We start from the raw sequence: 72,089 nt of genomic DNA on the forward strand, positions 1-72,089 counted from the left end.
CCTCAATTCAGCATCATCCAATGTCATAACAGCTATAAAGTTTGCAAAGCATAACCCTCTATGATTTTTATGGACACGTCTCCGGAAGCAGGCCACAGTCTCAACTTGTTGAATTTCCTCCCTGCCACATAAACTGCACTATCACCAGAGTGGATTTTCTGCACTAAATTTTCCCCGCTAATCTAATGGATTCCACATCCAATTTGTCATAACCTTGCAGGGTCTCTAATTCACCTGCTTTGTGGACTGCTGTAAATTCCTAATGTTACCCTCCCTGTAGAGCTCTATCTATGTTCGCAGACAAGATGGCGGCACCTTCCCAGTAGGGTGGAGGCCGTCCGGCATCAGCAAGCCACGGCGGCCCCAAAGAAGGCCATTATCAATAAAGCTAAAGCCTTGCTGTCTACAAAATTGTGCCAGCCACCTATTTAACATGTCAGCCTGCGAACGATGTCCGCCTGCACCAAATATTGCACCAAATCGCATCATATTGCATTGTGAGGAATTGAATCGCCATCAAATACATATCAAATCACATCGAATCGGGAACAGCGGTGAATCATATCACATCGTATTGTCAGTATCATCGTGTATCGCTATATGTATCACTAGTAGTGTATCAGATGCATATTGAATCATCGTCAGGAATGAAATTCACATGCCTAGTGTGTACGGATACTGTGCGACCACCGAGAATGTGGGCAGATCCTGCTGTGATTAATTTGTGCACTGTCCGTGTGCACAGCGCACGAACACATGGTGACAGGTGTGAGGCTGCACGTCACACAGCAGCAGGGAGCTGTCCCAGCAGTGGGTAAACAGTTGGAATATTTGATTCCTGATATAAAAAGAGCAGAGAATACAGGAAGCACCATGTGTCTGTTCCCTTTCATTCATGCCATAGAAGTAAGCAAGGATTTAATGAAACTACATGTATGAAATAAAAAGAAAAATAAATATTTTATATATATATATATATATATATATATTATATATAAATATAAATATATAAGAAAATATATAAATATAAACATCCCTCCCCCCTCCCTCGTGTGCACAGTGATCGGTGCTCAGTCCAGCCAAGTGCACGGCTGCTGGGGGGCCACCTACCTGGAGCAGCTCTTATTCGCACAGACGTCAAGTGTCTAATGCTCTCACAACATGAACACAGCGGCCGGCCACATGGAAACTATCTCTGGCCGCAGCGCACTGAATGACACACCGTCATGTGGACATATATGTTTTTATTTTTACCCATATCGTCGTCGCTTGGCAACACGATCCTCCCCTCATGCACTGGACAGAGCTAGATGACACACATATTATGATATGTCTCCCCCAGATTTGTGCAGCGCTGACGAGCTGGTCAGCTGCGACATGAGGCCTGCAGACACCTGATATTAAAAATACATCAACAGTTTAACTGGAAACATGTCATATGTGTTAAATATGTGTTGCTGATTCCCTTTCTTATTTTTCATGTGTGTTCCTGACATCTTTTGCTGTTATAATAAGGCTTTTGTCTGTGCTGCATATTGTGTGTGCCAAATACATTTATACAGTAATTTAATCATCCATGTATTCATTGAAAATGTGACTCACTGGTCTCCCCCCTCACCCACCCATGCACTTACTGCTTCCCCCTCGTGGCGCAGTGACCAGTGCACAGTCCAGCAAAGTTCACAGCTACTGTGGGCCATCTGCCTGGAGCAGCCCTTATCCGTACAGACGTCAAGTGTCCAGTGCGCTTCCATCATGAACACATCAACCAACTACATGGAGGTGGATGCAGCCGGCCACACACAGGGTCTGTGGTCACATCCCCCCATCCAGAGCAGGCAAAGCGCTCACGGCTGACTGTCAGTTAACGCTCCACCTGACAGACAGACTGTGTGGACATTGTGATCACGTGTCACGTGGCTGTTCAGATGGATGGCATGCTGACCGCTGATGGCCGGTCATATGGGGTTTATATGGGATCTATATGGGATTCATATGGGATGACGCTTTGTGTGTGTGTGTGTGTGTGTGGTGTGTGTGTGTGTGTGTGTGTGTGTGTGTGTGTGTGTGTGTGTGTGTGTGTGTGTGTGTGTGTGTGTTTATCTCTGTTGTGGGCAGTGTGTGTACACTGCTGCCCTGTAATTCCACTTCCAGAGGGACATGCTGAATATGTCATGATAGCTGTTCCACAGCTCTGACATCCCAGTCAGCTGTGTTTGGTGGTAGCGCACCGAGCCTGTCACATGCACTGACTCACGTGAGCACGTAGCATGCTGCACGCACCTGCACGTCTCATACTACACCTGTGATGATGATAATGTCTCATTCTGTATTTCATGGGAAGGAATGACAATGTATGTGTTACATGACATCCATCATGGACATGACATGCAGTCCAGATGTGTGTACTGCTCTGGACAGCAATTGCACTGTATGTCAGCCGCCATTCACACCATTTGTCACCTCGGCTGCACCTCGACAATGTTGGATCGTGGGGGGGGGGGGTGGCACGACACACTTGCATGCCATTCGTGTGGCTGGGGGGGCATGACACACTGAGCGGACATGACACACTGACCACCCTTTGAGCTTTGGGGACCTCAACTGGCTCACATTTTCTAAGTGCCCTATGACTGCTATTGGACGTTCGTGGGTGGCACCTTGATTCTGGCCGAGTGTGGGTCAAATGTCCATTCGGACACCGTTTGCCCTCAGTCAGCCACTGGTGTGAAGGCTAGCTCATTCAAGACATTTGGCCAGGGTTCGACACAGCCGATCATTTCATGCAGCCCCTCGACCGTGGTCCAAATGGTCCAACCTGCATACTTCATGCCATACAAATGTTGCAACCAGGGTCAGATATAAGTATGACCTCATCTCCACCGCTGTTCGGTTGGGTTTCCAGCATGAGTGCAACGCGATTGTGGAGTGCATGTGCTGTGGCCAAATGGTTGTGTCGACTGCTATATGAGGCAGTCATGTACGGCTCGGATTTTCCACGAGTGCCATTCGAATCCTCCTTCACCATTTGGTGAAGTGTAGCATTCAGCCTCATTCGTGATATGTGTGAGGGGGCCTTAAATGACACACACTGCTCAGATCCAGCTCCAGCAGCGCACATATGCATCTTTAAACCAGAAAAATCTTTCTGCTAAATGCTGTGCCATGGAAATGTGACATCATATGTCCATCAGAACCAAAATGCAGGAGGCCAGAGGGAGGACCTTATCTGTGCCAAATCAACATGCAGATCCATCTCACATCTGCTGTGGAGACCCCGGGTGAAATTAAAACAAGGGACAGCTGAAGGGACTTATAATGTTATTGCTGAATAATCAAATCAGAGCACGCACACCCCTGAAGCACTGCTAGACATTGCTGCGTCATGGAGAAGAGCAGCACGTGGATGATTGCTGGGCGTGATCTCAGAGCCACATGACCCCTAACTTGTAGTAAGTGGGTATACAAAATGGATGGATTATATACTGGACATGGAAGATAGGACACTAGACAAGGACATCATTCTGCAAATCGGTGAGAGTGATTTTATTTGATTTTATTTTGACATTACTGGGAACAGTGGGGGAATTCCAGTCTATTCACATGGATAATAGCAGGATAATAATAGGTGAACACTGTGCACAAATGTGTCATTCATCTTCAACTGCGTGTGGCCACTTCAGTGAGATACCAACTGTGACACTGTCGCTCTTTGAGTGTTTGGTTGCTAATTCGCATCTCCAACTACTCTCCAACAGTCGCGCCCAGTGAGATAGGACCGTTAGCACTGTTCACAGCAAGAAGGACCTGGGATCACTCCCCACCCGGTTCCTTTTGTGTGGAGTCCTTCCCTTGTTTGCGGTTGTTCACTCCAGCTACTCCAACTTCGTACCACATCCAAAGACATGCAGTTCTGGTGGATTGGAAGCTTTAAATTGACCACTGGTGTGCGTGAATGTGTTTATATGTCTGCAAGCCCTGGACAGACTGCCAGTCTGTCCAGGAAGTACCTTGCCTCTCAGACCCCTGTGACCCTTATTTGGAATTAGTGGGTGTAGAAAATGAATTCCAAAAAAAGAGCATGTATTCCTACCTGCTCCAAAAAATGCCAATATGATTCAATCTGCATGGAAGGTAATGGGCTCAGTTTTCTAATGCCCGAGTTACAGTTTGTTACACGTTTACACCAAGGATGGCCAAGTCATGCAGCACTGAAAGGAGTCTGTGGACCTCAAAGAGGAGTATTTTGCAAAATAAGCCACATATTGTCTGATTCTATCACAGCCAACCTACAGATCTTCCAGCCAACCTTTCCATAATAAGAAGAGAATGAATGGCAAACATCACTTTGCTCAGTCCTCTTCCTCACCACTTTGATTAAAATTCTGAATGCCAGAAAACATTCTGTTAGTGGAGCATTGAATATTTCATCACACATGAAGCAGGCGGATCTGTGCATGACTAACTGCAATACAAACTATGAGGGAATTAAATTTAATTTCACTTGACAAATTAAAAATATCAGTTTATATATTTTCTTTGTTTAATCATCCCCAAAAAGTGGTGTTTGTTCATTCATAACTGAATTAATCTTGTACTTGTTGATTATGCACACTTCAATTAATAAGTAATGCTTCAACAGGAAAATCTGCGGAAGCTGAATTTGAATTGCCCAAAATCTTTTGCAATTTGGGGATTCAAGTTTGTCTATGCTTCAGGCTGCCACCTCCCCGAAATTATACAAACCTTAAGATGTGAGTTGTGCTGCTGAACTCTGGCTTGAAAGAATAATTAACACCTACTGGTCTGTCTACGTGGGGATATTTTAGCAGCTCCTCAGTTCTTCTTTCATTGGCAGATTATTTATAAAAAGATTATTTAAAAAATGTGGGAATTACATCCTGATCCCACGGCATCTTATTGTCACCAGGCTCTCATTCTCTCGTACTTTCTCAGAGTTGTCAAAATCAGAATGGGCACCTTGCAGAAATGGTGTCTAATTCAGTGGAAAGTGGTTTTTAATAGGCTTGAATCTGGCCAACTGACTCCCTCCAGTACAATCTGCCGCCTGATTGGTTCTTTAAAAGGACACTGCAAATTCAAGCTTGAAAGTCATGTCCCAGCCCAAGTTCGAGGAAAAGCAGCCAACATGGTTCATTAGAATATGGAAGATGGCCATGAGGAGAAAGTGAAGACTGGTTTGAATTTTCCAGTCTGCTTTGTCAGTTGCTGTGCCGCCCTGTGGCCTTCTCTTCATTGACTGAGAAGAGTCTTTTCTTTCCTCTTAGACGCTACCATGTCAGAAGGTCTATTTTGGACTAATATACCCTTGAGCTGCTTCTTGGGGGGTGCAAGGTCAGTGATTTTAACAGGAGAGATGTACAGGAATGCAGGGGCCAGCTGGACCTTTACAAACCTTAAAGAATTCCATTATTCAAATTGAAAAGATCCAGTTTTCACTGCAGGCGTTTTTGCAATTTTACAAAAGTGTACAGATATTTTACAAGAAATAGATTTATACAGAACACCTCCTCTGAAATAAATACAAGCGATATAATCTTAATTTTTTTCTTTCCAATTCATTCCTGGAAACGATTGCTGGCTGTGTTGTGTAAGTGAATCCCCCAGACGCTGATGGATGATGATACAGAGTAATGTTGCTTTTGTCTGGGTCTCAGCAACTCCCCTCCATTACCTTTGACGTGCAATCTGCTCCCTTTATTAGTGACAGAGCCATCTGCTGACCTTCACTCTGATGGCTCCAGGTGTCTTCTTCTCCTCCATCTGTTTAATTATTCAGTTTCTGATCAACTTGGGATCTTTGCAGGTTGACAGCGACCTGCAGCAGAGCACTCCCTGAGCGACCGTCTAAGCAGCAGCGACGGAATCACAGATATTAAACCGTTTTTTTCTCCCCCTGCTATAATAAATGAGAATGCACACATGCAGTGACTCCCTCTTTCACAGCAGGCTTTGCGTGTGTGGCTAATCTACTTCTTGGGAATAATATCACTGTTGATTGCAGGCTTTTTTTCCTTTTTTTTTTTTTTTTTTTGCAAGAGGGCAGGTTTTCTGTGTTCACTGATGCTATAACACTCTAAGAGCATGCTGCACTTATGTGGAATCACACCAATTTCTATTTATGTCTCCATTCCATCAGAAAATAACTCAAGCTGAAAATAATTTTGCAGGCTCAGTCATGTGATTACCATGTACTTTTCAAATCACAGTTTTTGCAGTTACAAACTCCAAAATGAAAACATCTTTCCATGAACTCAAAACTTTCACTTTATATCAAGACCAGACATGGAGAAACTTTTCCAAGCATCTCTTTGTAGCAGTGACTAAGATACTGACTGGAACTAAGAAAACCAGGTATTAATATTGCATAGCATTCCATGTCCCTGTCGCAATTTTGCAGGTACGTAAATAGGGTTTGGGCTCATCCAGTTCAATCTTTATGGGTGTGTTGTTGTCTGTAAAACTGACCAATCACAGTGGCACCTGTCAATGCCTTTAATCCAGACTGTGCCAGACACATAGTGCCATGGTATTGAGGAAGCAGACACAAGTGGAAAGAAGATATCTGATGAGTTAACAGATTAGTGCCAACCTGTGAGAGTGCAAAAAGTGAATGACAGTCCAATTCCAATGAAGTTGGGACATTGTGTAAAATGTAAATTAAAAAACAGAATACAATGATTTGCAAATCTTCTTCAACCTATATTCAATTGAATACACCACAAAGGCAAGATATTTAATGTTAAAACTGATAAACTTTGTTTTTGCGCAAATATTTGCTCATTTTGAAAAAAAAAAAGTTGGGATGGGGCAAAAAAAGACTGGGAAAGTTGATGAATGCTCATTCACAAGCAAAGATGGGGTGAGGTTCACCACTTTGTGAACAACTGTGTGAAAAAATAGTCCAACAGTTTAAGAACAATTTTTCTCAACATTCAGTTGCAAGGAATTTAGGGATTCCATCATCTACAATCCATAATATAATCAGAAGATTCAGAGAATCTGAAGAACTTTCTACACGTAAGCGGCAAGGCCAAAAACCAACATTGAATGCCCATGACCTTCGATCCCTCAGGCAGCACTGCATTAAAAACCGACATCATTGTGTAAAGGATCTTACCGCATGGGCTCAGGAACACTTCAGAAAAACCATTGTCAGTTAACACAGTTCGTCGCTACATCTACAAGACGTAGATGTAGTGACAAGAAGCAAGTTAAAACTCTACCATGCAAAGCGAAAGCCGTACATCACACAACATTCAGAAACACAGCCGCCTTCTCTGGGCCCGAGCTCATTTGAAATGGACAGACGCAAAGTGGAAAAGTGTGCTGTGGTCTGATGAGTCATTTCAAATTGTTTTTGAAAATCATGGATGTTGTATCCTCCGGACAAAAGAGGAAAAAGACCATCCAGATTGCTACCAGTGCAAAGTTCAAAAGCCAGCATTGATGGTATGGGGGTGTGTTAGTGCCCATGGCATAGGCAACTAACACATCTGTGATGGCACCATCAATGCTGAAAGGTACATCCAGCTTTTGGAGCAACACATGCTGCCATCCAAGCAACGTTTTTCAAGGACATCCCTGCTTATTTTAGGAAGACAATGCCAAGCCACATTCTGCACGTTAGAACAGCGTGGCTTCGCAGTAAAAGAGTGTGGCTACTAGACTGGCCTGCCTGCAGTCCAGACCTGTTGCCCATTGAAAATGTGTGGAGCATTATGAAGCGCAAAATATGACAATGGAGACCCCGGACTGTTGAACTGAACTGAAGTTGTACATTAGCAAGAATGGGAAAGAATTCCACCTTCAAAGATTCAACAATTAGTGTCCTCAGTTCCCAAACACTTATTGAGTGTTGTAGAAGGAAGGTGATGTAACACAGTGGTAAACATACCACTGTCCCAGCTTTTTTGAAACATGTTTCAGGCATCCATTTCAACATGAGCAAATATTTGCACAAAAACAATAAAGTCTATCAGTTTGAACATTAAATATCTTGTCTTTCTGGTGTATTTAATTGAATATAGGTTGAAGAGGATTTGCAAATCATTGTGTTCTGTTTTTATTTACATTTTACACAACATCCTAACTTCACTGGAATTGGGGTTGCATGTGAAACTTATTTGTCGTGTTCCTGACGACCAGAGAACCTAGTAAATGTGTCAGCTAAGGTATAATGCCATGTTGAAAGCAACTGGTATAAAAATAGGGTTTGGCAGAAGGAAACCATCTGTACTCTTCAGAGTCTATGGCGAACGGACATGCAGCATCCAGCAAGGCAACGAGAAAATACAACAACATGCTTTTGGATGGCAGTATGCATTAACAAGGGCGAATATCTTTCATTTTGGGCGACTGGGCGTGAACGTCGGGCCTCTGAAAATGCATACTGCACAACAAATGCTTGTTATTTGCATTATTATCACTTTTTACTGAGATACACAACACGTAACGCATACATAAAAAGTTGGTTCACTTTAACTTTTGTCTTGTCGGCTGACGCGCGCTGCTTTCCAAATTCGGCAGTGCGTCCTCATCAAGTTGGCTGCTTTAGCTGTTGTTCATTGTCATACTATCCATGAGAAAATCATCCGGAATATCCATATTGGGACCAAAACACACTTCTCGCCTTTTCAGCTTTTCCTCTGCGGACAGTTTTTTTTTTCCCCTCTGTGGACAGTTCTTGGGCTGCGTGCGCGCTATGACGTCATTTGTTTACGCACAGCGGGCGGGTATAGCCAGGTAGGGTCGATGGAAATCTACGATTCCAGCCTAGCAACGCCTCGGTAAAGTGATATTAATACCTGATAGCTGTCCTCCAACTTCAGCATGATCTCATGGATTTGACACTGTGCCAGGAGAAGAAGAGATGAATAAAGGAGAAGGGCCTGGGTACACCACGTCCACAACTATGGCCTTGGCCAGGAGAGTTCCTGCCAGCAGGAATTCCTTTAGGCATGATAGCAATATTGATCCTTCGATTTGTAGTGTGATCACCACGTGCTCATCAGTGATACGCTGTTGCATGTTTTACGTAAGTGGAACTATTGTTGGGCATAAGTTGCGTATGCCGGCAACAATATACACAGTCGTTGGAGTAAATTCATAGAAATGTTTTATATATAAGTTAAGAATACAACATGTATATGTACAGCTGGTTATGAATACACTATGTATGTGTCCAACAGTGAAAAATAAAATAAAAATCCAACGTATGCCAGCGCTGCCTAAATCATCAAGGTGTGATGCGGCCCTTAAACAAAGAATTGTATCAGATTGCATCACACTGCACCAAAACAAATGGTTGCATCATAAAAAATTTCGTTACTAAATTGTATCATAGCTTGTATATCTAGATACATATCATATATTTTTATAAGGAACAGATGCACTCTGCTAACAGTTATGCTTGGCGTCAGACGAGAAGAAGAAGAAGGACGAGCCACAGTCAGATCGATAGAGAGACGGTAAAATTACAAGGTTACATTTTTGTAAGTCATTCCCCATCATAAAATGGTCAAGTGTTCAAGCATCCCTCCCTCACACATTTTGGAATAAGAACACGCCAGTGGGTCAGACAAAGGTTATTAATCTGATCATATCACAAGTTGATATCAGACCTCTATGAATGACACCAGAATTACCTGCAAGTCTATTTTTGATGAGAGCTTCCCCATCAATAAAACATGGATTAGAACTGAAACTCTGAGTTTCATTTCAGGAAATGGTTGTTTGCACAGCAATCACACCACAGTGTCTGCCACGCGTTTAAGGGGACACAATCAAATTAGAAACCACATCTGAATATGCGGAGAAAAACACAATCATTTGCAGCTCACACAGTAATTGTCGTACTGCCGAGCAGTGTGTACACACAGTATTGACTGCCTCATAGATTTCAAGCCTTGGCTGTGCAGCTTTGAATGTTTGAAAAGATTTTTAAAGTTCACAAACAATGCTGTAGACAAATGGAACATCAGAAGTAAAGAATGTGCATCGACCGCTCTTTCCAATTTAAGATGCCGTTTCTCTGTAGGTCTGTCATATTATGGGGAAAACAAACAAATGTCAGAAGGTGCCTGTGCATGGCTGCACCATTTGCCATCCTCTTCTTTACTTCATTTTCTGCTGTAATTAAGGCTCGATGGTTGGGAGCCACAGGGACTTAGATGTTTGATTGATACATGTAACTGTCACCTTAATCAGCTGTTCAGTCACAGTGGAACGCAGCGCTGAACAGCGCAGTGATATTCACAGGGTCAATCAATGTCAAATAACTGCGCGGGTGTGTGTGTGCAGAGAGCAGGCTGCTGTTCAGAGGAGATGAGTGGTATTGACAGAAGTGTGATTCCTTACCTCTCTCCACTGTTTGGATTCCACACCCTGAGTATACAACACCACCACTGTGCACAGCATTGGGGGGGGGGTGTCGGGAGGATAGAGAGAATTGTCACCAAAAAGTCTCAATCAGGCATCCTGCTTCATCAAACAGTTTGTTTTTTCCCGTTCTTTACAGACAGTCATCATCAATTACATGGTCATACACTGACAGCGTAATGAAGCGTCTGGTATGATGATGCTCCATCACCTCCGATTCTCAAATTCCACATGCTAAGAATAAATAAGCTTTAGGAAACACTCTGGGCTCCAGCAGCACAATTGCAATCAAAACATCATTTAGTAACAGCAAGATTTTTCTACTTCCTGTTTGTTTTTTCTTTTTCTTGTTCTTGCCATTTATTTTAGGGCTGCATCTAGTGATTGTCGTTGCAGTTAGTTAAAATATCAAATTTTTTCCTAGTTTTTTTTAGTCAATTATCCCTTGGTTAATTTACCAGTAAATCATAACCATCAATTCTACCAGTAACGTACAACCTTCTTGTCATCAAAAAAAGCTTTTTGTTTGTACAAATCACAACATATGAAAGATAGAAATTGTCAAAAATTAAAAAGCTATTCACAAGAGAAAAAAAGTCTTGCATAGAGCTTTGCCTCTTCTTGGGACACAAAAAGACAACATATTTCATAAGGCAGCAACTAACAATTATTTTTATTGTCAGTTATTATGTTGATAATTTTCTGGATTAGCTCCTTAATTAGTTGGTCCATAAAATATAAATAAAAGTTTTGTCTACAGCCCAAAAATATTCAGTTTACTGTCACAGAGGAGTAAAGAAACCAGAAAATGTTCACAATTAAGAAGATGAAATTAAAAACATTAGACATTAAAAAAAAAACATCAAAATTATTAATTATTTGGTTTAATTTATTCTGAGGTTGATCTTCAGGAGAATTCTCCATTTAATGTGGAGTTGTGTCAGGGAGGGCATCCGGTGTAAAACTTGTGCCAAATCAACATGCAGACCCACCTTGGATCTGCTGTGGCGACCCCGAGTGAAAACAAGGGAGCAGCTGAAGGAACTTACTTATCTTCAGGGAAATAAAAACAGGGCTAGTGTAATTTTTTTCCTTCCTAGCGTGTTCATGTATCAGGTTTGTATCATCTCCCTTTTGTGTTAAATATCTCTTTTCTAGAGGACTATCAAAGAAAAGGCTGGTGTGGCAGCTCTCTGTGTCACAGCAGCACATACCCGTGTCTATTCAAAGGCTGCTGTCTTCAACCTGCATGCATTACGCTGATTTCTGTAGCTCTCCCTGAGCAAAGGTTGTCTCATTACTGTGCAAATGACATGCAGTTATTGAAGGAGCACTTTGAAACTGCAGCGTAAACTGAATCAAAGTAAAGCTCAGTGAGAGCAAAAGTAAAGATTTGAAAAAGCAGAAGAAGTGTCAATAAACCAAAGTGTAACTGAAATTTCCTGCAGGAAAAGCTGAGAAACAATTTGAACGGCATTTAAAAAAAATGCAGGGTACTTACATGGGTCAGATTTGGAGAAAGTGTCTCGATCCAAAAGATTTCTGCAAAAGAAGAAAAAAAAATTGTATAAAATTGAGTCTGTGCTTGTTTTTCAATGGAATATTATCAGTTATGATTGCGCCTTGGGGCAACTGTATGTTGTGATTTGGCGCTATATAAATAAAATTGATTGATTGATTGATATGAAGTTGTTCACAAATGAATATGGCTTTATACACCCTGAGGCCTCAGGGTGTATAAAGCCATATTCATTGGTAAAACAACTTCATAACGATTTTATCATACACCTATAAATGATAAATGCACGCAGAACACAATGCGTGTGCTCTCCCTTCGCTCACTGCCTCCGGGGGTACGGATGCGGGACCTGCAAAGAATCCAATTCATGGCCACAGAGCTCTGTGGCTGTGGTTACCGAGACCATGCAGCGGGCGCTGCGCATCAAAACAGCAAGCGTAGTCTCTGGACCTGTTGCTGCATGCAGCTCGGCACAGCAGACAGAGGGGCGGTGTGAGTGGCCCGCTGCGGCGCTTACCAAGCCCGCAGACTCGGTAAGCGAATCAGAGGCAGTGAGAGCAATCACCCGCCTGATAAGGACGCAGAACACAATGCGCTGTTAAAAAAAAAAAAAAAGAAGAAGAAGCATGCAAAATTGCACTAAAAAAAATCTGCAAAACTGCGAGGCCGCGAAAGGGAGTTAGGCTCTAAAAATAACCCGCGATAGGCGAAATCCGCGAAGTAGTCAGTGTTATTTTTACAATTATTATAGATGTTTTAAGGCTGTAAAACCCCTCACTACACACTTTATACACTTTTCTCAAACAGGCATTAACATTTTCTCACTTTTCTCTCCTGTTTCTGTGTAGGCTCTCAGTTGTCCAGGTGGTTTCCATAGTAGAGAAGCTTGAATATATATATATAATATAATAATATTTTCTCTCCTGTGTAAACACTCAAAGTTCAAACCTTAGTAGAAAAAAAAATAGAATGTTTTCGTATAAATAATTATGATGGTTTTTAGAAGTAACGAATTTAATTTTAACGATCAACCTACGAGGTTGGACACGTAAGAAATTATTAATAGTGACTCACCAGTATTTCACAGTTCCTCTGACCGCGCCTCTTCGTCGTGGCGCCGCTCCGCTGTCCGGATTGGCTGATTACTCGGGTGGTATGAAAAATATTACCCGTCCGTGAAAAGGGTGTACTGCTATTTATTCTTTAGTGTTTTATCCAATCATATTTCAGATCATTTATAGGTATATGATAATGTTCATAATCATACAGTAAAGATAGAATCCTGATATTGTAGTTTTCATTCACATGGTGTCACTTTTTTAAAAAAGAGTTGGAAAGAGATCGTGCCATGAGGATGAATTCCATAGATAAATAAATATATGTAGAGTTGACAGACAAACATCAAGTGTATTTCTAGTTTCTATCTGATGTCGTTGTCATTTTCATTTTCACCGCTCATGCTGTCTCTATAGAGGCAGTCTATGTGCACACATAAGTGCGCTGATGGGCATGCTGGTGTGAAAATGAGGTGATGTCAGAAGAAGCATTAGTGCTTCACTATCATGAGGCAGCAGGAAGTGAGTGATACACTCACCAGCCACTTTATTAGGTACATCACCTTGATAATATCGGGTTGGACCCCTTTTTTGTTCAGAACTGCTTTAATTCTTCATGGCATGGATTCAGTGGAAACAGTCCTCAGAGAGTGTGGTCCATATTGACATGATAGCATCACGCAGTCACCCATTCAACCAGTCTGTCCATTCTCCTGCTTCCTCTGACATCAACAGGGCATTATCGTCCACACGACTGTTGCTAACTGAATATCTTCTCTTTTTCAGACCATTCTCCGTAAACCCTAGAGATAGTTGTGCATGAAAATCCCAGTAGATCAATAGTTTCTGAAATACTAAGACCAGCCCATCGGCCACCAACAACCATGCCACATTCAAGTCACATGGCAAAGTTCAAAGTCCCAGTTTGAACTTCAGGAAGGCATCACCATGTCTAGATGTCTAAATGCAATGAGCAATTGAACAGGTGTACCTAATAAAGTGGCTGTTTCTTGTAAGTACACAGGAAATTTGCTGAATAAAATTTACTCTGCTGGGATAACATTTAATCCCAGTCTAAATAGAATGAAAAACACTCTATTGTAGAGTGAAATCAGCTCTACCTGTGTCGCCGACCGAACAGTCCCCCCGCCCCACCCTGCCTCCACTGCACATGCGTCATTTCGGAGCACAGCCGCTCTGTGGATGGACTGCCTTCAACCAAAGCGATCGATTAATGGGATTTTTAACCATCAGATGACAAGGCAAAACCTCTTAAATCATTCTAAAGTCAGTTTAAAGCCGAAATGAGGCCATTTCAAGCAGAAACGAAGTGATATTCCGTGACACTTTGAAATGACAGACGGTCAGTGAACGCAACAGCCAGCAGCCATGCAGCTTCAGCGCTGTGATCACTTCCTCTGCATTTTCTGATGAAATAGTGCTGAATATATGCGGAAATGATTGTTCTACAAAAGCTGAAGATATCTGTCGCTGAGACAGATGATAACTGGAGTGCAGTTTGAAGCAGAAACGAGGTGTTAATCAGTGAACCACGGCCGATGACGCATGCGCAGTGAAAGCAGGGCGGACCACGTTTTAGGGCGGACCGTTCGGCTGGCGACATGTCTAGTCAATGCAAGTGGTTTTATTCCAATAAGAGTTGATTTTACACTATGATGATTTGATTTAGCCCCGTGGTAGAGAATATTTTACTCTATTTGGACTGGGACCAAATGTTATCCCAACAGAGAAAATTTTACTCAGCAAAATTTCCTGTACATATACTATATTCTAAGTATTCACACCCTTTGCTCAATACTTTATTGATGCACCTTTGACAGCAATTACAGCCTCAAGCCTGATTGAAGATGGTGCCATAGGTTTGATGCACCATTCTTTGGGCTGTTTTGTCCATTCCTCTTTGCAGCACCCCTCAAGCTCCATCAGGTTGGATGGGGAGTGTCGGTGCACAGCCATTTTCAGATCTCTCCAGAAGTGTTCATTCAGATTCATGTCTGGGCTCTGGCTGTGCCACTCAAGGACATTCACAGAGTTGTCCTGAAGCCACTCGTTTGATATCTTGGCTGTGTGCTAAACCGTCACCCCAATCTCATGTTAAAAGCGCTCTGGAGCAGGTGTTCATCCAGCATGTCTCTGTACATTGCTGCATTCATCTTTCCCTCAATCCTGACTAATCTCCCAATTCCTGCCACTGGCAAACATTCCCGCAGCATGATGCTGCCACCACATTCTTCACTTAATAATAAATCTCTAACATTGATTGAATCCAAAAATGTTTTAAAAGTAGTTTCTTTTATAGACAAAGTTGATTTGTAAATGTTTGGTTGCCCTATATTTTTTCTTTTATTATTTGTAAATAATATTCAATAAGCCTCTTATGTTCTTGTATTTGTATTTTCATGTATGCAGCTATTTCAGGATTTTGTACAAGACCTGTTTTGTTTGGATTTTTTTTTTTTTTAAGGAGACACCGTTGTCTCCTTCAGGGAGGTGGTGGCATCATGGTTTGCACGTGATTTAAGAGGTTTTAATTTGTTATTTGGTGGTTAATAATCACATTATTCCCTTTGATCAGTTTGGGTGTACAGTATCAGTCTGCAGATGAGTGTCAGGAGGTGATTTTTATTTTAATTGATTTTTTAATCAACTTTGCGCGAGCAGAAATCAAGTTCCAGCAGGCGGGGGGAGCTCTGTTCCTCACACGCATCACCTTTGCGTGTGCACGCATTGATAATTTGTGTGCGCTGAGATAATTTGTGTGTATGCAGAAATAATTTGTGTGCATGGAGTGATCATTTGCACGTGAACGTATTTTTTACGAGAGTGGGTTTTGTCACTGATCTGACCCCATACGTTGTTTTAGGTATTTTATTTCTGTCACTGTTGGCTTTGAGTGGGGTTACTTTCACTGAGCTGACTTTGCTCCTGTTTGTCATGCCCACCTGCCAATGAACTCCCTCATCTGTCTTGTTCAACCTTGCCCCCTTCCTGAACTTTCCCCTGCACGTGTTCAGTTCAGGCCTTGATTACCCTCCATGTATTTATGCCTCATGTGTCATGTATCTCTGCCAGTTCATTGTGCTCTCTGCCTTGTGCTACAGCCCTCGTCCCAGCCTTCATATCTTTGTCCTAATTCAGTCTTTATATTCTGCCTTGCTGTGTATGACCCTGCCTTGTTTTGGACCTCGCTCTTTTCGCAGCCTTTGAACGTTGTCTCACCGTGAACTGAACTTTGCTTGTTTTTGACCACGCCTCTGCCTCAAAATTGCCTGCTACCTCCGCCTTGCTGATTGTCAAACTGTGTACCGAACCTCTGCCCATCTTTCAGATAAAACCTTTTTTGATTACTTCCACACCATTGTTTGAGAGTCTGCATTTGTGTCCGACTGCTGTCTGAGCCATGCCTCCGCGCCCCTTGACAATTTTGCCTTGGGCTTTAATTGTACCGGTAACCCACAGGGCCCTTGGCACTCTAGTTATTATTAGTTGTTTATCTTTCTTTTTATATTTAATCCCTTCCACAGTAGATTTTGTACAATTGTTTGAGATGAAAATTTTTCCATTACTTGTTTTTCCTTCCATGTTTCTCGCTCTACAGCCTCCATTCAAACAGACAATACCTTTAAAATGCATAACTCCAATAGTTTCTACAATCAGTCATTCCCTCCAAGATTTCAGATGAGAGACATTTTACCGATGGCTTCAACGGACTCATTAACATATACACATAACACGAAAGCCTATAAATATGTCTCCTTTCTTGTCCCAAGTTCTGAACCGTGTCAGTAAATAACTTGCAGCTCAGAACAATCCTCTTCCCTTAAGGGAACAGGTTGAGGGAACAGGAAGATTTCAATGAATACTGATGAGAGATTTCAACACTGAATCCCACAAACAGGATGTCATCCATGTATAATTCTCCTGGAAAAAACATATTTCATTACAGGGATACGCAGGAGAATAACAGATGCAACTCCTTTCCATATTAGCCTTGGGCTGACCCGACTACAGTTGGAACAATGTCGGTGTAATTATCACTTCAGATAACAAAGCCATCCATGACTAACTGCCTCTTTATATCAACCTGTTAATGTCTGGCATCATTTCCCCTACAACAATTAGCTTGTCCATCATTGTGCCCGATCTGTGTGTGCACAAGAGACTGTGCCACTTGATGAAATCATTTTTCTGTTTACTATCATGTGACCAAGTTGCCAAACAACGCTATCTAATCCAGCAAGAAATTTTTAATACACAGATTTACACATTTTAACAAATTAAGCTTCCAACCTTCTCTGTTCGTGTCAAAAGTACACATAGTGGTGCAATAAGATGGGTATTAACCCCACAGGTAATCCTTCTGCCTTTACTGAACTAACACAGCCTGTTTTGAAAGTTAACTCCTTCTTTCTACTGTAGTCCTGCACACAGTTACTGCTGCCCCTGTATTTTAAATAAAGATTTTTAAAATATGGGCAGAAATATAATTGACCCAATGAGCATGCTCTGATGCTGCGTGTCACCACATTCACGACACTATAGAACCACCTACGATCATGGATTCCAATCATCCAAATAACCAAGATATCCTCAAAGGTGAGGTAAGTAAAAAAAAAACATATTACGAACCAACGAACCAATTGTTTGCTTGTCTGTGTATTTTGAAATTCAACATTTGGTGGATTATTTTATGATACAGACCATGTACAAAGTTAAAAATAAACTTTTGCCTCTACACATTCAGGGGTTGTTTAAAATGAAGGAGTCCAGTTATCATTTGTGAGGAACACTGATATTTGAGAGAAGAAAGATTCGAGCTACTCTTACTATATTACGCCATATTAGGCTAACTATTTTCGTTGTTCTTTTTTGTTTATTTGTACATTATATTACTGATTGTTTTGTTGTGTTCAGTTACATTATTTTTCTGATTGGTACCTTGTTCTGAGTGTATTTAAATGTGTATAGTAACTGGTGTATGGGGTGGGCGTTTATAAGCTTTTGCTTCAGCCCACGCCCTTTCAGCCGCACCCAACTGGGAAATCATTTGAGTTATTGTTATATTTTCTTCTGTTTTTTTCTATTTGTTTTGTTAGTAAGAGATCCTTTTGTTGGTATTTTGTTTATGTGCATGCTGAATAAAACTTATTCATTCATTCATTCATTCAAAGGTAATGGAAAAACATTTTCTTTACAGAGATAAAGTTCATTGAAAGTAAGAAAAAAGTTGTCTACTGTCCTACATTGCATATTGTTTCATAGCTCACTGTGCTTTGATGACTACAGTGTGTGTACAAGAGAGTTCGTAAGATTCATAGGTTGACTACGAAGCAGTAATACCAGACCAGCGAATCAGATCATGCATTTTCTCAGTTCTTGCAATAACTAATTGCATGACATTTTTCCAGGTACGCCTATACAGTGTTTTGTCTTCAACAACACACCAGAGATGACAACGACAATGTGTTGATCAAAATGGGAAAAATATATCTTCTATCACAGAATCAACAAATATAGGAAGAAAAAATTTGAAAGACTGAGGCCATTAAGATTGATATGCATGCTGCAATAGCGCATGAGGCTCCAGCATTATTAAATCAAATCAAATCATGCTGTGGAAGAGAGCAGATATCAATCACCAATGATTAAAAGCAGAGTGGTGCATACAGAGCAAAAAAAGGTGAATAAAAAGAAACACTGGGTGCATCATGGGAAACCCCCCAGCAGTCTAAGTCTATAGCAACATAACTAAGGGATGGTTCAGGGTCACCTGATCCAGCCCTAACTATAAGCTTTTTCAAAAAGGAACGTTTTAAGCTTAATCTTAAAAGTAGAGAGGGTGTCTGTCTCCCTGATCCGAATTGGGAGCTGGTTCCACAGGAGAGGAGCCTGAAAGCTGAAGGCTCTGCCTCCCATTCTACTCTTACAAACCCTAGGAACTACAAGTAAGCCTGCAGTCTGAGAGCGAAGCGTTCTATTGGGGTGATATGGTACTATGAGGTCCCTAAGACAAGATGGGACCTGATTATTCAAAACCTTATAAGTAAGAAGAAGAATTTTAAATTCTATTCTGGAATTAACAGGGAGCCAATGAAGAGAGGCCAATATGGGTGAAATATGCTCTCTCCTTCTAGTCCCCGTCAGTACTCTAGCTGCAGCATTTTGAATTAACTGAAGGCTTTTCAGGGAACTTTTAGGACAACCTGAAAATAATGAATTACAGTAGTCCAGCCTAGAAGAAATAAATGCACGAATTAGCTTTTCAGCATTACTCTGAGACAAGACCTTTCTAATTTTAGAGATATTACGCAAATGCAAAAAAGCAGTCCTACTTGTACATATTTGTTTAATATGCACAATCACCTCAAAATCTCTCATCAGCCGTTAAAATTTTCACTGAAAACCAGCTTAATTTTCGAACCGTGTCCACTTCGATGTGTCTCACAGGTTTAGAAAAAATTTTGATCAAACAACGCGCCAGTCTCTCAGCAACTTCTCAGACAAAGGAATTCCGACGAGGGGCTGGACGACTCCTCCCACAAGGAGTGCTCACAGGCGAATGACGTCACCGACAGGCGTGGAAAAACTCACGCATGCGCACGAGAGTTCAAGCATGTCTGACGTAAAAACATATGAATGAAATCCATATAGTTTTTGAAAAAAATAAAAAGGACCGTTACTTTATTGACAGCCCTCGTAGAATCAAATGAGCAGGTTGTGCTTTTTGTTGAAGTTACAAGTGTTATCAGCATGCCTAGTGAGAAACTATCAAATTCTATAAATCTAGGTAATACCTCAGTAATGGCGCCCACTTCAATAGTAGGGTGTAGTGGCTGGGTTAAGGAATGCTGGGATATGTTTAACCTAATGTCTTCTATTTTCTTCTCAAAGTAATCCAAGAAATCTTGTGCTGTAAAAGGAGACCGAACTACAGGTGGTTGTCCATGAATAAGTGTTGCCACCGTGTCAAACAAGAACTTTCAGTTATGCTTGTTTTTGTTGATCAAATCAGAGTAATAGGTCCGCTTTGTAGCCAGTAATGCATGCTTATAGTCTAAGATAGCATCACATCACGCAAGGTGGAATATTTCTCATTTTGATCGACACCATGTCCATTCTGGACCTCTTGCCTTATGCTTGAGGTCACGCAGGTAATCACTGAACTAAGGTGACTGTGATTTGGGGGAGTGCGGTTTTAACGCAGGTGGCGCAATCATGTTGAGTGTAGTTTTGAACACTGAGTTTAAACTATGGACAAGACTGGCTTCTGATTGGATATTTGCCACATGTGAAGCTAAGACATCAGGCAGTCTAGCTTCGAGTTCAGTCTTAGTTGAGGAGCTGATGCATCACCGTAGTGATATATAAGGTTGTTCTTCCACTAAACACGGCAGTGAAACTGTAAACTTAATAAGTGAGTGATCACTGATGTAAGAGACCACTGATGTAAGAGGCATGATGTCAGTATTCCTGACAGCAATACCACGTGCAAGAACCAGATCCACGGTATTTCCACTAATGTGCGTCGAGTCCCGAATGAATTGCCGAAATCCTAATGCATCCACAATTTCCATAAATGATTTACAGAGAGGATCAGAAGGCTTATTTATATGAACGTTAAAGCCACCAATGATCAGAATGATATCTGCATTAGTTGACAAGTTAGAGATGAATGCACCAAATTCATCTAAGAATTCACAATATGGGCCAGGATGCCTATATACAGTGACAAAGTAATACAGCTGATTTTTATACTTCTGACCTTGGCAATGCGTAATATCCTGAGCAGAGTGGAGAATCAGATGCTCAAATGAGTTATATTTGTGACCCCTGTCAGCTAATAAGATAAACCTAGATTTATAAATAAGAGCAATACCCCCGCCTTGCACGAGGGACGTGACAAAATGTATATGTTGGTGGGCAGGCCTCATTTCAGGGGAGGACAGCTGTAGGTTTAAGCCAGGTTTCACATAACCCAATCATATCGAAGTGATGATCATTAGATCATTAATCAACAATGATTTTGAGGACAGTGATCTTTTGTTCATGAGACCCAGACTAAGGACCTCAGTGGGGTTGACAGTTGAACTGTTTGGATTTAGGGGTGGTTCCAGAGTAGCATATATAAGATGCCTAGAAGTAGGTTTAGGTTTGAGACATTCCACGGGCGTTGTAGGTAGCAGACACGAAATCTTTGCTATTGCTGGAACAACCACTGGGCCATCCTCAATTTCAGCATCATCCAATGTCATAACAGCTATAAAGTTTGCAAAGCATAACCCTCTATGATTTTTATGGACACGTCTCCGGAAGCAGGCCACAGTCTCAACTTGTTGAATTTCCCTCCCTGCCACATAAACTGCACTATCACCATAGTGGATTTTCTGCACTAATTTCCCCGCTAATCTAATGGATTCCACATCCACATTTGTCATAAGCCTTGCAGGGTCTCTAATCACCTGCTTTGTGGACTGCTGTAAATTCCTAATGTTACCCTCCCTGTAGAGCTCTATCTATGTTCGCAGACAAGATGGCGGCACCTTCCAGTAGGGTGGAGGCCGTCCGGCATCAGCAAGCCACGGCGGCCCCAGAAAGAAGGCCAGTTATCAATAAAGCTAAAGCCTTGCTGTCTACAAAATTGTGCCAGCCACCTATTTAACAATGTCAGCCTGCGAACGATGTCCGCCTGCACCAAATATTGCACCAAATCGCATCATATTGCATTGTGAGGAATTGAATCGCCATCAAATACATATCAAATCACATCGAATCGGGAACAGCGGTGAATCATATCACATCGTATTGTCAGTATCATCGTGTATCGCTATATGTATCACTAGTAGTGTATCAAGATGCATATTGAATCATCGTCAGGAATGAAATTCACATGCCTAGTGTGTACGGATACTGTGCGACCACCGAGAATGTGGGCAGATCCTGCTGTGATGAATTTGTGCACTGTCGTGTGCACGCGCACGAACACATGGTGACAGGTGTGAGGCTGCACGTCACACAGCAGCAGGGAGCTGTCCCAGCAGTGGGTAAACATTGGAATATTTGATTCCTGATATAAAAAGAGCAGAGAATACAGGAAGCACCATGTGTCTGTTCCCTTTCATTCATGCCATAGAAGTAAGCAAGGATTTAATGAAACTACATGTATGAAATAAAAAGAAAAATAAATATTTTATATATATATATATATATATATATATATTATATATAAATATAAATATATAAAGAAAATATATAAATATAAACATCCCTCCCCCCTCCCTCGTGTGCACAGTGATCGGTGCTCAGTCCAGCCAAGTGCACGGCTGCTGTGGGGCCACCTACCTGGAGCAGCTCTTATTCGCACAGACGTCAAGTGTCTAATGCTCTCACAACATGAACACAGCGGCCGGCCACATGGAAACTATCTCTGGCCGCAGCGCACTGAATGACACACCGTCATGTGGACATATATGTTTTTATTTTTACCCATATCGTCGTCGCTTGGCAACACGATCCTCCCCTCATGCACTGGACAGAGCTAGATGACACACATATTATGATATGTCTCCCCCAGATTTGTGCAGCGCTGACGAGCTGGTCAGCTGCGACATGAGGCCTGCAGACACCTGATATTAAAAATACATCAACAGTTTAACTGGAAACATGTCATATGTGTTAAATATGTGTTGCTGATTCCCTTTCTTATTTTTCATGTGTGTTCCTGACATCTTTTGCTGTTATAATAAGGCTTTTGTCTGTGCTGCATATTTGTGTGTGCCAAATACATTTATACAGTAATTTAATCATCCATGTATTCATTGAAAATGTGACTCACTGGTCTCCCCCTCACCCACCCATGCACTTACTGCTTCCCCCTCGTGGCGCAGTGACCAGTGCACAGTCCAGCAAAGTTCACAGCTACTGTGGGCCATCTGCCTGGAGCAGCCCTTATCCGTACAGACGTCAAGTGTCCAGTGCGCTTCCATCATGAACACATCAACCAACTACATGGAGGTGGATGCAGCCGGCCACACACAGGGTCTGTGGTCACATCCCCCCATCCAGAGCAGCAAAGCGCTCACGGCTGACTGTCAGTTAACGCTCCACCTGACAGACAGACTGTGTGGACATTGTGATCACGTGTCACGTGGCTGTTCAGATGGATGGCATGCTGACCGCTGATGGCCGTGTCATATGGGGTTTATATGGGATCTATATGGGATTCATATGGGATGACGCTTTTGTGTGTGTGTGTGTGTGTGTGTGTGTGTGTGTGTGTGTGTGTGTGTGTGTGTGTGTGTGTGTGTGTGTGTGTGTGTGTGTGTGTGTGTGTGTTATCTCTGTTGTGGCAGTGTGTGTACACTGCTGCCCTGTAATTCCACTTCCAGAGGGACATGCTGAATATGTCATGATAGCTGTTCCACAGCTCTGACATCCCAGTCAGCTGTGTTTGGTGGTAGCGCACCGAGCCTGTCACATGCACTGACTCACGTGAGCACGTAGCATGCTGCACGCACCTGCACGTCTCATACTACACCTGTGATGATGATAATGTCTCATTCTGTATTTCATGGGAAGGAATGACAATGTATGTGTTACATGACATCCATCATGGACATGACATGCAGTCCAGATGTGTGTACTGCTCTGGACAGCAATTGCACTGTATGTCAGCCGCCATTCACACCATTTGTCACCTCGGCTGCACCTCGACAATGTTGGATCGTGGGGGGGGGGGGGTGGCACGACACACTTGCATGCCATTCGTGTGGCTGGGGGGGCATGACACACTGAGCGGACATGACACACTGACCACCCTTTGAGCTTTGGGGACCTCAACTGGCTCACATTTTCTAAGTGCCCTATGACTGCTATTGGACGTTCGTGGGTGGCACCTTGATTCTGGCCGAGTGTGGGTCAAATGTCCATTCGGACACCGTTTGCCCTCAGTCAGCCACTGGTGTGAAGGCTAGCTCATTCAAGACATTTGGCCAGGGTTCGACACAGCCGATCATTTCATGCAGCCCCTCGACCGTGGTCCAAATGGTCCAACCTGCATACTTCATGCCATACAAATGTTGCAACCAGGGTCAGATATAAGTATGACCTCATCTCCACCGCTGTTCGGTTGGGTTTCCAGCATGAGTGCAACGCGATTGTGGAGTGCATGTGCTGTGGCCAAATGGTTGTGTCGACTGCTATATGAGGCAGTCATGTACGGCTCGGATTTTCCACGAGTGCCATTCGAATCCTCCTTCACCATTTGGTGAAGTGTAGCATTCAGCCTCATTCGTGATATGTGTGAGGGGGCCTTAAATGACACACACTGCTCAGATCCAGCTCCAGCAGCGCACATATGCATCTTTAAACCAGAAAAATCTTTCTGCTAAATGCTGTGCCATGGAAATGTGACATCATATGTCCATCAGAACCAAAATGCAGGAGGCCAGAGGAGGACTTATCTGTGCCAAATCAACATGCAGATCCATCTCACATCTGCTGTGGAGACCCCGGGTGAAATTAAAACAAGGGAACAGCTGAAGGGACTTATAATGTTATTGCTGAATAAATCAAATCAGAGCACGCACACCCCTGAAGCACTGCTAGACATTGCTGCGTCATGGAGAAGAGCAGCACGTGGATGATTGCTGGGCGTGATCTCAGAGCCAACATGACCCTAACTTGTAGTAAGTGGGTATACAAAATGGATGGATTATATACTGGACATGGAAGATAGGACACTAGACAAGGACATCATTCTGCAAATCGGTGAGAGTGATATTTATTTGATTTTATTTTGACATTACTGGGAACAGTGGGGGAATTTCCAGTCTATTCACATGGATAATAGCAGGATAATAATAGGTGAACACTGTGCACAAATGTGTCATTCATCTTCAACTGCGTGTGGCCACTTCAGTGAGATACCAACTGTGACACTGTCGCTCTTTGAGTGTTTGGTTGCTAATTCGCATCTCCAACTACTCTCCAACAGTCGCGCCCAGTGAGATAGGACCGTTAGCACTGTTCACAGCAAGAAGGACCTGGGATCACTCCCCACCCGGTTCCTTTTTGTGTGGAGTCTTCCCTTGTTTGCGGTTGTTCACTCCAGCTACTCCAACTTCGTACCACATCCAAAGACATGCAGTTCTGGTGGATTGGAAGCTTTAAATTGACCACTGGTGTGCGTGAATGTGTTTATATGTCTGCAAGCCCTGTGGCAGACTGGCAGTCTGTCCAGGAAGTACCTTGCCTCTCAGACCCCTGTGACCCTTATTTGGAATTAGTGGGTGTAGAAAATGAATTTCCAAAAAAGAGCATGTATTCCTACCTGCTCCAAAAATGGCCAATATGATTTCATCTGCATGGAAGGTAATGGGCTCAGTTTTCTAATGCCCCGAGTTACAAGTTTGTTACACGTTTACACCAAGGATGGCCAAGTCATGCAGCACTGAAAGGAGTCTGTGGACCTCAAAGAGGAGTATTTTGCAAAATAAGCCACATATTGTCTGATTCTATCACAGCCAACCTACAGATCTTCCAGCCAACCTTTCCATAATAAGAAGAGAATGAATGGCAAACATCACTTTGCTCAGTCCTCTTCCTCACCACTTTGATTAAAATTCTGAATGCCAGAAAACATTCTGTTAGTGGAGCATTGAATATTTCATCACACATGAAGCAGGCGGATCTGTGCATGACTAACTGCAATACAAACTATGAGGGAATTAAATTTAATTTCACTTGACAAATTAGAAAAATATCAGTTTAATATATTTTTCTTTGTTTAATCATCCCCAAAAAGTGGTGTTTGTTCATTCATAACTGAATTAATCTTGTACTTGTTGATTATGCACACTTCAATTAATAAGTAATGCTTCAACAGGAAAATCTGCGGAAGCTGAATTTGAATTGCCCAAAATCTTTTGCAATTTGGGGATTCAAGTTTGTCTATGCTTCAGGCTGCCACCTCCCCGAAATTATACAAACCTTAAGATGTGAGTTGTGCTGCTGAACTCTGGCTTGAAAGAATATATTAACACCTACTGGTCTGTCTACGTGGGGATATTTTAGCAGCTCCTCAGTTCTTCTTTCATTGGCAGATTATTTATAAAAAGATTATTTAAAAAATGTGGGAATTACATCCTGATCCCACGGCATCTTATTGTCACCAGGCTCTCATTCTCTCGTACTTTCTCAGAGTTGTCAAAATCAGAATGGGCACCTTGCAGAAATGGTGTCTAATTCAGTGGAAAGTGGTTTTTAATAGGCTTGAATCTGGCCAACTGACTCCCTCCAGTACAATCTGCCGCCTGATTGGTTCTTTAAAAGGACACTGCAAATTCAAGCTTGAAAGTCATGTCCCAGCCCAAGTTCGAGGAAAAGCAGCCAACATGGTTCATTAGAATATGGAAGATGGCCATGAGGAGAAAGTGAAGACTGGTTTGAATTTTCCAGTCTGCTTTGTCAGTTGCTGTGCCGCCCTGTGGCCTTCTCTTCATTGACTGAGAAGAGTCTTTTCTTTCCTCTTAGACGCTACCATGTCAGAAGGTCTATTTTGGACTAATATACCCTTGAGCTGCTTCTTGGGGGGTGCAAGGTCAGTGATTTTAACAGGAGAGATGTACAGGAATGCAGGGGCCAGCTGGACCTTTACAAACCTTAAAGAATTCCATTATTCAAATTGAAAAGATCCAGTTTTCACTGCAGGCGTTTTTGCAATTTTACAAAAGTGTACAGATATTTTACAAGAAATAGATTTATACAGAACACCTCCTCTGAAATAAATACAAGCGATATAATCTTAATTTTTTTCTTTCCAATTCATTCCTGGAAACGATTGCTGGCTGTGTTGTGTAAGTGAATCCCCCAGACGCTGATGGATGATGATACAGAGTAATGTTGCTTTTGTCTGGGTCTCAGCAACTCCCCTCCATTACCTTTGACGTGCAATCTGCTCCCTTTATTAGTGACAGAGCCATCTGCTGACCTTCACTCTGATGGCTCCAGGTGTCTTCTTCTCCTCCATCTGTTTAATTATTCAGTTTCTGATCAACTTGGGATCTTTGCAGGTTGACAGCGACCTGCAGCAGAGCACTCCCTGAGCGACCGTCTAAGCAGCAGCGACGGAATCACAGATATTAAACCGTTTTTTTTCTCCCCCTGCTATAATAAATGAGAATGCACACATGCAGTGACTCCCTCTTTCACAGCAGGCTTTGCGTGTGTGGCTAATCTACTTCTTGGGAATAATATCACTGTTGATTGCAGGCTTTTTTTCCTTTTTTTTTTTTTTTTTTTTGCAAGAGGGCAGGTTTTCTGTGTTCACTGATGCTATAACACTCTAAGAGCATGCTGCACTTATGTGGAATCACACCAATTTCTATTTATGTCTCCATTCCATCAGAAAATAACTCAAGCTGAAAATAATTTTGCAGGCTCAGTCATGTGATTACCATGTACTTTTCAAATCACAGTTTTTGCAGTTACAAACTCCAAAATGAAAACATCTTTCCATGAACTCAAAACTTTCACTTTATATCAAGACCAGACATGGAGAAACTTTTCCAAGCATCTCTTTGTAGCAGTGACTAAGATACTGACTGGAACTAAGAAAACCAGGTATTAATATTGCATAGCATTCCATGTCCCTGTCGCAATTTTGCAGGTACGTAAATAGGGTTTGGGCTCATCCAGTTCAATCTTTATGGGTGTGTTGTTGTCTGTAAAACTGACCACTCACAGTGTGCACCTGTCCATGCCTTTAATCCCGACTGTGCCAGACACATAGTGCCATGGTATTGAGGACGGCAGACACACGTGGAAAGGAAGATAATCTGATGAGTTAACAGATTAGTGCCAACCTGTTGAGAGTGCAAAATAGTGAATGACAGTCACCAAAGCTCCCTGAGGTGAAGCAGTGAGGTGAAATTCTGCATTTTTCATAGGTGTTGACTTTAATTTTTATGGGTTGTTTTTATTTTACACACACCACACAGAGGGGCAGAGAAGGAGAGAGAGAATGTTTGTTTGGCATAGTTAAGTGGTGTGTTGTAATTCAAACAATATACTAATCAGCATGACACCTGTCCTTCCTATTAAACTGGACTGCACCACATGCAGAGCACTGCTGCATTGACAAAGTCAAAGCAAGTTTAAGGAATTCTTACGGGTTAACAGATTAGCATCAACATGTAAATGCACACAGTTGATAGGAACCAACTAAAGCTCCCAAAGATGCAGCAGTGAAACAGTAAAGTGAGCATTTGCATCTTTACATGTTTACTTTTATTTTATTTAATAGTTGTTTGCAATTTGCTTTGTGTATTTTGTGGCATATAATGTAGCCTGTGTTTTTTTTTGGGGGGGGGGGGGGTGCCCATAATACACAGTCATATTCATATGCTATTCCAGGTGACTGTCAACGATAGGTGCAGGCAAACAGCATGTACAAGCACTGTGCACCCAATTATGCAAGGTATTTTCCTCTTTAAAACTGCATTCATCCTCATAATTACTTTGTATGTATTTTTACACATAAAGTGCCTATTTGCAGAAGGAAAACACTAACAGGTCCTCCTCTTAGTTGAAAGGTGTCAAAGGAAAAGTACTACCTGATTGTCCAGTCAGACACATACTATACCAGAAGTAGCAGCCATCATAAACAGACTTGCTGCATATTTGAAGTCAAGTAGAGCATAGATAGACTTCTGAAACATGTCACTATGCAGCAGATAAGCCAGAAAGTATTGACAAATTGGTGGCTGCCAGCTCCTTCAGTGTGTTGTAAACACAACAAAATGCAGAAAGAACACAGATGGAATGCAGATGGATATGGTGTGTTGAAGAGGAATGTCTTCTTGTGATAAATGATATGAATGCACCAGCTCTGTGCCCGACCACACCTCATTTATAGACTTGCACACCCACATGAGCGCAAGGGTACATGCTGTTTACAGAGGGGAGCATTGGGCTTTAAATTACAACATCAGGTGGAAGTAGCAGTAATACTTGGGATAGAGTCCATTGAGTTACTTTTTTCAAACATGAATGGGGGTCTTGGAAATACATTTCTCCAAGTGGTAGTACTTAGGCTGGGTTAAATGCGTTTATGGTCCAGATGTATATCCTTAATTGTCTGAACAGTGTCTGTTTTGTCTGGTTTACTGCCCTTCTCTAATTCTGACTGTGGGGTTTCTGGATGTACGCATGCATCAGACTGGAAACAAAGCACCCACATGCCCACATGCACTACACTGTGCACGTGTAATAAACTTGCTCACTTTGTAATATGTAAGTATAACATTTTGAGTTCATCTTAACCCTATCTAGACCTGGCTTTTTTGGGGATTCCTGGAGTCGAGGGGGGGAGCCTCTTTCAGCACCCCCCCCCCCCAACTAGTGAACGGTACAGTGTATGGCCACCAAATTTGCAGAAGATGATCTACACATGAAATTTAATCATTAGCATCATTTTGGTATCATTATAATGTAATATGACATCATTATGACATCATAATCTGATTGTATTGCCAAATGTCATAATGTATTTTCCTACAACTATCTTCCTACAAATTTAGGTTATGCATCTCAGTTTTACTGATTATGTGCCTTAGAGCAGTGATTCTCAACCGGGGTGCCACAGCACCCTAGGGTGCCGTGATCGATCGTCAGGGGTGCCGTGGGTATTTTTCATATTCGCGATTATTTTTCATATTCGTGATTACCGTGAATTATTTATTTTATCCACAAAGCATAAAACGACAGAATCTGACGTCAAACGTACTGCAGCCTCGCTCTCGTCTTAAGGCGGGACAATAACAAGGAGGCTGACGGCCGATTAAAACAGTGCCGTCTTCTTCAAAAGCCGTCTAAAATGCAGAGCTGTCGGTGTGTGTGTCTGTGCCTGTGTGTGCGCGCACATGGAGTTAACAGACTGCAGACTGCGAGGGAGGGGGTGGGTGAGGGAGATTCCTGAATGCAGGTTCAGTGCGCAGCGAGCGCAGAGCAGAGAGAGGATTTTAACCCGAGTGAACGTTAACAAAACGGAAACGTGAAGCTGCCTTTACTTCTCTCTGAACTTTTCTCTAAAGGTGTGATTCTGCCGTTACATCCTGTTCACACCATGTGCGTGTCGTATGCTGAATTTATGAGATCATGAGATGAAATAAATGGTCAAATATCTTTAAAAACATATTTAAAAAATGAGAATATATGAACTGAGCCACAAAAAAACAAAAAAAAAAAACAATGCTCAGACGCACAGATCACAAAAAGCAGGTGAGAACTCTGAACTTTAACAGCTGTTATTTTCCAAAGGAATTTATTTGTTCAGTCTTGAGCTTAATGCAGTGTTTAAGCACAAAACGTGACTGATAAGGAGAAACAATTTCAGAAATGCAGCAGAAACAACCACAATTCAGAAAAAGTTGGGACTGTATGTAAAATGAAGATAAAAATAAAAATGTTGCACCATTCCCAGTTTCTCCACTCACAGAAGCCAAACGTTCTTCCAGAGTTGTGTAATTATACTACAATAGTAGAATATAAAGAAGGGGGAAAAAAGAAAAAAAAATAGACAATATATTCGTCAATCGCAATTATTTGTCTGACAATTAATCGTCTCCAGAAATTCCTAATCGTGACAGCCCTACTTGAGATCAGAGCGCAAAATGCTTGAGGATTTTCGAAATGCGGTGTTTTCTGTATCGATTTTCTATTAATAATAATAATAATGATATTTGGGTTTTGCGCAAAACCAGAGGTAATAGAATTATAATATTATTTTGGTTGGTGGTGTGCCGCAGGATTTTGTAAATATAAAAAGGGTGCCGCGGCTCAAACAAGGTTGAAAATCACTGCCTTAGAGCACTTAAATGTTCACAACGATTTCTGCTGCAAATGGCAACTACAAAAAAAATATCAAAATGACGTCATAAAATGACATAGATATGGAAAAGTGGCTTCAATTTCTCATAACATGACAGTAAACTGTAAGTCCTTAACAACATGATATGTTACTACCAAATTTGCAGGGTATGATGTACAAATCACTACAAATATAGTCGTGTTATTATTAAAAATTATGATGTCGTAATGACATCATCAAATTAGCATAAATTAATTCTAATTAAGAAAGCTGACATTAAATTAGGTAAAGTTATGTTAATATAATGGAATACGTATATGTTAAGTAGAAGATATGGAAAGTACATTGATGAAACATAGATCGATAATTTTGTGTCAGACATACCTGTCAGAAAATTGTTGCCATGGAAACTGCAAAGATGATGGACTTAAGCTTTTGGTACCAAATTGTAGCCAAAAAAGTCACCAAGTTTCATAGCCCCCCAGTCCACATAGGGTTAAAGTTTGCCCATAAATTCTGTGCTTTCTTGGGAACAATGAGCTGTATTTATTACAGAACTCTATTTATCAATCGTGACATTTCAGGCGTTTTTTTTTTTGTTTTTTTTCTCATGCAGCAATGTCTCTGTGGGCTGCAGCACAACATATCCACTCTAATATATCAAACAGAACACTTCCTAAGTTATGCACGCCTATGGAAATAACAACAATGTGACAATAAGACTGTCAGCGAGCGAGACCTTCAACATTTGCAAGCTAAAGTGGGAAAAACTTTCACTGAGCAAAAAAACTCAACTTGGCACCTATGTACAAGTCCATGGCCTGCTATAATGGAGCACACAAGCTATGACGTGGGGTCAAACATGCCCCAACACAGGGATCCACAGTTTGATGACCCTTAAGGTTCAGTTTAAATAGAGACGAGCAGTTTGATACGTTCGAGCTATGATTTGTTATCACCAGTGCACAATCTTGACTTTTCCTGTGTTTCTAATCAACACCTTCAGATCACACAGTTACAAACCAGCGGCACATCACCACAGCTGTACTTCTGCAGGACACCACCTCCGCTGTAGAACATTCCAAATGAAAACACAGCAACGCCAACATTACCACATGCTGAGTGTGTGGCACCCAAACTCATTTTCACTGTGTCACGGCTTCATGCAAAATGATCTGCTCCATCAGGCAGTGAAGCTCACCTGCTGTAATCTTAACATCTCCAAAAGTGGACAAGAAAAATAAATAAAATCCTGTCTGTCAGCCACTCCACTCATACGTGACACATAACACACAAAAACCATGCTGCACCACAAAAGGTGTGAGTTTGCCCCAAGTCAGTCTTAACCCAGAACATGACATGAAAAGAGCGACATCATAAAAAAAACACTGCAAATTGAAATTTATCTCTCATGCAGAGGGATCTTTTGTTAATATTGTACTTTCTTCTACAATGCAGTGAAGGTGCAAAACAAAATTAAGTTTCAAGCAGAGAAACAGGTCACAGGGTTTGATTGGATGGGTAACCACGAGCCAGTGAGATTAAAAGCTACGACATCACTTAACTGCACAAAATTAACAGAGTTACAGCCCAGGCTGGAAGTGACAACATTGCACTGGAATAAACAATAGGTTGGTTGCACACGGCGAATCTCAATTGCTCTGCTCAAGCAATTGTTTCTGACAGACGGAGCAGCGACACCACACATCTAATGGTCCTGATGATTTCATTAGACCTCCCCTCACCGCGGCAATGATTGCCTCAGGAAGATTTGTGATCAAGAAGAAGCATGCCACAAGTTTTCAGACCAGCCCTCAGGTCCAGCAATCAGGAGCTTTGTGCTCCTGGAAAATAATCTTTCACATGTGTTTGTCACAGGACACTGGCAATCAGGTGACCTCTGTACGCTGCACTGACTAATGAATCCCTCAGGAGCTGAAAGGCCTGGTCAGGTCAAATCCCCCTCCCAGTTATGGAATGCATTGATTAGACGCAGTGTTGCAAAACCCAATCTGTCGCGCCAAATGAACAGTTACAGCTCCAGTGCAGCATCAGAGATCCAAGAAAAGAAGCGACACTTCTATCCTGATTAAATAAACCATGAGAGCTGATGCCAGGTGAAACAATTCTTCCATTGATGGAACTTGGTTCCAAACCAAGAGTTGGAGGTAATGAGCAGAAGCACACATGTATTTCTGATATTATCCTATAAAGATGATTTAACCACTGTCTGATTAAACACATCACGATCTCAAAATGCTGTTAGTTATTTGCACTTTACAAAAAAAATGTACGTATTTTGTTTTGTTTTGAAGCAGAAATCATGTGCAAAATGTGTAAAATCGTCCCTGCCTTGAACGCCTCGTAACCTGTTGCTACAACTTTTTGCACACATCAGCGGCTGAAAGACAGAATGCGCACTGTGTGAACCCATCAATCCCTCTCGCGGCAGGTGTCGGCCAAATTCCACCTGACACACACGAACATCTAACACTGCTCGTTTGGCACTTAGAAAATGTGTGTCCATTTGCACTCTTGGCATGACAACAGTCTGCAGACAATCACTGTCGTGCTGGCAGTGAAATTTGTATAAGTTCCCCACAAGTGTGGCTTTTGTGTGTGCAGCGTGTGCATGCTCCCTCACTGCAGCCCATTGATAGATCAGAACACGCAGCAGGTGATCTGACTTTCACGTCACCTACGTGAGCTCTGTTCCATATGACGCGGTGTCAGTTCTGGCGCACTGTCCACAAGACACGCATCGGGCAGGACACATGTGCGGGCCAGCTGGACATGCGTCAGCAGATGTGCATATGAGAAGTGCAAACTGCTTCTCATTCATGTAATTTCATGACTGTATGTCTGTGACTATGGGTCGTCTACAGAGGAACAGACGGATCATAAATGTATTGCCCATTTGATATGAGGGATTCAATATAAAATGCTGTGTTTTTAATGGTGTATGGTTTTTTAAAAAAAAAATATGTCCATCTCGTTGTTGATTTCAGGCGTTTTCCCCACATTGTTTACAGGCCAGTGATGGTAGCTCAGTGGTAAAATTTTGGGCTGGCAATCAATAAAGTGCAGGTACGAATCCCGTGGTTGGCATGTTTTTTTGTTTTTTGTTTTTTTATTCCACATCAGTGGCACAATGTGGTTCCATGGGTACCAGCTGGTTTTTTATGTTTTATTTAATCCACATAAGCGGTGCAATGTGGTTCAACAGGTACCAGCTGGTTTTTAATTTTTTGTTTATTCCACATAAGTGACACGATGTGGTTCCACAGGTACCAGCTGGTTTTTATTTTTTATTTATTCCACATCAGCAGCTCGATGTGGTTCCACAGGTACGAGCTGGTTTTTATGTTTTATTTATTCCACATAAGCGGCTCGATGTGGTTCCACAGGTATCAGCTGGTTTTTATGTTTTATTTATTCCACATAAGCGGTGTGAAGTGGTTTCACAGGTACCAGCTTTGTTTTATGTGTTATTTATTCCACATAAGCGGCACGATGTGGTTCCACAGATACCAGCTGTTTTTTCATTTTTTATTTAATCCACATAAGCAGCGTGATGTGGTTCCACGGGTACCAGGTGGGTTTTATGTTTTATTTAATCCACATAAGCGGCACGAGGTACCAGCTGGTTTTTATGTTTTATTTATTCCACATCAGAGGCACGAAGGGGTTCCACAGGCACAAGCTGGCTTTTATTTTTTATTTAATCCACATAAGTGGCGCAATGTGGTTCATGTCAAATGTGGCGTGATGTGGTTTATGTCAAACAGTCTGGAACCACTATGGCTCAAACATGGTGAAAGGTGTTTGTGAGAGTCAAGAATAAAGTGGTTGCATTTTAGACAGAATTGATGAAATGTCAAGGCCACAAAGAACCGGGTATTATGGTGTTACTGAGTCATGAAGAATTAAACCACAGATGTTGCACCCTTTCAATGAAACTTTGTTTGTTTGTTTCAAAATGCCATATTCAAAAATAATAATTGAAACATTTCTTTAATGAATGAGGCAAACCTCACATCTGACTTTTCTTGGAAAAGTAATGTTTCTGTGAAGGCTCTCAGTGGTCCAGGTGGTTTCCATAGTAGAGAAGATCGCATCTTCGACTGGACTGGGTTGTTTGACGCCAGTATGTTTCGCTTCAAATCACAGAAGCTTCCTCAGCTAAATTTCTTGCTCTGGTAGTCTGACTTCCGTCTTGACTCTTGTAGAGAAGAATAACAGAAGCCAGCAAAGGCTGGAGTTTTAAACCTAACCAGAACACTTCTACCGCGAGGCAGACTGCTATTGGCTAGTGACTAACAATTACTCTAATTAGCACTTATTGTGCTCTAGTTAGCACCCTTCTAATTACAGGGCAGCTGTCCCTCCTAATGATGGGACTGACACCTCTCCTGACAACTCTCCTGACGACGTGAATGACTCATTACCATGAACAAAAGACTGAAACTGCTTTGACCTGAGTACCCCATTGTAAACAGGGGACATAGCGTGTCTCCGACCCCGTCCCCGGTTAAAGCTGGGTTTCAACTGTTTCACATACAATGCTTCCTTCACTCCCCTCTCAAACCATTTCTTTTCTCTAGCTAACATTTTAATTTCCTTGTCCTCAAACATGTGGATAGTGTCTTTAAGGTGGAGATGACCACATTACTCTGTTCGTAACTAGGGATCCTGTCCTTAGGGTGAACTAATTTCTGTCTCAAGGTGTTAACAGGTTTAAAGTAAACTGGGATTTTGTGCTGTCTGAAGATCCTGTAGTTTTTCCCCTACTCCTGCTAAATAAGGGATAGACACTCCTCTTCTTCATGGCTCTGTCTCCTGTCTGTCTGGTCTCTTTGTTCTTTGGGACTTCTGCACTTTATCCAGGGACCAACGTGGGTACCCACATACTGTGAGGGCTTTCCGGACATGTTGTTGTTCTTTAGCCCTTCCCTCTGTAGTTGTGGGCACCTGTAGGGCTCTGTGTTGAAGAGTCCTGATCACCCCGAGCTTGTGTTCAAGGGGATGGTTTGAGCCAAAGAGCAGATATTGGTCAGTGTGTCCTGTGAGCGGCGTGCCGCAGGACAAGTCAACACTGCGACAAATGTACCACTTTCAGTCATGTATCAGCAGAAATACACTGTAGCAAACGTTGTTTGGTCAGTTATCGCGGTGCTTTTTCTCTTTATTTTAGAAATACTTTTATTTCCTTGTTGATTTTAGCCATTTTACGCTCCTGTTATAAGACAATGACTGTAGCACAGTGGTAAAGATTCTGTCTGGTAATCAGAGCTTTTGTAAATTGCAGGTTCGAATCCGTGAATGGCATTTATTCCTTTATTTAACCAGGGTTATTTAACCGCAGGGTTTTGTATTGTATCCCCTTTTATTTATTATTTATATCAACCCAGTGATATTACCTAATTATACACCTGATTTTATTTTATTTTTCTCCACATCAGCTGCACAATGTGGTGCAACACATCCCAGCTGCGTGCACTGTGTTTGTGTATGCACACAATGGTTCGTGGTTCATCATTTCGTATTTGATTCACGGATTTTCTTCTGGTTTCTGCATCTTTCGTGTTATGTGTGAAGGGGCCCTTACTCAGGGAGTGGAAAATGTTAATTTATTCATCCCTCAACTTGTCTAAAGAAAACTGACTGTAAATGTGAGATTTGTGTTATGATATATTTATTATATTATCCTGACAATGTGCAGATTTACCTGCCACTGACATCTAATTCAAATAATTCCATACAGACATTTCTTGACTGTATAAATGATGTTAAGTTTTCAATGTCTGCAAATGTTTTGAACATATATGAAAATAAGATGGAAATTATAATGTTTGGATATGGTCCATCAGACTTTTTGGTTGGCCTTTTGGGCTCCCTGAAATCTAACATCTGGCCGTCAGTGAAAAATCTTGGTGTAATATACGAGGGCTGTCCGTAAAGTATAGGTCCTTTTTATTTTTTTCTAAAACTATATGGATTTCATTCATATGTTTTTACGTCAGACATGCTTGAACCCTCGTACGCATGCGTGAGTTTTTCCACGCCTGTCGGTGACGTCATTCGCCTGTGAGCACTCCTTGTGGGAGGAGTCGTCCAGCCCCTCGTCGGAATTCCTTTGTCTGAGAAGTTGCTGAGAGACTGGCGCTTTGTTTGATCAAAATTTTTTCTAAACCTGTGAGACACATCGAAGTGGACATGGTTCGAAAAATTAAGCTGGTCTTCAGTGAAAATTTTAACAGCTGATGAGAGATTTTGAGGTGATTCTGTCGCTTTAAGGACTTTTCACGGTGCGAGACGTCGCGCAGTGCTCTCAGGCAGCGTCATCAGCCTGTTTCAAGCTTAAAACCTCCACATTTCAGGCTTTATTGATCCAGGACGTCGTGAGAGAACAGAGAAGTTTCAGAAGAAGTTGGTTTCAGCATTTTATCCGGATATTCCACTGTTAAAGGAGATTTTTTTAATGAAAGACATGCAGGCGGATTGCAGCGTCGGCTCGCAGCTGCCGCGACGCTCCGCCACAGGAAAAACACCTCTGTTGGAAGCCTTGAGGACAAGTTGGAACATCTCCAGCTGATAAACAATTTCTCATATACTCACTCCACTGAAAGCCATCAAAAGCCGCCTGGATTTTACAAATGGTTATCAACACGGAGGTGTTTTTCCTGTGCCGCCGCGCCGCGTCGGCTGCGTCCCAACGCGCGGACCCGTCCGCACGTCTTTCATTAAAAAAATCTCCTTTAACAGTGGAATATCCGGATAAAATGCTGAAACCGACTTCTTCTGAACTTCTCTGTTCTCTCACGACGTCCTGGATCAATAGAGCCTGAAATGTGGAGGTTTTAAGCTTGAAACAGGCTGATGACGCCGCCTGAGAGCGCTGCGTGACATCTCGCACCGTGAAAAGTCCTTAAAGCGACAGAATCACCTCAAAATCTCTCATCAGCTGTTAAAATTTTCACTGAAAACCAGCTTAATTTTTCGAACCATGTCCACTTCGATGTGTCTCACAGGTTTAGAAAAAATTTTGATCAAACAAAGCGCCAGTCTGTCAGCAACTTCTCAGACAAAGGAATTCCGACGAGGGGCTGGACGACTCCTCCCACAAGGAGTGCTCACAGGCGAATGACGTCACCGACAGGCGTGGAAAAACTCACGCATGCGCACGAGGGCTCAAGCATGTCTGACGTAAAAACATATGAATGAAATCCATATAGTTTTTGAAAAAAATAAAAAGGACCCTTACTTTACGGACAGCCCTCGTATAATGACAGGCTAAAATTTGATTGTCAGGTTAGTTTGGTTGTTAAAAAATAGCTTTTTCTATTTACTGATTTTTTTGAAAGTTAACAGGTACTTTGCATGTAAGGTTTTTGAGACTCTAATCAATGCTTTTGTCAAACTCTATTGGATTACTGCAACTCATTGTATCTTGGCCTCGATCAGGCACTCTTGCATTGCCTGTAGCTGGTACAAAGTGCAGCTGCTCGTCTTCTCACTGGCAAATGTAAATATGACCATATATCCTCTGTCTTGGCTTCGCTGCACTGGCTTCCGGCTGCTTTGAGAATAGATTTTAAAGTTTTATTATTTGTTTCTAAACCTCTTAATGGTTTAGCCCCACAGTGTCTAACTGAGCTCCTTTGTGTCTACACCCCTGCCAGAGCTTTGACATCTGGGAGTCAATTACTACTAGTTACCCCAAAAATGAGGCTGAAAAATAAAGGTGACAGAGGCTCTGTGGCAGCAGCCCCTAGGCTCTGGAACAATCTGCCCTGGCACATTCGCTCTGCGGGATCAATTGAGGTTTTTAAATCTTCACTAAAGACACACCTCTCCTCCCTGGCTTTTAATAAATTCTAAGTGGAATGTAATTTTAATTAATTGATTTTATTATTTTATTCATTTTATAGTATTGAGTCATGTGCCTTAGTTTTATTTTTGATTTCTGGGAAAACCCTATATAACTAGTTATTTTATTAGTTAAATAGTGATTTTATTGTAATTGCTGCATTTTTATTATTGTAATGTGTACAGCACTTTGGCCGACTGCGGTTGTTTTAAATGTGCTTTATAAATAAAGTTTTGAGTTGAACTGAGTATTTTCCGTAGTATAATTCACTTTTCTTTTTCTTTTTTTTACTAGTTTGGGAAGTCCTGCAACTTATACTACATTGCAACTTTGGCTTTTCTTATTAATAAGAACAATTAAAATAACTATTTATATAGGGTTTTCCCAGAAATCAAAGCATGACACAAAATAAACTCTAATAATGACACAATAAATGCCAGTAAAACTCCAGTGTGACATATATTTTTTTACCTCTTCTTTTTTGACAGGTGTGACTTATATGCTAGTGCAGTTTATGCTCTGAAAAATAGGGTTTACAGCCTCTCGAATGGAGGGTCTATGTGTAAAAAATGGTTATAATTCCTAAATGGTTTCTGTGATTTTTTTTTTTTTTTGACACTTACAATAATATGTTACAGTGAGGAAAATAAGTATTTGAACACCCTGCGATTTTGCAAGTTCTCCCACTTAGAAATCATGGAGGGGTCTGAAATTTTCATCTTAGGTGCATGTCCACTGTGAGAGACATAATCTAAAAAAAAATAAATCCATAAATCACAATGTATGATTTTTTAATAATTTATTTGTATGTTTCTGCTGCAAATAAGTATTTGATCCCCTACCAACCAGCAAGAATTCTGGCTCACACAGACCTGTTAATTTTTCTTTAAGAAGCCCTCTTATTCTGCACAAGTCGGAGAACTTGCAAATTCACAGGGTGTTCAAATACTTATTTTCCTCAGTGTAACTGTTCCATCCTACTGCCAGTAGTACAAGTATTGTGTCACTGCCCAAATACGTATGGACATGATTTGTGCTGATGTTTTGCAAAAAAATGGCAAAATGAGAAAAATGCATTTATTAAACAATGAGCAGAGCATTAGTCTGTCAGAGTGCTTGTGGTTTTCAACTATGTGCATGTTTTGCATTTCAGCATCCATTACCAAAAACTGGAAAATATCCTTCACAATGGTTTTTGGACCCGAGGATGTAATCCCAAGCTCCCTTTAAGTAAGCGAACATGGGGACTCTAAGACAGTCTGGCAGGCTGCGATACAGAAAAAATACATTTGACAATTCAGCAGCATCCACACTTACTACTTTGGTCATAATTAAACCATGATTGCATGCATTAATTATGAAATCATCAGCAGAGCTCCTTAAATATTAAGAGATGAAGCGACATCTTCTGCCATGTAAAAGGTGGGATCAAACCTTTAAAAGCACTGTGGGATCACAGCCTCTCTGACATGCTTTCGCTGGCAGCTACAGTAAATTTTCTTCTTACTGTAAGTCTGAAACACTGTTCCTGCTGAAGTGCTCAAAAGCTCAGCCCACTGACTGACCTGTGAGAAAAACTAATCACAGCCACCGGTGGGGGGGGGGGGACAATGTGCTATCACAGCCATACGCACTTGTTTTGATAAGAAGTTGTCTGTGTCAGCCTCTGCGCTTTGTCGAGGGGTTTGCAGCAATATTGGCAGCGCGTTATGAGAGTGCCTGTAGGGTTGCACGGCACAGTTCAATTCCATGTATGCTGCAATCTCAGAGCTTTCAGGGTTACTAAATCAATTACGCAGAGTTATGGAGCCTGTGCCTCCCTTTGTTTCGCTGTGCTCCTATTGGACGAGCTAAATACGTACTCACTAACAAACTAGAGGAATATCTGTGCCTGAATTTTCCTCACACGGCTTTTCAGCCGTCTGCAGGGATCAGACGTCAGCTAATGGGCCGATGTTCACGACTTACAAACCAGACCTGAAGTCTTTGGAATGAAAACAGACAATTATGAGGCCAAGCGAAAGCAGGAATAAACATTTTCACTGCGCAAAGCTTGACCTGGAGCGAGTCTGTTTGAGGAGACGCGTTAATGCCAGACAAGAGAGTTGCAGACTGACGAAGCCTCTGGGCACCAACGCAGAGCCGCTTAATGTACGAAGGCCTGTGGGGGGGCAACAAAACAACACAAAGTCTGAAACAGTGTCCAGCTGCTACATAAAACATGCCCCATCAGATAAATGTGCACCTACACAAACCCCATCAACACACAAGGGTTTCCGCATGCTTCACTGTGCACATAGCGGAATGATCGTTCTGCACTGGAGGCTAAATCGGAGTCGCTAAACCATGATGTGGGATTTAATGCTGCTTATCTTCCTTAAACTAAAATGAGTTTCACACTGCGTGCTCCATAAAGACTGGCTTAAAGGTGACCTAGGCTCTTCAAAAGCGGTATTGCCAAAATTCACCTTCGATGCTGATGTGATGCAGTGTGTGTAAGATTTAGGGGAGTTTATCAGCACGAATGGAATGTAGCATTCATAACCATCTGCTCGTTTGTGTATAATTACCTGAAATAGCCACTCAAAATCCTTTCATAAGCTTAGAATGAGCCCTTCATATGTACATGGGAATGGGCCGGTGGTCGCCAAAATGGACATACATACTCCATCTTTCACATTTTTCAAATTTTTTCATGCAGCCAGAAGACTTAAGAAGAACAAAGAAGAATCAGCGTGCTCCCCTCACCACTGCACTCTAGAGAAGGTGAGGGAGCATGAATCCCAGTTGCCAAAAAATGTGAAAAAGTGAAGGGAAACAAAACAGCGGCAGGCAATGGCATAATACAATATGCAACTTCACCACTAGATGACACTAGATCCTACACAGTGTACCTTTAAAAACAAAAAAAGAGATTCTCAGTTCTTTACAACACAACCTGTTTCTGTGCCTGTGAATTAGTTTGATACCTCTCCATTTATGTGTCATTCCCAGAAAGCAGTACCATCACATGCACAAAAAGCTATCTCTATTAAACTCTCCTTTGTTCCTCAGGCCATCAGACTATACAGCTCCTCACTCAGGCGGAGGAGGAGTAACAGCAAGACAGGGGACAGGAAGGAGAGGAACAGTAAGACAGCAGCAAGCAGTATTTCTCGTATTTGTATTTGTATTTACGTTTTGCAAATTGTTTTTTTTCTTATACTTTTGAGACCCTGTGTGCTTCTTACCCTGTGTGCTGCTATACAATGCTGCTGCAACCTGTTTCCCTGAGGGACTCTTCCCAAGAGATTAATAACTTTCTATCTAATCTAATCTATTAGACAGACACACAACGAATCTGAGCAAAGGGGCATGTGATGTAGGCAGAATGGCAACCAGACTAGTGTCAACAAACATGCATTCAGGAGTTTGGCAAACACAACTTTCTTACAAAACAGAAGCGAGAGCTGTTTCAAATAATTGCTCCATATCAGCAAACGGTAGCTCTTTGGCACCTCTCAATGCATTTCAATTTCAATTTCAGTATAGCGCCAAATCACAACAGAGTTGCCTCAAGGCACTTCACACAAGCAAGATCTAACCTTACTAACCCCCAGAGCAGCAGTTGTAAGGAAAAACTCCCTCTGAGGAAGAAACCTCAAGCAGACCAGACTCAAAGGGGTGACCCTCTGATTGGGCCATGCTACAAACATAAATTACAGAAACAATTCACAAAACGAAAATACAGGAAATGCTGTTGGTGCACAGGACAGAGGGGTCTCCAGCACAAGTACCATACCCATCTCTGGATGGAGCTGCACCTTAAACAGAGAGAAAAAAACAGAATCAGGCATCAGAAAGACAAGAAATACAGTATAATCTGTCAGGATTAAACAACAAGAAAAACAGGAAATACTAAGGTGATTGCGTGCCACTAGCCCTAAGCTTCACTAAAAGACCCAGAATTTAGGTAAAGTTGAGGCTGCAGTACGCTCTGTTTCTTAATAAAATGAATTAAAAGAGTGAAAAGCGTAAAACTATACTATGCCAGTATGCTAGCCATATGAAAGGGAAAATAAGCGCATCTTAAGTCTGGACTTGAAAGTCTCCACAGAATCTGACTGTTTTATTGATGCAGGGAGATCATTCCACAGAACAGGGGCACGATAAGAGAAAGCTCTATGACCCGCAGACTTCTTATTCACCCTAGGGACACAAAGTAGTCCTGCACCCTGAGAATGCAAAACCTGGGCTGGTACATAAGGTTTAATTAGGTCAGATAGGTAGGGAGGTGCCAGTCCGTGAACAATTTTATAGACTAGTAGCAGAACCTTAAAATCTGATCTCACTGGGACAGGAAGCCAGTGAAGGGATGCCAAAATGGGTGTAATGTGGTCGAACGTTCTGCTTCATGTCAAAAGTCTGGCAGCAGCATTTTGTACCAATCGGACACCCCTAATGCTGGATTACGGTAAACCAGAAAATAGAACATTGCAGTAGTACAATCTAGAAGAGATAAACGCATGTATCAGGGTCTCAGCATCAGCCATAGACAGGATGGGACGAATCTTTGCTATATTTCGCAAGTGGAAGAAAGCAGTCCTCCTAATATTTCTAATGTGGAAGCCAAAAGACAACATAGGATCAAAAATTACTCCAAGGTTCCTCACTTTGCAAGTGTGATGTATGACACATGAGCCTAGATAAAGCATTAACTGGTCAAATTGATGTCGATGTCTCACTGGACCAAGAACCATCATTTATTTTGTTATAATAATAATAATAATTATTATTATTATTATTATTATTATTATTATTATTATTATTATTATTAAAATCAAATTTCAGTCTTATCAGAATTTAAAAGTAGGAAGTTTCTAGACATCCAGCTTCTCACTGATGCAAGGCAATCTTCTAAGGATTTTATGTGGATGAGATGAACAGCAGTTATTGGCATGTATAACTGAGTATCATCAACATAGCAGTGAAAGGTAATCCCAAAGCACCGCAATATGTGCCCAAGGGGTGCTATATAAAGGGAAAAAAGCAGGGGGCCTAAGACAGACCCCTGTGGAACCCCAAATTTCATGTCACTAAGGTTAGAGGTCATGTTACTGTACAGAACACAGTGAGAATGACTGGTCAAGTATGACGTCAGCCATGCAAGGGCACTCCCAGTAATCCCAAAATGATTTTCCAGCCTATCAAGTAGAATATGATGATCCACTGTATCAAATGCAGCACTGAGATCTAACAGCACAAGAACCACAGTGGTGTCCGAATCCATTGCAAGCAAAAGATCATTCACCATTTTAGTGAGAGCTGTCTCTGTGGAATGATATTTTCTAAAAACAGACTGCAGTGGCTCAAAGAGATTAATCTCAGTAAGATAGTCTACGAGCTGCCGTGACACCACTTTTTACAGAATTTTAGAGCAAAATGATAGATTTGATATCGGCCAATAGTTTTTCAGTACACTAGGGTCAAGATTAGGTTTCTTAAGTAATGGTTTAATCACTGCAGATTTGAAACATTTAGGAACAGATCCAGAAGTTAAAGAAAGATTAATCATTTTCAGCACAGTCGGCCCAAGAGTGGGCCACAGGTCCTTAAACAGGTTTGTTGGTATAGGATCAAATAGACAGGTTGGGCTTTTTGTTGTGATTACGAGTTTTGTCAGCATGCTGAGAGAGATACTCTCAAATTCTGTAAATAGGTAATACCTCAGTAATGGTGCCCACCTCAATAGCAGGGTGTAGTGGCTGGGTTAAGGCATGCCGGGATATGTTTAGCCTAATGTCTTCTCTTTTCTTCTCAAAGTAATCCAGGAAATCTTGTACTGTAAAAGGAGACTGAACTACAGGTGGTTGTCCATGAATACGTGTTGCCACCATGTCGAACAAGAACTTTGAGTTATGCTTGTTTTTGTTGATCAAATCAGAGTAATAGGTCTGCTTTTCTAGCCAATAATGCATGCTTATAGTCTAAGATAGCATCATGCCAAGCAAGGTGGAATACTTCAAATTTTGCCCAATGCCATTTCTAGACCTCTAGCCTTATGCTTGAGGTCACGCAGGTAATCATTGAACCAAGGCAACTGTGTTTTGGGTGGGGTGGTTTTAACACAGGTGGAGCAATCATGTCGAGTGTAGTTTTGAGCACTGTGTTTAAACTATCCACAAGACTGTCTACTGACTGGGTGTTTGGCAAATGTGAAGCTAAGACATCAGGCAGTCTAGCTTTGAGTTCAGTCGTAGTTGAGGAGTTGATGCATCGCTATAATGATATATAAGGTTGTTGTTCCACTAAACATGGCAGCGAAACTGTAAACTTAATAAGTGAGTGATCAGAGACCACTGATGTAGGAGGCATGATGTCAATATTCGTGACAGCAATACCACGTGTGAGAACCAAATCCAGGGTAATTCCACTAACACGTGTCGAGTCACATAAAGCCGGCCCCTTATGTGATAATTGGTTGTAACTAACCCAGCCTGTTTTTGGTCAAAAAGAAATGGCCATGAATGGGAAGGCAACCGGCGAATTTATTCACAAAGTGAATTATGGCTCTGGTTTACCAGGTTACAGGAATCCACATCTCGAATGATATATGCTACATGAGTTGTTTCGGACCTGCATTTGCTCATATTTGCCTGTTTCAACATACACATAGTATTGTGGAACTTTAACGATGTTTTACATGAAATCCCAGCTACAGCTAATTGTAAGGAATAGAAAAATGTGTCCAATTTGATCCCTATAAAGTGGTGATATTGCAAACTTCATCAGCAAGCTTATACAGGCTTACTAACTGTTTTAATAATAATATACATGAAGGTTTGTTGGAAAAAATACCCAAACAATAAATATGGGACCCTTGCACTTGGGGTGAGGGTGAATCATTAAGGGTTGGGTTTTTTTATGGTAAATCTTAATAACTTATTAATGCCAATGTTTGAACAGGTTATAACTTCATTCAGTTACCTATAATGCCAGTGTGTATACATCGTTCTTTACGTGAAGGAATCAGGTCAGATTTCACAGGAAATCTATTAGTATATGTTGGCTGTGATATTTATGTACATCCTCGAATGTCTTTCACTGTATATCACAGGTGCCAAGTCTGCTAATAATATGTGGCGTCGGGCTTCTTCTTCTTTTTTTAATTGCTTGGGGAAAAATTACAGGATGTGTTTTTGGGATTGTTTTAAAAGAAGTGGATTCATTTTAATGTGTTATTAGCATGTTAATGTTAACACTGGTGCTGTAACAGGCTATAATAAGGTCTGGTTGTGTATTTGTTTGACCAGACTTGGCAAAACTGCTTGCCCATTTATTTTGCATAATACAGGATCCAGAGCCAACAGCATCACCAAGAAACAGCTGGTTTCCTGGACAACAGAAACTCTAAGCAAGACCAAACAATGAAAGGCATTTTATCTGCTGAAGCCCTTCTTGCCAAACAGTAATCAGCTTGGCATCAGGCGAAAACACAGGTAAACATAGGTATGACCAGAGGTGGGTAACCCCAGCTTCAAAGAGTAAAATCCTTCTATGGATTGCATCTATCTGTGTGCCTAAAAGTGGTGATTTTACTGAATATCTTATCTACCAGCTGGTTTGGTGGGTGGATGGAACCAATATGTCAGAGGACTTTTACTCTTTCACTTTTACTCACTGGGACTACCCACCTCTGGGTATGGCTTTTGAGAAATTGGACAGAGCTCTGTTATGTTTTGGTGATCAAAACCGGCCCTAATTTGGATTTCATACTATTGGACAGGTTAGCAAGTATTACAGAAAAACATGAATATTGTGTAATTTTGTCTTTTTCTCAACTCAAGTTCTTACCTGCTACCACCACCAATCAGTTGCTAAGGTATATCTAAACTGGCTAGCTAGCTAACATGACTAATCATAATTTGTGTAACATTCAAACAGGGTAATTTCAGTTACATCTTCTATATTCACAATGGTTGTCTTCAGTGTATCAGGTCTCCTTCAGTGGTAAAAGGATGCTCACTCATGAGTGAACTTGTGTGATGGTAGGGTATTTGGTGGGTTGCAATCTGAAACGTCACAACTAGATGTCTCTGAAAACTACATAATGCACTTAAGGTTCCAACAAGAATCAAATTCACATTAACTGACTTGGGATACCAGCGTCTTCCAGAGTCTAAATCACCGACTTAGAAGAGGGGACTGTAACGTAGGTAAAAGAAAATGTAAGGTTGACATCCATATGCTCTTCCACTAGTCACATGGAAGTATGGTTAGCTCCCAGCTGGGTTACAATTAATAATGTTTTTTGTAATTCGTTACTGTAATTATTTTTTTATCAGTTTATTGATTATTGTTGGATTAGTCAATTCATATTTCACTCATTTCCCAGTAAATCATAACCCTGCATTCTACCAATAACTTTAATCCTTGCATTCAAAAATGTTATCACAAAAAGTATTTATTACCCAAGGCCATTAAATATGGTCATCTGGTATTGTGAAAGCTTTGCGTCCTTCAGTCTGAAAATACTGTTTTGTAACCTGATTACACCCCTGGAGTGATTTACAAGACATTTCATGGACATCAGCATGCACACTAACTTCCGCTAACTCAAAGCTAACTTCCACTTTTCTAAAAAGCTCAAAAATGTAAATATTGTTTATGATTGATTGATTGATTGATTGATTGATTGATAAAAGGATTTTACTGAACATGTACAAAATGTAAGTAAGACAATAGGATCTTAATAATTAATGTAATTAACAATAAATATCTTATTGGAGAGAGAGAGAGAGAGAGAGAGAGAGAGAGAGAGAGAGAGAGAGAGAGAGAGAGAGAGAGAGAGAGAGAGAGACTGCGACTCCACTGGGATACCTATTAAATAACTGCAAATTATAAAGACGACAGTGCTGATACGGTGGAGGTTATTTTAGCATTACGTTATTTTAGATTTTTTTACAATTTTTAAACTCCCAATGTATAAAAAGGCCATAAATGGTCAAAAACTAAAAAGGCAATCATGGAGAGGGGGCTGGGGGGAGTAAATCATTACCTCTTCCTGAGATAAAAAAGACAGAAAATAAACTTCTAACATATTTCATAGAGCTGCAACTAACAATTATTTTATTATCACTTAATCTGTTGATTATATTCTCAATTAATCAATTTGTTGTTTGACCAATGAAATGTCATCAAATGGTGAAAAATGTCAATTAGTGTTTCTCAGAATCCAAGATGATGTCCTCAGATGTTCAGTTTAATGTCACAGAGGAGAAAAAAACACAGAAAATATACACATTGAAGAAGCTGAAATCATAGAAGTGGGGCTTTTTAAAAAATCTAAATGATTATTCAGTTACCAAAATACTTGGCATTTAATTTAATAATCTGTAAATAATCAATTATTTTTTGCAGCTCTACTCATATGCCAAGATTGTGTTAAACATTGTTCATCATAGCAAGGAAAAAACACTTCAGATCTCTAAGAATCCACTTGTTTCTGAAACTTGTTACCTTAAATTGGGAAAGGGGAAAAAATGGAATTAAGGCCTAGATCAGGGCCAAACCGTGACAAAATGGAAAGAAGCTGCTGCTCCTCCCTTCAGAGAGGAGGAGGCATCTTCTCTTATCTCACACACAGACTGTGTGGGCACCTTGCACAAAGTGCAGTCTGGCTCAATAGGCATCTCACGAGTAAGAGGGAGACCTTGAAATTACTGAAGTCTACAATGAGTCATTTATGCTGTAAATTTAACTTATTGCATCCGAGCTCGTAGGACTTTAAAGTAACTTCACATGAAAACCCAACCAGTTCTGTTAAACTCAGATCAAATCGAGGGTCTGATGTGCAGCTTTGCAGTGTTTGAACAAGACAGATACTTTCCCCTGCGGTGACTGGCAGAATTGGGTTTTCTATGAGAATTCTAAAAGCAGAACAAAGCAGCAGCAGCAAGCTTTTATATCTCATGCCTGTGGATTTAATGACGTCTCTATAGGCACGACGAAGATCTGACATAAAAGAGAACTGTACAGGGGAACAAATCATTTCCATGTGCGTAATGCAGCCTGCAAGTAGGCGGGCTGAGATTCTACACAGCTCACAATGAACCCAAGCCTTCAACAGAAATATTCAAAGAAAATGGAAAACGCACATATGAAAAACCACAGCAGGAATCACTCACATCGATGCCCAGCTCATTCCAGCCACGGACATCATGGCTACCCCCCCTCTCTGTTTTTGGGAAGAATCTAAGACTTTTTTTGCGTTTTAGTCTCAGGGGAAACCTCTGGCACACGTGAAATACTCCTGTGGCAGGCAAAGACGATCACAGCAAATGAAACAAAAGAATGCAAAATAAGTCATGACAGCTGAATCAGTTTCCGCATCACTGTGATTTGCACTAATGTATAGAGGTGGGCAATACCAGGAATTTTGGTATTGATCCGATACCAAGTAAATACAGACCCAGTATCGCTGATATCGATACCAATACTTTTTCATATTTAAGCTTCATAGATCCAAATGATCCAAAAGACCTAGGATAGAATTTCGCCAAACATTGTACGTGACAACAAAATACTTTATTATCACAGTCAACATTTTTGTTTAAAAAAAAAATCACTCAACACATCTTAAAACAAAATCTCCTGAGGTAGAGAGCTGACAAACCACAATACAAGGGTGCGCTGCTCTTTGTTGTGCAACACAGAGCAGCACTGCTCTTACAGAGAGTAGACTTTGATGAATCTGCGTGCGCAGCAGTCAGTGCGTGCGGGAGAGAATAAAAGCTTGAGTATCGATCTTGTTACACAAGGATCGTTCAATATCAATACCAGCGTTGGTATCGATATTATTGATATTAGGATCGATCCGCCCACCTGTACTAATGTATGTCATTTTCGGTTTGGTGAGTTGGAAACTCTATAATTGTCCAGGTCTCCCTTGCAAAAACAGATCTGAATCTCAAAGGGATGAATCTGGTTAAATTAAATTAAAACTCAAAAATTGGTCCATATGTTGTTGAATTAATTTGTATTTTGTAATCTGTGGTGTGAAAATCAAAATCTGTAAGTGGATTTTATTTATTTATTTACTTTTTGGTTTGATTTGCAGTTCTTCTTCTTCAGATACATAAAAATATTTCGTGACCATCAGCAGGAAAATTAAAGCTCACAGATCTGCTGTCAGAAGGAGCGCCGCCGCCTCCCACGGCCGCCCGCAGGTTCGCGCGTGGACTCACCTGCACGACACGGTGATCTCCACTTTGGTGGCCGGGATGCTCCCGCCGATGCGGTCGAAGTCACGCACGGTGGCCGTGGCTTCCACTTGGGCCGTTACGTCTCCCTCCATGCTTGCGGGAGAGCCAGGCCAGCTCCGGAGCCGTGCGGAGGAGCAGGTACAGTGGCGGAGGCGCAGCAGGAGGAGCAGCAGGGGGAGGAGGAGGCGCGGATACAGTCCAGGAGAGTGACTTAAGTGCTGTCCATTGGACGAGCAAGTGCGTGGAAAGTTCACCGGGAACTGCAGTGAGTGACTGAGGGGTGTCACACGCCAGGAGGCATCGGTGCGAACTCGGTGGTTTTCCAGCCAAAGAATGAGCTGTGGAGCTCAGAGGAGCGTTTGAAAACTGCCCGCTGTGAACTCCTCCCCTCCTGTCCGCCTTCTCCTCCGCACCGAGCTGCGACAGCAAACTGATTTTAAAGACAAAATAACGAGTGGGTGTGGAAACTGCACGCTGATTTAAGATGTGATACGGTGAAGCTGGTTTCAGCACCTGGACAGCTCCTCAGCCCGCAGCCTCCTCTTCCTTCTCCTCCTTCATTTTTCCTGCCAATAAAAAGTGACGTTTGTGGTTTTCCTCCTGCTCATCCCTGCTCTTCTGTCTCTCCATCCACCATTTATATCCCTCTGTATTTATTTTGGCTGTTCTCCCTGCCGTGTTCCCATTCACTTTTACTGTTTAGTTTCACTGAGCGTGGAATAAGAAGAACATCAACCTGTCAAACTGCTGTGAAGCTTCGTGCTGCGTTTGTAAGAAAATATGCAACAAAAGAGAATCTGTACTGAGTGATTATTTTGTTGTGCTTTAAAATAAAAATGACTGAACCCGCTGAGAGTTATGACCGATAAATACAGCTGCTGTCAAACAATTAATTATCCACTCCAAATGTATTCATTAGTGCTTTGGTGGAGGGAGCAGACATGGGCGGAGTCTGTCATTCATTTTGTCTTGTGTTTATGTTTTGGGCATTTGCTTCAAGAGAAACTGTTTCATTTCGCATTTTGAGCATTTCAAAATAGCAAATCATTAGCCAAAGTAACTGTTTCATTTAGAGTTTCAACATGTTTTTAAACACTGGATCACTTTTGCAGTAACATGAGCATTTCTGAATCATTTTTGCATTTTGCATTTCAAACATTTCAAAACAGCAAATTGTTTTCTGAAGAAATGACTTTACTATTCCAGGCATTTCCAAATCAAATCATTTTGCAAAGCAACTGCTTCATTTTGTGTTTGGAGCATTTCAAAATGCATACCCCCCCCCCCCCCCCCCAAGCAAATGGTTCATTCATAAGTTTCTTGCATTTTGAAATAGTAAATTATTTTATGAAACAAATGTTTAATTTAGTGTTTCAAACAGTTTAAAGCTTAAGGGTTTTTAACCAGTGGCTTCATTTACAGTTTCAATCATTTTTGCCCTGTAAGTGATTTGCATATTTTCCTCTACAGTGCATAACACTAATAAGTGATTCAAATAATCTTTGTGCACTTCAATGCATCAATGGCAAGTGTGCAAGCCTAAACTGAACACCCATGATCTCCAGTCCCTTAGACACCACTGCATCAATACCTGATATAACCACATGGATAAGACATTTCTTTGTGAAACTTTGTCAAGCATGACAATATGAACCCACATTCAAAAATGCCACTTAAAATGTTGCTGTGCAAAAAACAAGTATTATGTTAACCTTTTCCAGAAGCATCATCTACTTCTCTGGGCTTTGAGACATCTTGGTTAAACCAACACACAGTGCACATGTGTATTGTGGTCAGATGAGCGAGTATAAGCCTTTCTGGAAGAAATGTAAGCCATGCTCTGTGATCCAAAAACAAAAACGTCCATCCAAACTACAACTACCAAAAAGTCCAAAAACCAGGGTCTTGTCTTGTTCCACAATATTCTCCCTCAGAGCTGCAACAACTACAACTGGCATTATGCATAACTAGATCTGTGGTAGGTCTCAGTCCTTGGAAGATTTTGGCAGCACTGTGGTGTGTGTGTGTGTGTGTGTGTGTGTGTGTGTGTGTGTGTGTGTGTGTGTGTGTGTGTGTGTGTGTGTGTGTGTGTGTGTGTGTGTGTGTGTGTGTGTGTGTGTGTGTGTGTGTGTGTGTGTGTGTGTGTGTGTGTGTGTGTGTGTGTGTGTGTGTGTGTGTGTGTGTGTGTGGACAAGATAGCATAAAAAACAGCTGGATGGATTTCCTTCCAACTTGGTGGGAATATCACTTGGATAGATATCTAGAGGTGATTAGATTTTGGAGTAGTTTTGTGAAAGGTCAAGGTCAAGGAAAACATGGTCTGAGAAACAGAGTTTTTGTATATCTCAACAAGCAAGATGCCTAGATGGATGGCATACAGCATATGTCAGTAAATCAGTAAAGTATTTGTGACTGATTGGTATGAATGACTTCATAATAAAGTCCCAGAAAAGCCATATGATGATAGTGATACATAGTCAAAAACAGCATTACACACATATGTATGTACAACCATTTCCAATGAAGTTGGGACATTGTGTAAAATGTAAATAAAGACAGAGTACAATTATTTACAAATCCTCTTTAAGCTATATTCAATTGAATACACCACAAAGACAAGATATTTAATGTTCAAACTGATAGACTTTTTTGTTTTTGTGAAAATATCTGCTCATTTTGAAATGGATGCCTGCAACACATTTCAAAAAAGTTGGGACAGGGCAAAACTGATCATTGTGTAAAGGATCTTACCGCGTGGGCTCAGGAACACTTCAAAAAATCATTGTCAGTTAACACAGTTCATCGCTAAATCTACAAGTGCAAGTTAGAACTCTACCATGCAACATCCAGAAACGGCGCTGCCTTCTCTGGGCCTGAGCTCATTTGAAATGGACAGACGCAAAGTGGAAAAGCGTGCTGTGGTGTGATGAGTCCACATTTCAAATTGTTTTTGGAAATCATGACGTTGTGTCCTCTGGACAAAAGAGGAAAAACACCATCCAGATTGTTACCAGTGCAAAGTTCAAAAGCCAGCATCTGTGATGGTATGGGGGTGTGTTAGTGCCCATGGCATGGGTAACTTAAACATCTGTGATGGCACCATCAATGCTGAAAGGTACATCCAGGTTTTGGAGTAACACATGCTGCCATCCAAGCAACGTCTTTTACATCCCTGCTTATTTCAGCAAGACAATGAAAGCCACATTCTGCACGTGTTACAACAGCGAGGCTTCGTAGTAAAAGAGTACGTGTACTAGACTGACCTGCCTGCAGTGCAGACCTGTCACCCACTGAAAATGTGTGGCACATTATGAAGCGCAAAATATGACAACGGAGACCCCAGACTGCTGAACAACTGAAGTCGTACATCAAGCAAGAATGTGAAAGAATTCTACCTGCAAAGAATTCCACCTACAAAGAATTCCACCTACAAAGAATTCCACCTACAAACCTTCAACAATTAGTGTTCTCAGTTCCCAAACACTTATTGAGTGTTGTTAGAAGGAAAGGTGATGTAACACAGTGGTAAACATACCACTGTCCCAGCTTTTTTGAAACGTGTTGCAGGCATCCATTTCAAAATGAGCAAATATTTGCACAAAAACAATAAAGTTTATCAGTTTGAACATTAAATATCTTGTCTTTGTGGTGTATTCAATTGAATATAGGTCAAAGAGGATTTGCAAATCATTGTATTCTGTTTTTATTTACATTTTACACAACGTCCCAACTTCATTGGAATTGGGGTTGTATGTATATTTACTTGTCCATTTTTATTGTGGTGTGTATGCACAAGGTACACAGTATATTTTGCTGAGTAAAATATACTCTGCCAGGATAACATTTGGTCCCAGTCTAAATAGAGTAAAATATACTGTATTATAGAGTGAAATCAGCGCTACTGTCTTGTCAAATGAAGTGTTTGTACTCCAATAAGAGTTGATTTTACACTGTGATAGAGTATTTTTAACTCTATTTGGACTGGGACCAAATGTTATCCCATCCATCCATTCATCCATTTTCTTCTGCTTTATCTGGAGTCGGGTCGCGGGGGCAGCAGCTCAAGCAAAGCCACCCAGACCTCCCAATCCACACACACCTCCCCCAGCTCCTCTGGGGGAACCCCAAGGCGTTCTCAAGCCAGCCGAGAGATGTAATCCCTCCAGTGTGTCCTGGGTCTTCCCCGGGGCCTCCTCCCAGTGGGACATGCCCGAAACACCTCTCCAACGAGGCGTCCAGGGGGCATCTGGAAAGATGCCCGAGCCACCTCAACTGACTCCTTTCGACGTGGAGGAGCAGCGGCTCGACTCCGAGCTCCTCCCGAGTGACCAAGCTCCTCACCCTATCTCTAAGGGAGCGCCCAGCCACCCTGCAGAGGAAACTCATCTCGGCCGCTTGTACTCGCGATCTCGTTCTTTCGGTCATGAGCCAAATCTCATGACCATAGGTGAGGATCGGAACGTAGATCGATCGGTAAATTGAGAGCTTTGCCCCCCTACTCAGCTCTCTCTTCACCACGACGGTCCGATACAGCGACCGCATCACTGCAGATGCTGCACCGATCCGTCTATCGATCTCACGCTCCATCCGTCCCGCACTCGTGAACAAGACCCCGAGATACTTAAACTCTTCCACTTGAGGCAAGGACACTCCACCGACCTGAAGAGGGCAAAGCACCTTTTTCCGGTCGAGAACCATGGCCTCGGATTTGGAGGTGCTGATTTTCATCCCGGACGCTTCACACTCGGCTGCAAACCACCCCAGTGCATGCTGAAGGTCCTGATTTGACGAAGCCAACAGAACCACATTGTCCGCAAACAGCAGAGACGAGATTCTGTGGTTCCCAAACCAGACCCCCTCTACACCCTGGCTGCGCCTAGAAATTCTGTCCATAAAAATAATGAACAGAACCGGTGACAAAGGGCAGCCCTGGCAGAGGCCAATGTGCACTGGAAACAGGCTTGACTTACTACAGGCAATGCAAACCAAGCTCCTGCTGTGGTCGTACAGGGACCGGATAGCCCTTAACAAAGGACCCCGGACCCCGTACTCCCGGAGCACTCCCCACAGGGTGCCCCGAGGGACATGGTCAAACGCCTTCTCCAGATCCACAAAACACATGTGGACTGGTTGGGCAAACTCCCATGAACCCTCGAGCACCCGATGGAGCTTGTAGAGCTGGTCCAGTGTGCCGCGACCAGGACGAAAACCACACTGCACCTCCTGAATCCGAGGTTCGACCATCGGTCGAATTCTCCTCTCCAGTACTCTGGAATAGACCTTACCGTGGAAGCTGAGGAGTGTGATCCCCCTATAGTTGGAACACACCCTCCAGTCCCCCTTCTTAAACAGAGGGACCACCACCCCCGTCTGCCAATCCAGAGTCACTGTCCCCAATCGCCACGCGATGTTGCAGAGGCGTGTCAGCCAAGACAGCCCCACAACATCCAGAGACTTAAGGTACTCAGGACGGATTTCATCCACCCCAGGAGCCTTGCGACCGAGGAGCTTTCTAACCACCTCGGTGACTTCGGCCTGGGTAATGGATGAGTCTGCCTCTGAGTCCCCAGTCTCTGCTTCCTCTTCGGAAGACGTGACGATGGGATTGAGGAGATCCTCGAAGTACTCCTTCCACCGCCCGACAGCATCCCCAGTCAGGGTCAACAGCTCCCCACCCGCACCATAAACAGTGCTGGTGGAGAGCTGCTTCCGCCTCCTGAGGCGTCGGACGGTTTGCCAGAATCTCTTCGAGGCTGACCGATAGTCCGCCTCCATAGCCTCCCCGAACTCCTCCCAGAGCCGAGTTTTTGCCTCTGCGACCGCATGGGCCGTGGCACGCTTGGCCTGCCGGTACCTGTCAGCTGCCGCTGGGGTCCCACCTACCAACAAAGATAAGTAGGACTCCTTCTTCAGCTTGACGGCATCCCTTACTTCCGGTGTCCACCACCGGGTTCTGGGAATGTTATCCCAGCAGAGTAAATTTTACTCTGCAAAATTTACTGTGTATGCATCAGCACTCTGATCATTTTCATTAAAAGCAAATTTTGAAACATTGTCTTTAAATCCAACTCTTCATCCACATCATAATACCTGGATATAGTAGGGGATTGCCTGTTGGGGTGAAAAACAGCAGGGATGTTGTATCCCCCGTGGCCAGTGCAAACACCAACAAGAACCCCGAACATGAGATAGCTCACTGAGCTTTGGTGAAAAAAGAAGTATTCAATGGCGGATCAGGTGGAGGAGGTGATGGCTTGTAACCCAATGGCTATGAAGATGCACAGCAAAATTACCAGTATAAAATTAACACTGCCTGTATTTATATATTGTTCAGTGTGGACCCATTAAGACACTGTCAGTGTTCATTTAACACTGGTAATTTTGCTGTGTGGATGAAGGCTGCAGCAGGTCCTCAAGACACAATCATATGGGATTTCCCAGCCATGGGACTAATCTAAAGGACCATGTGTTTGTCTGCATGCAACAACAATCCTATGTTAAACAAACACACACACACAAGCATCTCAAGATCGACACTGGTTGTAGATTTTCTCCACCACCCCGTCCAGGAATCGATCAAGAGACCATCTTCATCACCACAGAAGGGACTGCAGTGACTTTGACAAAGTGACTATTTTGAGAAACAGTTGTTTATTTCAGTATTTTTGAGCTGGACTGTTTGTACAGTATCAGGTCTGATTTGGTCTGACTTCGTTAATGGTGACAGTCAATTCAACACATTGTAAACAACTGCAACTGATTTTAAATGATGGACAAGTTGTTCCTGTACCCACAGTGTAACACATCCTGAGCATGACATCCTGTCAGAATTACTTATATATGATATGTGACTGTTGCATCAGTTCCAAAGTGATTCAGGCAGCCCACATCATGTTTCTGCAGCTACATGGAGTCAGAAGAATTCATATCAAATCTCAAAGGATGACCCCTGGAGCTCAAATATATACTGTAGCTATGATGTAATATTTTGAGAATAATAATAAAAAAATTTTTAAAAAAAACTTGGATCATCTTATGAAGAGTTTGTGTCATTTAATGTTTTGAGCATTTTAAAATGGTGAATCATTTTCTGGAGTAATTGTTTCATTTTGTGTTTTGAGCACTTCCACATAGTATTTTTCTGTTTCTGTTTTCTGTTACTGTTTCAGTAAGTGTTCCAAGCATATGAAAAATAATTTTTAAAGCAATCCTTTGAATATTTCATTCATCTTCTGATTCCGCTTAGTCCTGTTAAGGTCAAGGGGGATTGGAGCCTATACCAGCAGTCATAGGTGAGAGGTGGGATACACCCTGGATGGGACGGAGGTTTATTGAAGGGCCACATATAGACAGACAAACACATTCACACTATCACTCACATCTACAGTTACTTTAGAGTCACCATTTCACCTGATCTGCTTGTCTTTGGAAGCGGGAGGAAGCCGGAGCATCAGGACGGAAACCCACACAAACACAGAGCGACCATACAAATTCCACACAGAAAAGACCAGGTCAGAAGAAAACAGGGACCTTCTTGCTGTGAGGCAACAGTGCTAACCACTAATCCACCGTGCTGCCAAACTGAATACTTTCCTAATTATTAGGTAGCATATCAATTCAATCAATTTTTTTTTTTATACAGCGCCAAATCACAACAAACAGTTGCCCCAAGGCGATTTATATTGTAAGGCAAGGCCATACAATAATTATGTAAAACCCCAACGGTCAAAACGACTCCCTGTGAGCAAGCACTTGGCTACAGTGGGAAGGAAAAACTCCCTTTTAACAGGAAGAAACCTCCAGCAGAACCAGGCTCAGGGAGGGGCAGTCTTCTGCTGGGACTGGTTGGGGCTGAGGGAGAGAACCAGGAAAAAGACATGCTGTGGAGGGGAGCAGAGATCGATCACTAATGATTAAATGCAGAGTGGTGCATACAGAGCAAAAAGAGAAAGAAACAGTGCATCATGGGAACCCCCCAGCAGTCTACGTCTATAGCAGCATAACTAAGGGATGGTTCAGGGTCACCCGATCCAGCCCTAACTATAAGCTTTAGCAAAAAGGAAAGTTTTAAGCCTAATCTTAAAAGTAGAGAGGGTGTCTGTCTCCCTGATCTGAATTCGGAGCTGGTTCCACAGGAGAGGAGCCTGAAAGCTGAAGGCTCTGCCTCCCATTCTACTCTTACAAACCCTAGGAACTACAAGTAAGCCTGCGGTCTGAGAGCGAAGCGCTCTATTGGGGTGATATGGTACTACGAGGTCCCTAAGATAAGATGGGACCTGATTATTCAAAACCTTATAAGTAAGAAGAAGAATTTTAAATTCTATTCTAGAATTAACAGGAAGCCAATGAAGAGAGGCCAATATGGGTGAGATATGCTCTCTCCTTCTAGTCCCCGTCAGTACTCTAGCTGCAGCATTTTGAATTAACTGAAGGCTTTTTAGGGAACTTTTAGGACAACCTGATAATAATGAATTACAATAGTCCAGCCTAGAGGAAATAAATGCATGAATTAGTTTTTCAGCATCACTCTGAGACAAGACCTTTCTGATTTTAGAGATATTGCGTAAATGCAAAAAAGCAGTCCTACATATTTGTTTAATATGCGCTTTGAATGACATATCCTGATCAAAAATGACTCCAAGATTTCTCACAGTATTACTAGAGGCCAGGGCAATGCCATCCAGAGTAAGGATCTGGTTAGACACCATGTTTCTAAGATTTGTGGGGCCAAGTACAATAACTTCAGTTTTATCTGAGTTTAAAAGCAGGAAATTAGAGGTCATCCATGTCTTTATGTCTGTAAGACAATCCTGCAGTTTAGCTAATTGGTGTGTGTCCTCTGGCTTCATGGATAGATAAAGCTGGGTATCATCTGCGTAACAATGAAAATTTAAGCAATACCGTCTAATAATACTACCTAAGGGAAGCATGTATAAAGTGAATAAAATTGGTCCTAGCACAGAACCTTGTGGAACTCCATAATTAACCCTAGTCTGTGAAGAAGATTCCCCATGTACATGAACAAATTGTAATCTATTAGACAAATATGATTCAAACCACCGCAGCGCAGTGCCTTTAATACCTATGGCATGCTCTAATCTCTGTAATAAAATTTTATGGTCAACAGTATCAAAAGCAGCACTGAGGTCTAACAGAACAAGCACAGAGATGAGTCCACTGTCCGAGGCCATAAGAAGATCATTTGTAACCTTCACTAATGCTGTTTCTGTACTATGATGAATTCTAAAACCTGACTGAAACTCTTCAAATAGACCATTCCTCTGCAGATGATCAGTTAGCTGTTTTACAACTACCCTTTCAAGAATTTTTGAGAGAAAAGGAAGGTTGGAGATTGGCCTATAATTAGCTAAGATAGCTGGGTCAAGTGATGGCTTTTTAAGTAATGGTTTAATTACTGCCACCTTAAAAGCCTGTGGTACATAGCCAACTAACAAAGATAGATTGATCATATTTAAGATCGAAGCATTAAATAATGGTAGGGCTTCCTTGAGCAGCCTGGTAGGAATGGGGTCTAATAAACATGTTGATGGTTTGGATGAAGTAACTAATGAAAATAACTCAGACAGAACAATTGGAGAGGATGAGTCTAACCAAATACCGGCATCACTGAAAGCAGCCAAAGATAACGATACGTCTTTGGGATGGTTATGAGTAATTTTTTCTCTAATAGTTAAAATTTTGTTAGCAAAGAAAGTCATGAAGTCATTACTAGTTAAAGTTAATGGAATACTCAGCTCAATAGAGCTCTGACTCTTTGTCAGCCTGGCTACAGTGCTGAAAAGAAACCTGGGGTTGTTCTTATTTTCTTCAATTAGTGATGAGTAGAAAGATGTCCTAGCTTTACGGAGGGCTTTTTTATAGAGCAACAGACTCTTTTTCCAGGCTAAGTGAAGATCTTCCAAATTAGTGAGATGCCATTTCCTCTCCAACTTACGGGTTATCTGCTTTAAGCTACGAGTTTGTGAGTTATACCACGGAGTCAGGCACTTCTGATTTAAAGCTCTCTTTTTCAGAGGAGCTACAGCATCCAAAGTTGTCTTCAGTGAGGATGTAAAACTATTGACGAGATACTCTATCTCACTTACAGAGTTTAGGTAGCTACTCTGCACTGTGTTGGTATATGGCATTAGAGAACATAAAGAAGGAATCATATCCTTAAACCTAGTTACAGCGCTTTCTGAAAGACCTCTAGTGTAATGAAACTTATTCCCCACTGCTGGGTAGTCCATCAGAGTAAATGTAAATGTTATTAAGAAATGATCAGACAGAAGGGAGTTTTCAGGGAATACTGTTAAGTCTTCTATTTCCATACCATAAGTCAGAACAAGATCTAAGATATGATTAAAGTGGTGGGTGGACTCATTTACTTTTTGAGCAAAGCCAATAGAGTCTAATAATAGATTAAATGCAGTGTTGAGGCTGTCATTCTCAGCATCTGTGTGGATGTTAAAATCGCCCACTATAATTATCTTATCTGAGCTAAGCACTAAGTCAGACAAAAGGTCTGAAAATTCACAGAGAAACTCACAGTAACGACCAGGTGGACGATAGATAATAACAAATAAAACTGGTTTTTGGGACTTCCAATTTGGATGGACAAGACTAACATATTCATCCTGCTGTAACCAGGTTTCTGTAAGGCAGAATAAATCAATATGTTGATCAATTATTATATCATTTACCAACAGGGACTTAGAAGAGAGAGACCTAATGTTTAATAGACCACATTTAACTGTTTTAGTCTGTGGTGCAGTTGAAGGTGCTATATTATTTTTTCTTTTTTAATTTTTATGCTTAAATAGATTTTTACTGGTTATTGGTGGTCTGGGAGCAGGCACCGTCTCTACGGGGATGGGGTAATGAGGGGATGGCAGGGGGAGAGAAGCTGCAGAGAGGTGTGTAAGACTACAACTCTGCTTCCTGGTCCCAACCCTGGATAGTCACGGTTTGGAGGATTTAAGAAAATTGGCCAGATTTCTAGAAATGAGAGCTGCTCCATCCAAAGTGGGATGGGTGCAGTCTCTCCACTCAGACAGCCAGCAATTCAAGGAGAACATGCGGCTAAACATGTCACTCCCGGTCCAATTGGGGAGGGGCCCAGAGAAAACTACAGAGTCCGACATTGTTTTTGCAAAGTTACACACCGATTTAATGTTAATTTTAGTGACCTCTGATTGGCGTAACCGGGTGTCATTACTGCCGACGTGAATTACAATCTTACCAAATTTATGCTTAGCCTTAGCCTGCTCTGGCCCCCGGAAGACAATTGACTATGGTTGCTGGTGTCGCTAACTTCACATTTCTCAAAACAGAGTCGCCAATAACCAGAGTTTGATCCTCGGCGGGTGTGTCGTCGAGTGGGGAAAAACGGTTAGAAATGCACTCTGCACACGTGCACACACATACACACGTGAGCACAGCCTCATGCACACGTGCACACAGTTGCTCGCGCACATAGATGCGCACACCCACACGTGCTCATGCACACACACACAGCGCACGCACACACAAAACAAATCCACTGTGCTGTCTGGAGGCTGTTGGCCGGAAGTTGGAATGAAAAGCTGGAATCATTTCTGATGTGATTTTTTTTTTCACTGCACTGAGGATGTACACAGTCTTTTTTTTTTTTTGGTAGTACACGCGTGCACAAAGGCCGAACCGGTTGCATGTGTCTGCGCGCACTGACGCTGCTAATTCTTGTAACACACACTAAATCCACTCCGCTGTAAACCATCTGGATGCATGAAGAACTGTTCAGATGAAACGCTGATGTGAGTTTTGGCTGGACTGAGGAACTACACAAAGTCTTTTTTTTTATGGAAGTCTGAAGTCAGTGCACAGCATCACTGGACTACACATTACAATTTGGACTTTAGCAGTGGTGGATCACCAAAATGTAAGTCCCTTTTCTGTTGTTTGTAAATGAATAAAATATCAAATGTTAATGATCTATTTTAGCCATTATATAAAACAAATAATGAATGTTTTTACATTTGTTCAATGGAACGAATATTTAATTTGGTGAAAGCTGGAAGAAACCATTCAACTCAGCTTTGCCTTGATGAATGGTATCTTCCAGCTTTCACCTCATGAAATATTCATACTATTGAACTCATAAATATTCATTATTTGTATACTGTAGCTCAGTACTTTCAAATTATTTAATAACTGCTACTGCAACAAGTATTGAGGTTAAAATGATGTCTCTAATGTAACTGATCCTCCACTTAAAAACTTATTTTTGCAGCCCACACCACAATATAACTTCAGCACATCGAACTGCTGCTTTTTTGCAACCGCTGTACATGAAATTAGAGAAAGCCCTATCAAATCCCACAGGATGAGCATTCTGAATCAAATATATGTCTCTGATGTAGTGTTTTAAACATTTCATAGCAGATTGACTTTTAACAGTTGCCTTTGTAACTAATATTGTGCTAACCTGCCCCAGCTATGTCCAACAGTGTGGTTTAATCCACCAGTACATTTTAAGAATGTACTAAATTGTTGATTTGTCCACTCTGGACAAATCAACAATTTGGATGATGGTTACATCAAACACATGCTGCCATCACTCTTCTGGAGAAGGTAGCAGAGGAGATAAGTCCTGCTCTGGAAGATTTCCTGATGGCACCACCTCAGCTCCATCTGCCCGGCTTCAGTGAGGTCCAAAACATGACCCTTCTCCTGGTGGAACTGACAGAGGAAGGTGATCGGCATATTGTGCCTGCTGATATTCAGAATAAAACCATTACTGCTACTGCTCTGCATGACCATGACCGTACTTTCAAGAACTTCCAACCTAAGTACGAGTCAAACTGGGACTGCACCCTATTTGATTGATGCAGTAGCACTGACAGTCCTGAAAACAGGAGAAAGTCAGTGGCAGTAAACAAAAAATATTTACATTTTGTCCTGCCACACATAAATCCACCACACCGGTGTCACAGACCGAACGGTCTGCCCTGCCTCCACTGCGCATGCATCATTTCAGAGCTCAGTAGCTCGTCTGAGATGGATTCTCTTCACCCAAAGTGATCAAATGGATTAATGGGATTATTAACCATCAGGTAACAAGGTAAAACCTCTTAAATCATTCTAAAGTAAGTTTTAAGCAAAAACGAGGCAATACTCGGTGACGCTTTGTGTGCAGTGAACGCATCAGCTAACAGTCCGTGTAGCCACGGCGCTCTGATCGCTTCAGCTGTCTTTTAGGATGAAATAATGCTGAATTCATGTGAAAATGATTGTTGTACAAAAGCTTCAGATATCTGTCGGTGAGCTAGATGATGACTGGAGTGCAGTTTTAGGCAGAAACGAGGTGATAATTGATGAACCGCGACTAACGATGCATGCGCAGTGAAGGCAGGGCGGACCAATTTTTTGGAGGGACTGTTTGGTCGGCGACACTGGGATTTGAGATAGTGTATGATCACTTCAAACATTTCAAACATGTATTGGATGAGGAAACAAAATCAGTAAAAAGAGATGACAAAAGAGCCCTGTGACAGACTGGTGTCCTTTCCAGGGTGTACACACCCTATGACTGCATGGATAGGCTCCAGCTCCCACCCCCTCTGTCCTGTGACCCATAATTGAAGTAAGCAGGTATAGAAAATGGATGGATGGAGATCGCACTCACTCATCTTCAACTGCTTACTCTAATTAAGTGTCACAGGGGGCTGGAGCCTATCCCAGTAGTCATAGGGCGTGAGGCGGGGTACACCCTGGACAGGACGCCAGTTTGTCGCATGCACATCTACGGACAATTCAGAGTTTCCAGTCCACCTAACCTGCATGCTTTGGATGGTGGTAGGAAGCCAGAGCACCCGGAGGGAACCGACGCAAACACGGGGAGAACATGCAAACTCCACACAGAAAGGCCACAGGTGGGAATTGATCGCATGACCTTCTCACTGTGAGGCAACAGTACTAACCACTAAGCCACCACCCGGACAGATGGAAATGACAAAATAAGAGAAAAAAAATCACACACTAGAACAACAAATATGTCGTGAAAGAGTTAAAAAAATGAATGAGTGCTGTTACTAATTTTACTGAAAATAAATAAAGAAATGGGAGCAAAAAATATGCCATTTATAATAAAAGAAAACAGTGAAATCTATGGTGATAAACTAAAACAGCACCCTCTGCACTGATCATAAGGATCAGTGATCGGAAGCAGCCAAGATTGCAGATTCCCAAGAGGCCTCCCACCAAGACCCACTCTGCTTAGCATCTGAAGATCTGACAGAATCAGACAACAGACTGACTGCAAAAAGAAGAAGATTCAAAATAGTATGTCAAATATACTTTGTTTTTAAAACGCTGGTAAAAATTTCCACACAGAAATTCTAAGTAAATTTAACTAAGTGAATTCTCTTGTTTTTGCCACTCAGCATCACTGATATAACATTAGTATATTCTGCTTCAAAATATTGTCAGATATAATAAAGAGAATTGCTAAATAGAATTGCTAAACAGAAATGCTCCGAAACTTGCACCATATTCTCCTACCACTGTACAGTGAAGATTTCCATCCACTAACCCCAGGAAATTTTAGTGTCTTTCATCTCTTCATCAAGGAAATATAGATGCACAAGTTGGAATTGAGCCACCACCTTTTTAATAAAGGGGTAATTAGTTCAACTGAGGCCAATCCATCTAAACCCAAACAGGACTTAAAAAAATGATAAGTGAAAACCTCACTTGACAAAACGGGAGGGTTATTACCTTTGAGTGTGAATGTAACTCAGAACTAGGTATGTGTGAACTGAAGAGTTGATGGTTAAAATCCTGTTTATGTGCATGAATGTCCATCAGTAAAAGGTCAGTTGTAAATGTGATGCCTCACATTTGGAGAGTTTGTTCTAAGATGAGAAGCCACATGTAAAAGTTTTCCTTTATTAGATCATTTCTCTGTGAAATTGTTACCAAGAGGGTTTTTAAAGTAAATTTCATTCCACATTTTTTCAGTGAAGAAGCAGAACAGCCTTATTGTCATTGTACATACACACAACAAAACTTGTCCTCTGCATTTAACCATCCTAATTAGAGTTAGACATAATCCAACCACTAGGAGCAGCATGCAGCCACAGTCTGGAAAACAGGGACTAACTCCATATGTGGAAATGCTGCCTTGCTCAGGGACAGAGAAACAAGTATGTCCTCAATGCGTATGTCTTTGAAGGTAGGAGGAAACTTGAGTGCATGTAACGTACAATCCACACGAGTGTGCAGACATTCATGATGTTAGCACAGGTCATTTATGATGTCATCTTTATGAGTGTTTGCTAAATCTGATGTGGCACATTCATATGAGCCCTTTATGTGAAAAAGTAAGAAAAATTTGAGATAAAAATGCAAAAATGTTCTTGCATGAGGTGCACTGTGTGATGTCTAGAAATAAAAAAGTTCACACAACCTAAAAAGGACTTTATGTCACTTTCAAGGTGACGTGTCTAATGGCCTCTTCACACATAACACGACTGAGGCCGAATGGTGTACAAAGGAGGATTTGAATGGCAATCATGAAAAATTGGAGTCGCCTCGAATTCCTCCTACAGCAGCCAACACAACCATTAGCCAAATCACATGCATTCCACATTCGCATCACGCTCGTGCTGGAAACCCAATCGAACGGCGTCAACATGAGGTCATACTGCCGCCTGGCTGTGGCTGCAACATTCGTACAGCATGTCATACGCAGTTTGGACCATTCGGACCACGGTCAAAGGGCGGCATGAAATGATCGGCCACATCGCACCCTGGCCAAATGTGATGAAAGAGCTAGCCTTCACAATAGCGGCCGAATGAAGGCAAATGACGCGGAATGGCCATTTAACCCATGCTCGGCCAGAATCGAGGTGCCACCCACAAACTTCCAACAGCAGTCGCTGGGCACTTAGAAAATAAGGGGCCATTCAAATGTAGAGTGCAGGGCTCAAAGGGTGGTCAGTGTGTCATGTGCGCCCCCAAGCAACACAAATGGCATGCAAGTGTGTCGTTCTCCACCCCCCGCAACATGAATGGCACATGAATGCGTCGTGCCACCCCACGAGCAACATGAAAAGTATGCGAGTGTCCCCCCCACACACACACAAACACACACCATGATCCAACATTCTTAAGGTGCGGCTGAGGAGGTGAAGGCTTGAACGGTGGCCGGAGTGTAGTGCGATCACTGTCCAGTGCAGTGCACACATCTGGATGGCTGTCAAGCCATGATGGAACAGCTGACAGCTGTGGAACACTCATCATGGCATATCCAGCATGTCCCACTGGAGGAAAAATCACCGGCCAGCAGCTTGCCCACAACATGACAACAAAGATAAAGGTAAACCCAGCTGCATGTCACAGAGCTAGCCGCCATGCGACTGGACAGCCACATCACGTGGCATGCGATCGCTGATGATAATGGCCCAGGTGCGCCCACTGAGGCAATCAGACGATGCCAGCGGACAAGGGTGCACCGAAGCCATCAGATGATCACACGCGCATTCACCAAGGCGATCATCATGTCGCAGCTGACCACTGTATCATCGCTACTCACAGCTGGAGAACACATATCGTGCCATGAAGAACATCGCCTCTCAAAACACGACATGGTGAAAAACAAAAACAGCATACCGGGCTGACTGTGCTGGAAATTATTCATATCTCATTAAGCTCTGGATCTGTTCCTAAATGTTTCAAATTTGCAGTGACTAAACAATTACTTAAGAAATCTAATCTTGACACTATTGTATTGACAAACTATAGGCCAATATTAAATCTATCATTTTGCTCTAAAATTCTGGAAAAGGTGGTGTCACGGCAGGTCGTGGACCACGTTACTGAGATTAATCTATTTGAACCACTGCAGTCTGCATTTAGAAAATATTATTCCACAGAGACAACTCTCACTAAAGTGGTGTATGATCTTCTGCTTGCAATGGATTCGGACACCGCTATGGTTCTGTTGCTGTTAGATCTCAGTGCTGCATTTGATACCGTGGATCATCATATTCTACACAACAGGCTTGAGAATCATTTTGGGATTACTGGGAGTGCCCTTGCATGGTTGACATCATACCTGACCAGTCATTCTCACTGTGTTTTGTACAATAACACTACCTCTAACCTTAGTGACATGAAATTTGGGGTTCCACAGGGACCCATCATAAGGCCCCTGCTTTTCTTCCTTTATATAGCACCCCTTAGGCACAAATTGCTGTGTTTTGGGGATCACCATTCATTGCTAAGGTGATGATACTCAGTTATACATGCTGATAACTGCTGGTAATCTCATCCACATAAAATCCGTAGAAGATTGCCTTGCATCATTGAAAAGCTGGATGTCTAGCAATTTCCTACTTTGAAATTCTGATAAGACTGAAATGATGGTTCTTGGTCCAGGCATTAATTTGACCAGCTAACGCTTAGCCTAGACTCGTGTGTCATACATCACACTGACAAAGTGAGGAACCTTGGGGTAATTTTTGATCGTACGTTGTCCTTTGACCTCCACATTAGAAATATTACAAGTCGCATCATTCCATCCAGTCTGTTGCGGATGCTGAGACCCTGATTTTTGCGCTTGTGTCTTCGAGATTGGACTACTGCAATGCTCTGTTTTCTGGTCTACCACAGTCTAGCATTAGGGGTTTCCAATTGGTTCAAAATGCTGCTGCCAGACTTTTGACAGGAAGCAGAAAGTTTGACCACATTACAACCATGGTGGCATCTCTTCACTGGCTTCCTGTCCCTGTGAGATCAGATTTTAAGGTTCTGCTATTAACCTATAAAATTGTTCATGGACTGGCACTTCCCTACTTAGCTGACCTAATTAAACCTTATGTACCGGCCTGGGCTCTACGTTCTCAGGGTACAGGACTAGTTTGTGTACCTAGGGTGAATAAAAAGTCTGCAGGTCACAGAGCTTTCTGTTATTGTGCCCCTGTTCTGTGGAATGATCTCCCTTTATCAATAAAACAGATTCTGTAGAAACTTTCAAGTCCAGACTTAAGATGCACTTAGTTTCCGTTTCGCATGGCTACCATACTGGCATAGTATGTTACTATGCTTTTTACCCTTTTAAATAAATTTTATTAGGAAATGGAGCAGGCCGTGGCCTCAACTTTATCTAAATTCTGAGTCTTTTAATGAAGCATAGGGCTAGTGGCTGGCGATCACCATAGTATTTTTCTGTTTTTCTTGTTGCTGAATGCTGACAAATTATATTGTATGTGATGTCTTTACGATGCCTGATTCTGTTTTTTTTTTTTTCTCTCTGTTTGAGGTGCGGCTCCATCCAGAGATGGGAGAGGTGTTTACTTCTGCAACCCTCCCATCCTGTGCACCAGCAACATTTCCTGTATATTCATTTTGTAAATTGTGTCGGTATCTGCTTGTGGCCCAAGCAGAGGGTTATCCCTTTGAGTCTGGTCTGTTTGAGGTTTTTTCAGTGGTGGGCACAGTTCTGCTAATCCGCTAACCGCTAATTATCAAAGCTAATGTTTTCATTATCGGATTAGCTTTGTTATGTTTCGGACGCGGTCGGAGCACCGACCCAGCGTTTGAAAGGACCAAGCATGAAATAAGCAGAGCACGGTTCAAAAGGATAACAGAATTTAATAAACATAACAGTGAGTAGTGCCAAACAACTAAAACGTCCGCGGTCTGGTGAGGTGGAAACACGGCGCGCTCTTAACAGCGCAAACGGTCCGGAGCCACAGCAGTTCGGACCCAGGGACCCCGCCGACACCCCCCAGGTGGCCGCGACAAACCGAGTCTGTGAAGAAAGAAAACATGAGGTGAGTCCAACTCCACACAGAGAGACACAACTCAAAGGTGCACGCAATCAGCAAACACTTCCTGGCTTAAAGCTATACATCAGCTTCTCACCCTGCAGGCACGGAACAACTCAGTTCAAATCTCTACTGCAGCAGAAGCTGATTAGACAATTAGCATAACGTGACAGCTCAATAACACAAGGTGTGAGGGACACCAAATCCACTGTCATTACTTCATAAAAGTCACCAAAACCAAATTACCTCAGGAAGTGTGCTAAAGAGCGTGAGACCTCACCCAATCCTCCTTCACAGACTGTGGCGTCAAACCTGGAGCGGTCTCTGCGTCCGTGATGGTGAGATTGTTCTCCTGACGTCGATCTCACACGTCTGCTCACAAGGTCGAGTCTCTGGAAATCACACACTGTGCATTCAAGGTTTAAATGCAGCAATCTCTGATTATGACAAAATACACCACAGCTGTGAGTCCTGATGACCTGCACGTGATAACAAGCCTCAGGTGTTCAGGGTGAGGTCCTGATGCTCAGCCACTCAGTCCTGAATGCATACCACCTGGTGGGAGAAACAGAAAACAAAAACCAAGCCAGCCAAACACCCCAGCCCACAACAAGCTTTTCATATAACTTTGAAAATCATCATCGGACCAATTATCTTCTGATAAGTTTTGGTGCGATAATTTTTAGACTGCTAACATATTTTTTAACATATTTTTGCAGACGTGGTGAACAAAGCTTAATAGTTACAAACATTTATTAAGTCTAAAATCAGTTGCGTACCTACCTGTTAAATGAGTTCTATCCTCTGCAAACAGAGGAGAGCTGGTTCCAGAAGAAACTGTGCTATCCTCTGCAGGCAAAGGAGAACTGGTCACAAAAAATAAAAAACTCATTTCTTTTGACCCCATACTAATACAGTGGCAATATCACCCAAGTCATCCAGAGGCATACAGTTTTAACTCATAGTTAAAATTTTAACCATACTAATTTCAGACAAGTTATTTAAATTAACGTCACGTCTGAAGTTTTATGAAGTGAAAATATCTGATATATATGTTTTAGTTTTAAAGTAATGCACTAATTTTGAAGGCTTTAGTGTGGATGTGCTGTCTTCACAATGTGCATTATGGGTAATCTCAGTACATTCGCGACAGAAGAAATGCATTTGAGATGCTCTGATCAGGCTCCACACGGACAATAGCATTAAACTATTTGTATATTGTGCCTAAAACTCTCGTGAACATATTCTCTGGGTTTATAGACGTTGTTATTGTGTTTGTTTTATGTAAAAATGCCAGAAGAAGCCCAGGTGGCTTCTCCATTATTTTCAATTGGAATCATTGCAATCGATTCCTGTTTGTGCTTTAGAATCCTGCTTATGTCAAACACTGTCTGTCATCTTTGTTCCAGAGTAATATATATAAGATGTCTGAAATTCAGTTTGTGTTTATTAAATTCCACGCATCTTAAACGTAGCAGACACGGATTATCTGGAATTTTGTTTTGGCAAGTTTTCACGGTCTCTACTGCCATCTACTGGCCACTATTGTTCATGGCAGTATTCGCCCTAAGTACTGAGCATCTGGGCACCAGTAGATGGCAGTGTTCTATTTATTTTGACACCGGTTATATCAGACGGTTGTCTAATTACAATTGCTTTTTTTTTTTAATGGCATATTTTCCAAAAGCACATTTATATGTAAACACCAACACACACCTCACATTCATGTGTTGGTTTTTACATAGAATGAATGAGTCAACCAATCAGTGTTAGCGGAGGCACATTACCCATATTCCCTTTGGCATCTGTCCGTGTTTGTTACAAAACTTCAGAATTACTGCATTATTTAAAATTAAAAGATATATGTTATATTTTAACTTTGTACAAATGACAGAAATAACATTAATGGAGTTATTCTATCGGTATTAATTTATCTATAAATCAAAACCATAAGTCAGCACTGCTTTATTTTCCAAGACCTCTGCCTCACTGCAACCCTTTTATTGAGTAGAGAGTTGAACTTTGCTGCTGCAAGCTATGTAGTAAACAGGAGCTTCCAGCAGTGGGCAGTAGAGGTGGGTGATACCAGGAATTTTGGTACTGATCCGATACCAAATAAATACAGACCCAGTATCGCTGATAATGATACCGATACTTTTTCATATTTAAGCTTCATAGATCCAAAGGATCCAAAAGACCTAGGATAGAATTTCACCAAACATTGTACCTGACAATAAAATACTTTATTATCACAATCAAAATTTTGGTTAAAAAAATATCACTCAACACAACTTATAACAAAATCTCCTGAGGTAGAGGGCTGACAAACCACAATACAAGGGTGTGCTGCTCCGTGTTGTGTGACACAGTGCAGCACTGCTCTTACAGACAGAGAGTAGACTTTGATGAATCTGTGTGCGCAGCAGTCAGTGTGTGCAAGAGAGAAAAAAGCTTGAGTATCGATCTTTTTACACGAGGATTGTTCAATATCAATACCAGCATTGGTTTCGATATTACCGATATTAGGATCGATCTGCTCACCTCTAGTGGGCAGGGCACACAAAGACAGAAGTGCTGACTCATTCTTTGGGTCTGTGATCACCTTTGATGCTACCAGAAGCAATCGTGGTGTTAAAACTAGGGATGTCCCAATCAGGTTTTTTTGACCCCAATCCGATTCCAAGTCATCTGATTTTGAGTATCTGCCGATACCGAGTCCCGATCCGATACTTTAAAAAACTGAATGAACAATGAACAAATGCTAAATATATAATAATTTCATTTTAATAACCTTATTTTATTATTTATCACTTAAACAGTGCACTTCTCCTTGAAGTAGCTTGAACAATCAAGTAATAATCTACTAGACTTAAAAAATGTACAAATTTCCATGTTATTTGTCTAAAAATAAATGTCCAAGGTTCCGTATGTTAAACAAGAAATTATCTAATCTGAAATAACAGGTGGTTTTAATTTACAGATGAAAGGTTTCTAAAGAACCATTTATTGATTTAGCTATTTTAATTACAAGTTGTTCTAAACTTTTTTAAACAGTAATCTTAAATTTTGAGGTAACAAACAATAACAACAACAAAACATTTCCAAGGATTTTTCTTCAGACACGTGGTTTCTGCATTGATCTGTGGTTCAAATCCCTGCCTGACTGGAAAATCACTAAGGGCCCTTGGGCAAGGTCTTTAATCCCCTATTGCTCCCGGTGTGTAGTGAGTGCCTTGTATGGCACCACCCTGACATCGGGGTGAATGTGAGGCATAATTGTAAAGCGCTTTGGGAAAAGCACT

General features: G+C 41.7%; 1 protein-coding gene and 1 long non-coding RNA gene across 2 annotated transcripts; both read right to left on the reverse strand.

The window, feature by feature from the left end:
* Positions 1-10,313: 10,313 nt before the first annotated feature.
* LOC117512278 (copine-5-like) lies at positions 10,314-50,369 on the reverse strand. The gene is made up of 3 exons (XM_034172290.1): positions 49,958-50,369; positions 11,903-11,943; positions 10,314-10,427 (listed from the first exon to the last, which is right to left on the reverse strand). The coding sequence occupies exons 1-3, from the start codon at positions 50,065-50,067 to the stop codon at positions 10,339-10,341; spliced, it is 240 nt and encodes a 79-aa protein (XP_034028181.1). The 5' UTR covers positions 50,068-50,369; the 3' UTR covers positions 10,314-10,338.
* LOC117512279 lies at positions 15,129-38,584 on the reverse strand. The gene is made up of 5 exons (XR_004561261.1): positions 38,574-38,584; positions 35,438-35,441; positions 34,988-34,991; positions 27,183-27,191; positions 15,129-15,231 (listed from the first exon to the last, which is right to left on the reverse strand). It is a non-coding gene; the product is annotated as an uncharacterized LOC117512279 (long non-coding RNA).
* Positions 50,370-72,089: the final 21,720 nt, after the last annotated feature.

This window comes from Thalassophryne amazonica, chromosome 6 (genome assembly GCF_902500255.1).
Source record: "Thalassophryne amazonica chromosome 6, fThaAma1.1, whole genome shotgun sequence".
In the NCBI taxonomy this organism is placed as follows: domain Eukaryota; kingdom Metazoa; phylum Chordata; class Actinopteri; order Batrachoidiformes; family Batrachoididae; genus Thalassophryne; species Thalassophryne amazonica.

Excerpts from the sequence above, each read along its gene's own strand:
- LOC117512278 (XM_034172290.1), bottom strand. The coding sequence starts at position 50,067 with ATGGAGGGAGACGTAACGGCCCAAGTGGAAGCCACGGCCACCGTGCGT. Across the intron at positions 11,944-49,957 it reads GAGATCACCGTGTCGTGCAG|AAATCTTTTGGATCGAGACA; the intron begins GTGAGTCCACGC and ends CTTCTTTTGCAG. Across the intron at positions 10,428-11,902 it reads TTTCTCCAAATCTGACCCAT|TGGTGGTGTTGTATACTCAG; the intron begins GTAAGTACCCTG and ends TGCTGTGCACAG.